Source organism: Prosopis cineraria, unplaced genomic scaffold (assembly GCF_029017545.1).
Source record: "Prosopis cineraria cultivar Desert tree isolate PC_DT_omini unplaced genomic scaffold, ASM2901754v1 PC12, whole genome shotgun sequence".
Lineage (NCBI taxonomy): Eukaryota > Viridiplantae > Streptophyta > Magnoliopsida > Fabales > Fabaceae > Prosopis > Prosopis cineraria.
Window position 1 is genome coordinate 1,916,624 of NW_026555343.1, and position 72,089 is coordinate 1,988,712.

The 72,089-nt window shown below is 30.7% G+C and overlaps 1 long non-coding RNA gene, 1 other non-coding gene and 2 pseudogenes across 2 annotated transcripts; 2 read left to right on the forward strand and 2 right to left on the reverse strand.

The window, feature by feature from the left end:
- The first annotated feature begins 11,286 nt into the window (after nt 1-11,286).
- LOC129287603 (uncharacterized) lies at nt 11,287-13,163 on the forward strand. The gene is made up of 3 exons (XR_008587747.1): nt 11,287-11,608; nt 12,275-12,340; nt 12,891-13,163. It is a non-coding gene; the product is annotated as an uncharacterized LOC129287603 (long non-coding RNA).
- A 9,074-nt stretch (nt 13,164-22,237) lies between these two features.
- On the forward strand, nt 22,238-34,585 carry LOC129288266 (sulfoquinovosyl transferase SQD2-like; annotated as a pseudogene).
- Nucleotides 28,178-28,282, reverse strand: LOC129289719 (small nucleolar RNA R71). The gene has a single exon (XR_008588209.1). It is a non-coding gene; the product is annotated as a small nucleolar RNA R71 (small nucleolar RNA).
- A 1,623-nt stretch (nt 34,586-36,208) lies between the features above and the next one.
- On the reverse strand, nt 36,209-38,278 carry LOC129287628 (BAHD acyltransferase DCR-like; annotated as a pseudogene).
- Nucleotides 38,279-72,089: the final 33,811 nt, after the last annotated feature.

The following is a 72,089-nucleotide window of genomic DNA, read 5'->3' on the forward strand; positions in this document are numbered from 1 at the left end:
CTATAATAATTATATCTAAAAATAAAAAATAGATTAAAATATTATATATTAATCAATATAAACAAATATTAATTATTTTTTATTAATATAAATTATAAAAAATAATTTAAAAATGTATAATAAATATTTATTAAAATAGGTGATTATCTCTATTAACTAACTGGTGAGAGATAAGAATGAGAAATGAGAGGACTAGTGAGACTAATTAATAGAGACATCAATAATGAAAATGTGAAGAAAATAAAATATTTAAAAAAAGTGGAATTGTAAATAGTTATGATCTAAAAGAAATTTAAAATTATAAAGAAATTCTAATAAAATATAGATTTGGTCAAAGACTATTTATGTATCCAAATAAATGACTTGGTTCAAATTTAAATATACTCTTTTTAATCCTATTTATTGAAATAAAAAAAATTAAATCTCAGTAGCTCTCTTTTAAAATTTAATATGTTTTTACCTTTATCTTTAATAAAGACAAAAAAATCCTTAATCATTTTTTTTATCATTTAACAATTGCATAAAGGTAAATATGAACAAAGAAAATAATAAATCGTCTTATAAATAGAATAAAAATTAATCTTCTATCTCTTTCTTATAAATAAGATTAAAGAACTAAATACAAATCTTCATGTATAAACACACCCTTAATAAATTTGTCCTCCTTTCTCTTCTTAACCGTCCTCCCAGATTAGATAGATTTAGAGGGATTATTAAAATCCCTCCTCCTATTCATTTTACTAAGCCAAACAATGCGTAAGTTTGAATCGACTAATAAGTAAAGAACTAAGCCCAGTTTTTTGTCCTAAATAAAGAAGATAGTTAAAGGATTTATTTTGGTTATAAATGTAATATATCATCACTTTGTCTCATAAATTTATATTTTTTTAATTATTCATATTGATTGACTATAATAAAGGGGAGTTTCCTTCAATGGGTTAATTTCAATGCAAAGGATTCAATGGGGGTGTTTTAGAAAAATTAAATTAACTGATAATTTCTTTAATCTCTATAAATTGATTATTATATAGCTCCTATATTTAGGATTGAACAGTACAATGAGATGACCAGAGCAGCTTTTAATTACTAAGCAGAAATCATTGAAGAATTATAAATTGCTTCATATTTAATTTTAAATATCTAATTCTTTGTATCGATTAAGTACACGAATTTAAATTGTTGATCAAGCCAAGCAGTCCACAATTGATAAGCTAAAATAGTATTTTTGGAAGAATGATTGTTGGTTGCTTGTTTTTTTGAGGCATTGTTGTATTTATGAATCAATGTAGAAGGAAATGTGATTTTGTTTTTCATGCATCCTTTTTTATTTATCATTCAACAATAATAATTAAGGCATAGACTGTTATAAAATAATAATAATAATAATAATAATAATAATAATAATAATAATAATTGAGGCGTGGACATTGTGGACTGATTTTGCTGTGCCCCGTGTAACGCACAAGGAGGAAAAGCTATTTAAAATTACAAGCATAGAATAAAACAAAGAAAAATGAAACAAATGTTATAAAAAAAAAAATTCTTCCACGCTCACTCTATCATTAATCTTAATTAAGAGGATATTCAACTTGTTAAACAAAACAATGAATACACGCCCATTCATCCATATTCTTGATCTCCAACTAGATACAACATTCAAATGTTTTTAAACTAAAGTATGCATTTAATCATTTAATTTTATATAAGATTTTAATTAGATTCTTAATTTTATAAAATATTTTTTTTCAATCCTTTAATTAATCCTAATTTCTTTAGTTTTAAATGATAATTCTGTGTAAATTATTATTATTTTAAAAAATTCAGCTTAATATATCAATATTTAATAATATTTTTTTAGTATTTAAATGTTTAATATTTAAAACTAACCGTGTTAGAGTTAAAGGATTAAAAAAATATTTTATAAAATAAAAAATAAAAATGAAACTTTATATTAATTTCAAAGCATTAAACATAGTTTCACTTTAGTGAATGTTTTTATTATAAAAGGAAAATAAACATTTGGCTTTTTTAAGGTATGAAAGGTTTGTCCATTATCTTCTCGTGCCATCAAGAAATGGATAACAAACAAGACAATTAGATCTACAGCTTTTGATTTCCCCCATATTTTATGTTAAGTAGATTGTGAGATGAATTATTTATTGGGAGAATTATAATTAAGTTTTCAATAACAATTAGGTGATTAGGTCATGATAATTTTTTTTAAAACTAAGTTGTAAATATTAATTTTACTAATTATTTTTGGTTAAAAAATTAAATAACTATTAATTTTGAAGTTCTATCAGTTTATAATTGAGATTTCTATTCACAACTATTTAGGTCGATATTTACAATTTATTTTTTTTAAAATTTTGTTAGAATCTAATTATCATTGATTTTGATTTTGAAACTTCTTTTTTTTTTCTCTCTACGAATTAATGAATTATTTCTTGTGACCCACATGTTAAAATCAAGCTCTTAATTAATTATAGATAAGAAACTAATAATGTATCCATGCAATGCACGTATTTCATATTACGGCTTTTATAAATAGGCTCAAAAAAATAACATGTAGCAGGGATGTTCTTCATATCATCCTATACATAGTGGGGTTGTATAATTATAATTATTAATATTAAATATGTATATTATACATAAACAAATGGTAAAAAAAATGCATACTATGTAAATGGATATGATAGGAAGTAAATTTAAAAAATTATAATTATTTAAATTAAATTATTGAAGACTTTTCTATAAATAACATTCAAAGTTATATATCTAGAGCGACCATCATTGTCAAGAATTAATATTTTTAAACCCTTTTAAGTTTCAAACATGAAAAACAACACATAATTGGTCGTAAGTGAAAATAGGATGATGCGTGTACAAACTAACATAACATAGGCTCTAATCCTGGCTTTAATTAATGGGCATTGCAAATGCCAATATAATGGGAAACTACCCCTTCCTCATAATAAATGGCAATCTTGAATTAGATGAATATATAGCAATATATGGTATACATACTTTCATCCATTTAGTTGGTTCACACATTTCTTGGGCTTCAAAAACATATTTTTCAACTCATATAAATATAAGACATGTATTATTGCACAACTTTATATACTTATTAATGTTTTGGTTCACATTAAAATAATTAGGGCACCCACTTTAAGCCTTATTTCATAATTCAGGAGACTTAACATTGTAATTTAATATAATTTGAAATATTTGTAAAATGAAAGTCATTAAGTAAATTCATGTCCCCATTATCTTTAATTCACTATCCAAGCTCAATATACAACTTTCTCTCCATAGGAGCAGGGATAATATATACCTATTTATTTCTTCAACCACAACCAATATATATAGACGCTAATATAACCCTATTTTTAAAATATGAAGAATTAAATATATTGGTAATGAAATTTTTAAAAGTTGAATTAATGATAGACTTTATTAAATTATCTAAACCATCTAAGAACAAGACAATTAAGATCTTAATATTCACAAATCATTCATTAGCTCCAACAACAGTCTCATCACAAATTGAGATAATCTAGTTAGTAAAATCTTGAATAGCACTAATAGATGCTCCATTATTTATTGCAAGAAGTCTCATGTTTATTATTAGTGGAAGAAGTTGACAGTTGTCTTAAAACAAAAAGTTAATAGTAGCAAAACTGTGGATACCGTATTTTGTTTGGCAAATTTTTTTTAATAACCAAAAAATATAAAAATATAAAAATATAAAAATAAAATTTAATCCTTTTTAAGATTATATTTTTTAAAAAATAGTTAATAGGGTTTAATTTTATTTTAACCTAGATAATATTTTGTTACTTAGGATCTTATTTCTTTTATTTCATTAAAAATAACCAAAAAATATAAAAATAAAATTTAATCCTAATTTAGGATTATATTTTCAAAAATATATAATAATCTTGCTAAAATTTTTAAAATCTCTCTCAAATTATTTCAATCATTCAAAAATATTGAGAGTTACATTTCTCTCATTAAATCTTTTTTTCATTTAAAACAAAACACACACACACACGTGTGTGTGTGTGTGTTAATTTAATTTTAAAAAAATTAAAAGCAAAAAAAGGCTTATCACAAGCCTTATGCGGTTCACTACACACACTTTCAACACAGAAAAAAAGGACAACCGCACAGACATGGCCACATAGCTAAAAAGAAATGCAGAAGAATACTAAAGGCAGACGCAGGAAAGATCAAACATGAAAAATGCTCAGTCATGTAGAGAAAAGTGGAGAAACACAACACACACACACACACATGCAAAGAAAAGGAGTCAGAGATACATGCAGAAAAAGAAACACATGCACGTATGAAGAAGCAAAGAAAAGCAAATGCTGGATAGGCACGCAAGTAAAAGAAACTGGGGTTCAAAAACAGAGAAAAGGAGAAAGAAATAGAGAAGACGTGCACAGCAAGAGGAAGATATTGAGCTTAAAAAATAAAGGGATCTCTCACACAGAGTCTGGAGGAAAAATAGAGAGCAAAAGGAGAGCACAAATGAAAGACACAAGAGAGAGACCAAGAGGGAGGGAGGACTGGAGACAAGAATAAAAACTAGAGGAAAGGAAGGAAGAAGGAGGAGAAGATGGAGGAAATAAAAATTGAACGAGAGAGAGAGCATAAGGACGAAAAAAATGAAAAACAAAGCATAAAGAAGGAGCAGTAAAACTGGACGATAGTAGAAAAAGAGAGGAAGAGAAGAGAGAAAAGGAGGGAGCACTGATTCAAAACTGAAAAAAGAGAGCCATGTAACATCCTGATTTTTATATAATAAAGAAATTGTGGAATTTAGGTTTTGAGAAAAAAAATGATAATAATAGGAATTTATATTATTTGAGGTTATTTAGAAATAATATTATGATTAGGTATTTAATTATGAATTTAAAAATTTAAATTTAAAATCACATAAGCAATATTTAGTTAAGATATAATACATAAATAATTTTTTTTATGTGTGTGTTAAAAAAAAAAAAGAGAAGGTAGAAGGAACAAAAAAAAAGGGGGGGTGGAAGGTTGTTGTTTCTAAGTCCCACATTGGTTAGATGAGGGAAGAGAAGAGGTGCCTTCATGTATAAAAAGGAGGGGGTGTGTGCATTAGGAAGCATGAGAGGCTAAGATGCAATTTAGAGAAAATTGCAACTTTGGGCCCAAAGGTTTGAATAATTAAATTCAAACCTATAGTTTTTTTTTAATATAATTTTGGGACTCACAATCCCATTTTTATATTATTTTTCTCTCTTCCTCTCACGTTGCTCGGCGTTTTCTCGCAAGGGGGGATTATTTTCTTTTTTCTTCAGGTATGTTCTAACTTTCCTGTTTAGATTAGCATTTAAAAATTTATTTAATTACAAAATTAATTTTATAGTTATTTTCTAAATAATATTAGCTTTCTAGTGATATGATTATTTTGTAGGATAGAGTAAATATTTTGATTAGAATTTTTCTATAGGATAGTTAATCTGATGATATGATGGATTAAAAATATAGGTTAAAATTCTTAGGGATATAGTAAATATTATAGAATATTTTCTTAAGGTTGAAACTCATGTTTAAGAATTTTTGAGTTAAAATCTAGATCTATATGGTTGAATTTATGTGGAATCTGAGATGTAGGGATAAATCTATGATTATTAAATATTTATTTATGTAACAGTACGGAGCCACCCCTTGGGCCTCGACTCGGTACTGGACTCTGGCCCATCACTGGACCAAAGCCGACTTTCCCACAGGTGGTACTGTGGTTATTCCTCACCACTGCCTCTCCAGGGTCTTTTGGAACCTCCCCAGACTCGAACCTCCAACCTCTACCACCTTAATGAAGTTGAGGCGAAGTCTGGTACCATTGGGTTTGACTCAATGGTACCAGACTTCGCCTCAACTTCGTTAAGGTGGTAGAGGTTGGAGGTTCGAGTCTGGGGAGGTTCCAAAAGACCCTGGAGAGGCAGTGGTGAGGAATAACCACAGTACCACCTGTGGGAAAGTCGGCTTTGGTCCAGTGATGGGCCAGAGTCCAGTACCGAGTCGAGGCCCAAGGGGTGGCTCCGTACTGTTACATAAATAAATATTTAATAATCATAGATTTAAACTTGCGAAAAATCGGTCTGTAAATTTGAGGGTGTTACACATTGGTATCAGAGCATCATGTTTCGAGCCTATATTTTAGTAACACTTATTTAAACTTTTGTTTGAAACTATTATTTGTGTGAATTTAATATGTATTTATTATGTGTGGTGCATTGCATATAGTCGGTTGGCAATATACATTGTTATGGTGCTTCTCATTGTATGGCCATTATATAGCTAGGCTAATTTTATTATTTATATCTTGTATCCTTTAGGAGGGGAGAGAAAATGCCTGTTACTCGTGGTAACTCAGGATTCCAACATGAGCACCTGCCACCGCCACTGCCAAATGAGGAGCCTGACTTGGCGGAATTAAGAATGCTTGTAAAAACATTAACAGACAAGGTTCAAGGATACGAACAAGAGTTGACGGAGCTAAAGAGGCAAAAGGTAACTGAAAATGGAGATAGGGCTCATGTTGAGAGTCATGTGGGGGAAGGCAGTTCCTCACATCCTGCCACTCTGAGAGATCATGAGTCTAGAAGGAAAGAAATTAGGCAGGAGGAACAGAGAGCCCCACCGACCATTACTGATGTGTGGGAAACTGTTAGGAAGTTTAACCCTCCTACGTTTGATGGTAACCTTAAACCATCCGTGGTAGAGGAATGGGTGAAGAGACTCGAATCCATCTTTCGAGTAGTCACATGCACCAGCAATCAAAAAGTACAAGTAGCATTAGTGCTCCTAGTGAAAGGAGCAAGAGATTGGTGGGAGACAGCAGGGCCCAGGGATGATTCTACACTCACCTGGGAGGAATTCAAGGAAAAATTATTTAGGCATTACTTTCCATCAGAGTTAAGGTCTGAGAAGGAAGCGGAATTCCATGCCTTTAAGCAAGGGAACCTCGATGAGGACACATTCATTGCTAAGTTTCAGGAGTTATCTAGATACTCCACGTACCTGCAGTATAGGGATGATTCCGAATGGAAGGCTAAGCGCTTATTGGAGAAGGCTAGACCAGAATTGAGGGAACAATTGGCTCATCTAGATATCCGAGATTATGATGAAATGTGCATAAAACTACAAGTAGTAGCTCGCAGTAAGAAGGAGGTTGAGAGAGAGAAGAGGGGTTATTCATATAGTAGACCCCCAACCTACCCTCGACCCACCGGAGGCATTATGAAGAAAAACCATCAGGGTTCGAGTAGCTCATGGAACCAAGGAAGGCAGAAGGGTCCATTTCAAAGGGGCCAAGGACAGAGGAGCTATCATAGTAGTTATTACGGGTCACAGAGGAGCCCAACAGTATCTACCCCTGCCCCGAGTACAGCGAGCTCTCAACAGTGCACTAAATGCGGGCGTCGTCATTTCGGACAGTGCTGGGTCTGTTACATTTGTGGGAAACCCGGTCACATTGCAAAGTTTTGTGGGGACAACCAGGGCTCAAATATGAAGAACCCTTCCCAACATCCTACTGTCTCTGGTCGTGTGTTTGCTCTTACTCAGGACACCATGAACTCCCCAGATGCCATTAGAGGTAACATCAAAATCCTTCATCATGATATTGTTGCACTATTTGATTCGGGTGCTACACACTCTTTTATTTCTGAAACTTGTGTAAAGAACCTTGATTTGCCTGTGTGTATTTTACCGTTTGATATGAATGTGTCTACTCCTGCGGGAGAATCTGTGAGGACCGCTAAGGCATGCCTTAACCTAGTAGTCGAGTTTAAAAATAGGAAAACAACTATGGACTTAATTATCCTACCACTGAGAGGTATGGATGTAATTGTGGGAATGAATTGGATGGCTGCAAATGGTGCTATCTTAGATTGTAGAGAGAGGAGTGTGTCTTTATCTTCTTTGTCGGTGACCCCAGTCGAGACTCAAGATCATGTTTTCTTGTCGGCGGCGCAAGTTGATAGATGTATGAAGAAGGGTTGCCAGGCCTACATGGTTTTCTTCTCTATCCAAGCTAAGATTGATGAAGGCGTGAAGAATATCCCAATTGTCAAAGAATTTGCGGATGTATTTCCAGACGAAGTCTCCGGTTTACCCCCAAAGCGCGAGGTAGAGTTCTCAATTGAATTGGTACCCGGTACAGGGCCAATTTCTAAGGCTCCTTATCGGATGTCCCCTTCAGAGTTAGCGGAACTGAAAAGGCAAATCGAAGAGCTACTTGAGAAGGGTTTCATCAGACCGAGTGTTTCACCTTGGGGATCTCCAGTCCTTTTTGTAAAGAAGAAGGACGGAAGCCTCCGATTGTGCATTGATTATAGACAATTGAACAAAGTAACCATCAAGAACAAATATCCACTTCCGAGAATCGATGATTTGCTGGATCAGCTTGTGGGATCCGCAGTTTTCTCAAAGATTGACTTAAGGTCAGGGTACCACCAATTGAGAGTGAGAGCAGAGGATATACCTAAGACAGCATTTCGGACGAGATATGGGCATTATGAATTCATGGTGATGCCGTTTGGACTTACGAATGCTCCTGCGGTATTCATGGATTACATGAATAGGATCTTTCGACCCTATTTAGATAAGTTTGTAGTAGTGTTTATTGATGACATTCTTATTTATTCAAAGGATGAGGAGGCTCATGGTGAACATTTAAGAATCGTCTTGCAAGTTTTGAGGGAACATAAGCTTTATGCCAAATTAAGCAAGTGTGAATTTTGGCTCCAAGAAGTAAAGTTTTTGGGCCATGTTGTGTCCAGAGATGGAGTTGCGGTGGATCCTAGTAAGATTGATGCAGTGATGAAGTGGGAACAGCCAAAATCTGTTACAGAGATACGAAGCTTTTTAGGTCTAGCAGGTTATTATCGTCGCTTTATTAAGGGATTTTCGCAAATTGCGATGCCCTTAACTAAGCTAACTAAGAAGGATGCCCCATTTATTTGGACTGACAAATGTGAAGCTGCTTTCCAAGAATTGAAAAAGAGGTTAACCACTACTCCAGTATTGACTATTCCTGACCCTGTGGTGCCGTACACTCTGTACACTGATGCTTCTTTAAAGGGTTTAGGATGTGTTTTGATGCAAAATGACCGAGTGGTTGCCTATTCCTCCAGACAGTTGAGACCACACGAGGAAAATTACCCTACTCATGATTTGGAGTTAGCTGCAGTTGTGTTTGCTCTAAAGATATGGAGACACTACTTGTATGGATCTAAGTTTCAAATCTTCAGTGACCATAAGAGCCTGAAGTATTTATTTGATCAAAAAGAGCTTAATATGAGGCAGCGACGATGGATGGAATTTCTAAAGGATTATGACTTTGAATTACATTACCATCCGGGTAAGGCTAACGTGGTAGCTGATGCCTTAAGTAGAAAGACTATTCATGCTGCACATTTGATGGTTCATGAATATCATTTATGGAACAGTTTTCATGATGTTCCAGTAGATGTGATTGAACATCAAATGGCCGCACTCCAGGTAGCAGACTTTGAGAGCAAATTCTGGGAAGATCTCAGAGTCTCACAGCAAAGTGATGACTACTTAAGGAATATAAGGAAGGAGATAGTGGTAGGTAAGGCCCCAAATTTTACCATCTTGAGGACACAGTGATGAAGTATAAAGGTAGAGTTTGTGTACCTAATGATCCAAGATTGAGGAATATCCTTTTAGAAGAAGCTCATAGGAGCAAATATACAATTCATCCCGGTATAACTAAAATGTACCATGATTTGAAGCGAGGTTGGTGGTGGCCAGGAATGAAGAAAGATGTAACTGAATTTGTTTCTAGATGTTTAACGTGTCAGAAGATAAAGATAGAACATCAGAAGCCAGCTGGAACACTGCAACCGTTAGATATTCCAAAGTGGAAATGGGATGATATTTCTATGGATTTCATCACTGGACTGCCAAGAACACCCTCGAGTAAGGATGCTATTTGGGTGATAGTAGACCGACTCACCAAATCAGCTCACTTTTTGGCGATCAAGTTTACCTCTACATTAGAGAAATTTGCTGAGATATACATTAAGGAGATAGTTAGACTTCATGGTATACCCTCTAGAATTGTGTCAGATCGTGACCCAAGGTTCACTTCAAACTTTTGGGGTGCGCTACAGAAGGCTATGGGTACCAGACTGAGTTTTAGCACCGCATACCACCCCCAAACAGATGGACAAACAGAGAGGACGATCCAGACTTTGGAGGACATGTTGAGAGCTTGTGCCATTGAACTACCAGGTAGTTGGGATAATCATTTGCCATTAGCTGAATTTGCTTATAATAACAGCTATCATTCTAGTATTGGGATGGCGCCTTATGAGGCCTTGTATGGAAGGAAGTGTAGATCGCCTTTATGTTGGACAGAATTAAGTGAGAGGAGTATCATTGGTCCAGAAATTGTAGAGCAAACCACCCAGAAGATTGCAATGATTAAGCAAAAATTGCTAACCGCTCAGAGCCGACAGAAGAGCTATGCTGATAAGAGGAGACGGCCGTTAGAGTTTGAAGTAGGAGATCATGTATTTTTGAAGGTTTCTCCAGTGACAGGCATTGGTAGATCCATTAAGGCAAAGAAATTGACACCTAGATTTATGGGCCCGTATGAGATCTTGGAGCGAATTGGATCTACTGCATATAGAGTTGCATTACCTCCACAGATTGCAGGTATCCATAATGTGTTCCACGTATCACAGTTGAAGAAGTACAACCCGGATCCCTCCCATGTTATTGAACCTGAAGAAGTAGAATTGAGGGAGAATTTGACCTTTAGATCCGAACCGGAGCGAATTGAGGACTTTAAGGACAAACAACTACGCAATAAGACCATCCGACTCGTGAAGGTGATTTGGAAGGGTGGAGCCCTAGGTGATGCTACTTGGGAGACCGAGGAGAGTATGAGGCGAGATTATCCACATTTATTTGCTTAGGTACATAGTTTCTAAGCTTATCTATTAAATTTTGAGGACAAAATTTCTAAAAGGAGGGGAGAATTGTAACATCCTGATTTTTATATAATAAAGAAATTGTGGAATTTAGGTTTTGAGAAAAAAAATGATAATAATAGGAATTTATATTATTTGAGGTTATTTAGAAATAATATTATGATTAGGTATTTAATTATGAATTTAAAAATTTAAATTTAAAATCACATAAGCAATATTTAGTTAAGATATAATACATAAATAATTTTTTTTATGTGTGTGTTAAAAAAAAAAGAGAAGGTAGAAGGAACAAAAAAAAGGGGGGGTGGAAGGTTGTTGTTTCTAAGTCCCACATTGGTTAGATGAGGGAAGAGAAGAGGTGCCTTCATGTATAAAAAGGAGGGGGTGTGTGCATTAGGAAGCATGAGAGGCTAAGATGCAATTTAGAGAAAATTGCAACTTTGGGCCCAAAGGTTTGAATAATTAAATTCAAACCTATAGTTTTTTTTTAATATAATTTTGGGACTCACAATCCCATTTTTATATTATTTTTCTCTCTTCCTCTCACGTTGCTCGGCGTTTTCTCGCAAGGGGGGATTATTTTCTTTTTTCTTCAGGTATGTTCTAACTTTCCTGTTTAGATTAGCATTTAAAAATTTATTTAATTACAAAATTAATTTTATAGTTATTTTCTAAATAATATTAGCTTTCTAGTGATATGATTATTTTGTAGGATAGAGTAAATATTTTGATTAGGATTTTTCTATAGGATAGTTAATCTGATGATATGATGGATTAAAAATATAGGTTAAAATTCTTAGGGATATAGTAAATATTATAGAATATTTTCTTAAGGTTGAAACTCATGTTTAAGAATTTTTGAGTTAAAATCTAGATCTATATGGTTGAATTTATGTGGAATCTGAGATGTAGGGATAAACCTATGATTATTAAATATTTATTTAAGTATGAATAGGTATTTTTGAGGTTATAGAAAGGTGATTTGAGGCTTCAGGATAATTCTAAAATTTTTAATTTATTTTTAGATGAATTTTTAGAATGTAGAAGGATGAAATTGCGATACTAGAAGTGAATTGAGGATAAAAAAAAAATAGTTCATTAGGGTACGAGAATTTTAGAAAAGAATTTGGGAAGTTAAATAAGGCATAAATCTTAAATTAGTGTTAATATGGACTATAGATTTAAGACTTTCTAACTCTTTAAATTAGAGTTATTTATTTTAATGTAAAATTAATATATAGTATTGTGAAATAATTATGTAGATTATATTGACAAAGATAGTGGTGAAAAAGGAGTTGTGAAGGGGAACTTGTTATTCAAGACACAAGGTAACCATTATTAATGTGTTGTGATGAGTGTGTTTGTGAATGGTTATGTGTTGTTTTGTTGTTTGGAAAAATTATGAATTATTGAAAATAAATACTGTATATACTTGTTTGAAATTATTGCCAAGTGGGTTAAAAATTTATTTTTTATTTATCATGATGAGATATTATTGTTCGGATATATTCCTGTTTGGATATTTGAATGATGCATGACTTGTCAGGGTATTTTAATGTATGGTGTTAATGGGAATTTCTGTTCGGTTAATTATTACCACGTGGTAAGCCCTCATTGGACCCAATGAGTGGCGTGTCGCTTGGTCCAACTCACCTTTGGCCGGGTGATTTGGCGTCCGAGCATGGCGAAAGGAGGATATAAGGTGCAGTCATGCAAATTAAATACTTGTTCGGTTTGTTTGAAAGTATTGTTCGGTTAAATGTTTTGTGTGCCCACTTAGCAATCGCATGATTAGTTACATCCGCATGCATCATTACATATTAATTTTTGGTTACTGGGACTTTTAAGTCTCATTCCCCGTGGTTAATATTTTTACAGGAGCGAGTCCGGCCGAGAAAGCACCAGAGGTGTAACTGTGGTGTATGAGACACCATCTTTTACGTTGCCTCTTATTTTAGATTATACAATGTATCTTGTGCCAACTTAGGACATATCTTCTTTGTGAAGCATGTAAACTCTAATCCTTTTTATTAAAAGTATTTATATGACCAAGAGGATTATGTCTGTCCCTCTTGATTTATGATCTGATTTGAATAACATGCTATGAGGATCATGTCTGTCCCTCATGGTTCTAATTGTTTTTTTTAGATATTTTAAGACCTGTGGTATATTGTCTTGGATGTATCGTGGTAGAAATTTTTCTACCATGATAATGGTTTTAATAATTTGCGAAAAATCGGTCTGTAAATTTGAGGGTGTTACAAGCCATAAACGGAAAGTAGAGCATCGAGAAGAGGAGGAAGAAAAGAGCACGAGAAGCAAAAAAAAGTAACAAAGAAGAAAAGACCGAAGGATGTGAAACAGAGGCTGAGGGGGAAGGAGCTATTAGGAGATAAACCGAGAGAGAGATGAGACAAGAACGAGAGAAAGATAAGATAAGAAGGAACTATTTTGGCTGGAGAAAAAGAGAGAAAATGAGAGAGAGAGCTGAGATGAAAACAAAAAAAGAACTATCTTGGGCTAGAGAAATGGAGAGATAATGCTGACAGAGAAGAGAGAGACCGAAGGGGTTGAAAAATAGAGCAAGAATGAGAGAGAAGTATAACAGAGGCAGTGAGAAAGAAGAAACGAAGAGAGGCGAAGAAAGTTGGACATGAAAACTGAAAACAAAGACAAAGAGAAAGAGGAAACTGAGATCAGAAAGGGAGGAGTTTGCTGGACAGAAGTGGTAAGACGGATCTGAGACGTGCTACACACAAGTTTTCTAGTCTGCTTGCTTATGAATTTGAAATGCTCAGTTTGATTTTGGTTTATTATTCCCAAACAAATTTCATGTTTAAATACTTGTCCCACATTTTTTAAATAAAAATTAATATGATTGTCATTTTTTTAAAAAAAGAAGAGTGTGAAAAAAGGGTAAAAAAATTGAAAATAATAATTCTTGCTTGCTATCATAACTAAGCTTAATTTGATTTTAGGCATAATCTCATTTCAAATGATGAAAGAATTAGTAAAATTATTAAACAAGGTCTTTAAATGTGTTTTTAGTATGAAGGGGCATATTAATATGTATGGGCATGATTTTTCTTTTATCTCCATTAGTCCTAAGGTCCTTTACTTGTCAATAATATTGTTACACTCATATCGTATGGCACTCTCTATCATGATTACATGTACGATTTCATTTATTATGACAAGCCTATTTTATAAAAGGCAAAGGGGAGAGAATTCGATTCTTACCCAATTAAAAAAAAGAAAAATAAAATAAATAAGAGAAAATTTATCTCTAATCATTTACTTATCGTGTGAGATTTTAAAAATTTTTACAGACATTTAAAGCAATCTCATATTGTGTCAATTAATAAAATTTTACAGGTATAGAGATCCAATTTATGCGTATAATCAATGGTTTCAATGACCAACCGTTAAAACTAACTATCTTTTTATAATCAAAATAATTCATTTAAGTTCCATATGAGATTTCAAGAATCTTCATACAGATTTAAATTAATCACATTATCGTGTGGGATAATAAGTCCTCGCAGACACAGTGATTCTTAATTTTTATAATAAATAAATGAATTTTGTAAATAATCATATAATACACAATTTAGAAAATTAATTAACCAAATTAATGCAATCATATTTACTAATTATATCTTTTAGTCATGTAAGATTTGAATTTTCGTAGACTTTTAAAATAATCGTATTATCATATGAGTTAATAAGACTTTACAGATATAAAGATTAAGATTTTAATATATATAAATTATATATTAAAATAATCATATTAAAAATATATTTAAATTTAATTCCTTTATCATGTGAGATTTTAGAATTTTCGTAGATATTTAGGATAATCATATTACCGTATAAGTCAATAAGGCTTTACAAGTATGATGATTAAAATTCTTCAAAACATGTATATACATGATAAAAAAATTATTATTATTAACATTTAAAAATATACATAAGAATATAAATAAATAAATTAAATTGCCAAAACATCTTTTATCGTGTGAGATTTCAGAATCTCCGCAGATATTTAGAGCAATTGCATTACTATATGAACCAATAAGGTTCTACAGGTACTGCAATTAAATTTTCAATTACAAAATATAAAAAAATAATTTTAAACCCTTTTCTTTTCTTTAACTTAAAATTCAAAAATTGAGAAAATAATTAAAATTAAATTAACTCAAAATTCAAAAATTGAGAAAATAATTAAAATTAAATTACTTTTTACAATTTAAAACACACATATCAAACTTTCAAAAATTATTTTATTTGCAAAATAGTGAATTATTTTTAATTAATTTCTCTTTAAATTTTTTTCACCATCAACTTTCAAGCCCAAATTACGTGGATTTTGATCCACATCACAGGGTACGTAGGCCTCAAAGTTAGATTCTGAGTCAAGTCCTCCCTCATAAATAAATAAATATTTCTCACTCAATTATCATCATTTTTATATCAAACACATGAATATAAAAGGGATAATTAAAATAATTTTAAATCATAGTAATAGAGCACAACAAACTTCAGATAATTGTTCTCATGAACGGGTGTTGTGGGGTGCCTAACACCTTCCCTACGCTCAACTGACTCCTGAACCTATTCTCTGTTTCCATAGACCATCCTTATCCTCCATTAATTAGTTTTCCAAGATTTCTCTCAAAATTTTGGTGGCGACTTCTCGTTCGATCCAATTCCCACTACAAAGGCTAGGACCTCCACTCGCGCGCCGTCTGAGTCGCATTTTTTCAGGTGCAACAAAAACAATGTCTTTTCTTGACACCTAGAATAACAATAAGGCCGAATTTGCCTTAAATCTCCACCAAATATAGTAACTTTTCCTCCAAAAGAAAGATAACTAACTAATAGATTTCTTAACTTTAGAACATTCTTAAAGCATCTATCATGAGTTTCAAGACAAAACTTATATGCTATTGGAGTCTCATTTTATATAATCAATAAAGCGTGAACCAATAATTTAGCCAAGTTGCTCCAATATTTTATACTACATATAGTGTTTTTTATCACAAAAAGAGGAATATAAAATTGTGAGTGAGTTTTCTGTCCTCTTAGGAGCATTAGAGAAGCTATTCTGCTTGATGCTACATAGAGAACCATTTTAGCTCTACATATGCCTTCCTAATACCACCATATCCATACAAGGAAAAAAATATCATTTATCAAATTCAATAGCAACAATAAATTTATCATGAATCTTCTTTTTCTCGTAAGTTAAGCTTTAAAACAACCTTATCAATTCATTATCTAATGCAATTCTATCATAATTTAGTTCATTTCTTATCCCACTTACATCCAAGCTTAACATGTCAGGTAAAGGTATAGGCTCATGATTTCTAGGACTTTTTCTATTAGATTACAATATTTATTTTTTTAGTTTCACTTAGAACTAGTAATGTGAGTTGATCCTGCAGGTCCAACCTTGCCAAAGAGTAGTGGGTTGGATTGCATAATCTAAAGTTTGGTTAGATGTATGCTAATCTTGAATTGCACTATTTATCCATAGGGATAACCAGCTTATAATTTTTTATTTTAAAATTTTTCATTATTTAATTATTCATTCCTTCTTCTAATCTTCCTCATTTTTGTTCCACATGTAATTAGAGTAATCTTCTTATATATTATACTAATTAAATAATATTATTTAATTAGTCTAACATATAGCTAAAATGAAATAGTAACTATATTATATTATTTTCAAAAGTTGAAGGAATAAGTTGCACAATAAATAAGTTCAGTATCTATAGTGCTATTGAAAAACTTAGGGGGTAACTTGCTCATTTAGGCAATTATTTAATATTATTTTTTTAATAAGCAAATATAAATAAAATTATTTAATTGGCAAATATAAGTACTTTTAACTTTCAAACTCAAAAACAATTAATATCTTACCCTTCCAAGAATATTGAATCTCATGGGAGTTCATCAAATTCCAATTTTTCACAATGGTTTGAGTTTTATAGATTTAAATATAGATAAAAATGAATAAAAATAATTTATATATCTTGTAACCATTCTTTTTCTTTGTATATATACATATTTAAAAATTAAGTTCAAAAATAGTCACAAACAAACAATCAAACTTGACCTCTAAAGCACAAAATCATTGAAAGAATACCAAAACAAAATTTTACTTTTATATAAAATCAATCATGCAAAATAGGCTTGATGATGTTACAAAATTAATTAAAGGTTAAATGGTGAACTTGTCTATGCACTATAGGTCTATAAACATTCGGTACTCTAAACTCATTTTGGTATAATATTCTACTTCAATTTATAATTCATATTTCTATTTACAAATATCTAAATCAATATTTATAATTTATTTTTAAAAAATTTTGTTAGAATCTAACTGTCCTTAATTTTGTTTTTGAAACTTCTTCTTATATTTTTTAGGCCAAGCTAATAATTAGTGAATTATTTCTTGTGACCCACATGTTGAAATCAAGCTCTTAATTAATTATAGATGGTCAATATGTGTGACTATGGAATATCCGATGTAATATTTTTTTTTTTCCTTTCCATGATTAAGTTGGAGTTCTGTTTTCTCCTCTAAAATTAAATAATCGGGTTATGAAACTTGAGGGCAATCATCCATAGATCAGGATCTAAAATATCTCTTGTGGGCATCATAAAATTAAAACTAAATGCTCATCAGCTATCGATAAATATATTATCAAAAAATTTGAATAAATATATCTCAGTTAAAGGCCACAATATCTGAACATCTTACACATAAAAAATTCCATAATCAATAGAAAATTTATGTTATATCGCACTATTAATAATTAATAAACTATGGAAATTGCCAACTCTATACAACGAATAAGGAAACGTCTATATGTATATAATTTGGATATAAGAGTCAAGAATCATATCTTGCTATTAAAGTTGAATGGATGATACATCACCTCCAGTTGATAATTGATAAAGACGTCTTCACATAAATTGTGGTGATGAAATAATTAACTTATCCTTTCTCTCTTACCAATCATCAGGCCATTATATCAGGGGTAGATTAACTTAATTAATTAGAATGAATGATTTTTTTTTTTTTTAGTTTGAATCTATATTTGATATCAGCGATTAAGTTTTATCATTTTATTTTTAATATAAACAATATTTTCCTAAGTTAACATGTAGAGTATTATTTTGATCTCATCAATACTATTTCAATCCTTAATATAAAACAAAGTTAATAAATTTTGTGCTTCTTAAGAAGAAGAAGAAGCTTCAGGGGACTTGTTGGGCTGCAACTTGAAGCCAGTCAGTGACCTAGATCATGAACTTGTGATTCCCAATAATGGATGCATGATTAGGAGCGCTTGGCTTCAGAAGAAATCTGAAGACACAGAGAAAGAACACCAACTGCTTGCTGCATGCTTCTAAGGCATCAAGGCGACCAGGTCCATCGCACACGACGTGGTTCGACCAGATCGCCATGATGAAACCGCCACACTCAGTCGCATTTATAGAAAAAATGATGAAGAGAAGACTGAATATTCATGGATGGAAATGATACAATTTGACAATGAAATTGATCCTTCACTTAAAGGATTTACAATACTAATCAACCCACTTGGGTGATGAACAGATCTCTTTTTAGGAACTAACTTGAGGTGAGGACCTATGTTAACCTCCCTCTTGAAGATGGGATTAAACCCCCTTACTCAACACACAATGATGTGGCTCCTTTATATAGATTTAGGATACCAACTAACTATGTAATTAAACACTAATCACTCTTAATATTCTAACTCCTCCCCTCAAGTTGACACCCCTTTAATTCTAGTTGCTCAACTTGCCAACACGAAAGGAAGAAGGGAACAACAATATCATTGGAATATTAACCACAACAAAACACAATTAATTGATCATCTAGACCAATTACAAATTAAACTATCCTATACTTATAGGATGAAAACAATGCCTTTCAAAGGCAATCTTCTACTCTTTCTTCTCCATCAACTTCCATATTTTCATCAATGTTTGGTTATCCTTGGCATGCTTGTGTACATTCATTAAACTGTTGAATGTTAAAGTGGGCTTAATCCCTTTAGCTTTCACCTCACCAAAAAATGTACTTAAAGCTTGATGAATCAAGCCAATTTTGTCCACTTTCATAGTCTCTGCAAGTGTCTTCAAATCACCATGAAAAATGCCACGGGATCTCATCATGTATTCCATGTCACAAAACTCATGGAAATATACCTTTGACTAACTCTAAAATTCAAACCCTGTATGGAACATATATTAAAGAATTCACACTGATCACGATAGATGCTAAGAAGACTACGTTCATATACAATGGGAAGAATATCTATAGTCTCAACTGAAACCACATTCATAACTCATATTCCATTATTAATAGTCTCATCATGCTTGGTGGAAATGAGGATAGTGTGAACATAGACAACAACCATGGCACCATTGAGTACTTAACTATTATTGGTGTCTTACTATTTGATCTTAGCCTAGCTTCATTCTCCACAAACTCCTCAACCCTATTAAATTTGAAGGCACTAAGCCATACAAGGAATTATCACTTAAGATTAGGGTCATTACTAGAAGCATGTTCTGTAACATATCTAGGCTTATGTTGTGCACACATATACAAAACCTTAGACCATCTCACACCACAAGAGTAACAAATTGCATGAAACCCAAAATAGAATAAAGAAGAAGGATTCGAAACAAGAAATAGGGGAGAACATTTAAACAACAAGGTTGACCTTCAAGATCACTTGACATATGGGACTTGAGCTAGACTGAGATCCTAATGAGAATCTTTGAAGATTTCTATGTATTTGCCCATAGTTGAAAATGATGGAGGAAAAGATCAATGGTTACTATCATATAATCTTGTCGCGGTGGCCCTGTTTGGCAAACTCTCCTGCTACATAACTTGCAGTGACTCATCATCTAAGGATCACAAACTCATAAGCAAATCTAGTGGATTTAAAAGAACATCTGCACACATTCACTAAATTTAGTTTCTTCACATGCAAAATTACCGATGCGAAGCGAGAATGACTTAACTCATTCTGTTACTTGACTCGCTCAGGTATGATTGCTATTTTTCTCTTACATCCCTAAAGGATTTCTCTTACATCCCTAAAGGACATTGATGGCCTTTGATGTCATTTCCAATCTCAAGCTCACTGGTGTGATGAAATAAAGGAGGAGATGAAGAAGAGAAGCTGCAGAAATTTGATACCCTAAAAAAGAGAAAGAAAAAAGGCAAAATCTTGTGCATAACCTAGGTAAACTAAATCTGATCTTGATTTTCCAACGGTGTTTATGGTTTGGTTTTCGCTTGAGAGGAATACTTGGAGGCAGAGACAACGAGGTTGGAGAATGATAATAAAGAAGGAAAAACCTTAGACGAGGGAAATAATGTGCAATGCAGTATTCTGCGCTTGAACAAGAAATGCACCATGTTGCAAATCAGAAAGGTCACTAAATCTTGTCCATGATGGTCCCAAATTCTTAATCTTGGGCCCCTTCATTGCAACTTTTGCCCAAGTCTTGAAACTTACTCAAGCGCAACTATTGATATTATGGTTTTGAATCTTGGTTTCTTGGTGGTTTCTCTGCTAAACCTCGATGATCATCCTCTGAACAATCATAAGGCCTAAAGATGGCTTGCTCTTGATACCATGTAGAGAAAATGATGAAGAGAAGAATGAATACTCACGGATGGAAATGATACAATTTGACAATAATTGATCCTTCATTTGAAAGATTTACAATACTAATCAACCCACTTGGGTGATGAACAAATCTCATTTTAGGAACTAATTTAAGGTGAGGACCTATGTTAATCTCCTTATTGAAGATGGGATTAAACCCCCTTACTCAATACACAATGATATGGCTCCTTTATACAAATTTAAGGATACCAACTAACTATGTGATTAAACACTAATCACTCTTAATATTCTAACAGTGTCACTTGTCATTCATATTCATAATATTCTACGAAAGCTTTGGTTAAAAAAACTAAAGGAAGAACGAAAGGAAGAAGGAAGAAGGAAGGAAGGCATAAAGAATATTGGAAAAAGGTGCATTAGAGAAGGGAGAATCATCGAATTAGATCAAATCCCACCAATTATTCATCCTCTTCCTTCTCATATCTCTCCATCCACCTCTCCACAATCGGTGTAGTTGGCCACATGCTTTCTGACTATAGCAATTCTATTTAGTCCATGTCAATACTATTGTGAAGAGAGAAAGACAGAGAGAAGGAGGGGGGAAGAGAAGGCTCAGTGGGCCCCAACATGCTTAAAGGAATGGCTGTCAGTTCTAAAATAACAGTAGGGCAAGATTGTCCAAGTCTAATGATTGAACATTTAAAATAGAAAGAATTATATTAAAATCTTATCTAAAACAATTAATCACTACAAAATTTATTGATCATTAAACTAAGGTTTGATTGTGTTATTAATGGTTTCAGTTTAATTATTAATGAACCTTATAATAATTAATTTATTCTTGTGGGGTATAATTCTCCATTTAAAATATATCAATGACCCTTTTCTTAAACAAGTTTCTATTTCTAATAAAATTAGAAAGCTACAGAACTCAAAAAATCATGGCTTTAAAGCCAAAAGTGGAGCCCTAAAGAGTTTGAGTTTGGTATCAAGACGTGAGATAAAATGCCCTAGAAACAAAATGTCCACAAGTAGCTCAAAAAGATAAGCATTGTGATCTAAATTTTAAAGATAACCCGAACGAGTAGGAAAAGACAAGGACCCAATGAAATATTATATACTCTCCCTCGTTCCCTTTTGATTCCTCATTGTCCCACCATGTGAGAGAATATCCATTACTGAGACTCCCTTCCTCTTATGTTAGATTCTTAGATTCCTTCATTCAAAGTCTCTTTTACTGTTGATTTTGATCATAAACTATAACATGAAGCTGAAGGCAAGCACCTTTATATTATACTCTCCGCATCTTTAACCATCATGAGCTCAACTTCCATAAATCCCTTTGTTTCTCCTCATTGCCTTTTATCCTCATTCCCGTCTTCTTTATCTTCTTCCTTACACTCTTTACCTTGTGCTAGGTTTTATCAATTTCAGTATGTAAGAGCAATACCCATTAGTTTTTCTTGAAGATTTTACCCTTTGCAAGGGTTAAAGAGAGTGAATAGTAGAAAAAGTTTTGTTCTTGAATTTAGCAATATGACCATTGCGGATATTAATCTCCATGACAAAGAAGAAAAAAGGAATCCTCCAACTTTACTAGATTCTAAGAACAATTTGAGGCCTCGTCGAATTGCTCTCTTTGTTGAACCTTCTCCTTTTGCGAGAGTATTATGACTAATAGCTTCTGCCTTCTTCATTTTTTGCATTGTAAATAAGTTTCAAGTGTCCATTTTAGCTGATTGTGGGATATATGAAATCTCTTTACGTTTATCTTCCTTTCTTTCAGATGGCATCGAATTGAATGGCACTTGTTGCTCTTATTCAACATTTACTTTATGGTGTTCGATGAATTGACTGAGAGAGCATGAGTTCTAGCATCAAAAGCCTCAGACTTTTATACTGCTTCCCACTATTAATATTATACTCAGCTTATATATTTTCTTGAAGTTTAATGTTCATGTTATCTGCCCGTATTGAAATTAAGAATCTTAAGATATGGCGGATGTGGTCTTTATACTCCTCTTTAAGTGCATTCACTATAGTGAAATTCTTCCTTTATGTTGGAATTAAGCTGGCATTGCTTCATCAATGTAATCATTTATTCCTTAATTGTGAATACGGTGTAAATTCTTGGCTTGAACTAGCTTATCTTGAATTCTTTCTAGTTAATGTTGACGAACAATTAATATTTTTAGTTTTAGTTGTTGCTCGCACTGTAGTCTATATGAGGTTGCACTAGCCACTACACTTGCCATTATTCTTTAATAATATAATAATTATTGAATTGCTGAGTCTATGAGAGAAAATGATAGGTGAGGGCACAACCACTAGGTCAAAAGATTATAATATGGGTCCTAGCCATAATGAAAAAGAATTGATATTGTAACCTTTTGAGTTTAAAGTTATCCAATTGAGCTGAGAGGGAGTTCAATCTTTAGGTGAGTAAAGTGTGTTAGGAGAGTTCTAGCCTCTTGAAAATCCAATGTGTTAGGGTAGAGGAAGACCATTTTTCTTCATCATTTTTTCTTTGTAAGTGACTTATGTTCTAGGTTGTTACTCTGTGATGTGTATTATGTACTAATCCTTACCTTGTAACTACATTCAGTTCGGTATGTGGGTGAGGTTAGCTTGAATCATTATTTCCCTTGTAATCCAACTTTATTACTCAACAATAGTATTTTCAACCCCATTTAAAGAGTGTTTTTTGGTTTTTACTTGTTTTAAGCTTATTAGAATAAAGGGTTATTTCATAATCCTTGGTGTGATAAGAGACATGTACTATTAAGTTTGGGGAAGGAATTTATGTCTTCATTCGAACAAAAATATTTATTTAAAGCAATATCCATTTTGCATATATGTCTCAGGATATAAGAATCGATTTCAAAATTTTATCAAATACCTACATGAAATGGGGGATGAGGTATTTTTTCCCTTATCCCTATATTTCTTCTATATGTGCACGTGTTTTTTTTTATCTATGTGTGTTGCTTTTATTTGATATCCTCAATTATTTAGAGCAAAGCTAGAATAGATAGCGCCAGCATTATCATTTTGTTCGAGAAAATGGTTTTACTAAGTTGATTTCCCTGTTTTATTAATTATTCAAACTGCCATCTTGTGCTTCTTATTGAATATCTTGAACTGTTAGTGCCCTAATGTTAAAACTAAACTTGATTGATGTGAAGTTCATTATTGTATCAGGATTCTCTCGCTGAAGTTGCTAGATAGCTAGTTAAAAGTGCCCAGTTTATAATATATGAAATTAATACACAATTTCTACATACATGTCTTAACATTAACATTGGCTTTATTTGTGACTGTTGTAGATCATTATCATGACTACACATGAAGGAGTGCCCTAGGAATTTTATAGAGCAAAATAATTGGATCACTAAGGTTAAGTTAATTATTTTTTTCTTGATGCTTACCTCACTCTCACTTTTTTCTTTATCTATTGTTTCTTATATTTTAAAATTGTTGTTCTTGAATCTTAAGTTGTGTTTCTTTTTAGCAAAAATAATGTGGCATTTCTTGTGATTTTCTTTTGATTATTGATCCTCCTTGTTGAATTGTGTGTGTAAGTATAGTTTTAATCACTGACGCTTCTTTTTTCAGCAATTTCAATACATAGTTTTCCTTGTCTATGGTATCAGAAAGTTCCCCTCTCCTTGACATTTAGTCCAAGAATAATTTTAAAGGTTGCTAGATTTAAGTCGGATATAATTCACTCATCATCACATAGCATAATGGTTGGTCAACAACTCATGTATCCTCTCTTATCTATTTAGGCACATTACATTTACAAAAATGAATATACATGTAGTGTATTCTTAAATAAATAAAAAGAAAGAGAGAGATTGGGTGGAAAGGTGAAATGTAAGGCGATATAGATTCACATTCTTTTGAATCACTCTCTCTTGCCCCTCTGAATGTATGAATGTAAAAGATCCACTTTGCACATTCATTCTACTTTGAGGATACTGTAGAAAGAATTTGACCCTGGCGATATTTCAGGTTTTTGGTGCCCTTATCATAGCGAAACTTTTGTGGGTGCCTCTTGCCCTGTCTTATCATACCTATGTACCTGTGCAAGTAGTATCTATGTTCAAATTTTTCTACCTTTACACATATAGCTTCTCACTTTTGATCGGAGCTATAATAGCTTATCCAATATTATCTTTAGGTATATTCCTAGATACACCTTTAGTTGGCTGGTGAAGCCTATGTAGATGATCGTAAGTATGTGTCCTTTCTTTCAAACTTAATAGGATTAAGACTCAATTTTTGTGAACATGATATGAACTTTTCATGTTTTGTATAGAATTTCTTCATGGGATGGAAAATCTAACATTGGTTCCATTAGCTGCTATTGGTAAAGATCTTAAAGAAGCTAAAGCAACAGTAGGTGAACATAAATATCCCATTCTTAAGTAGTTGTCTCTTCATTATTGTCAGTTGTAACATCAAAGTTAACACTCTTGTTTCTACTGCTCAATGTCTAGCTAATAGAATTCATCTTTAGAGCAAGGGTGTTGACTCTAAAAGTTTCCATCCTCAATTTTAGTCAGATGAAATGAGACTAAGACTTAGGTAGGAATCTTCTCACATTTCTTGTCATATATATCACTTTGACATGATAGGATTTCATCTTATTACCTTAAGTTGTGTCAAATAGCAATGGTGAGCCTGAGAAGCCGTTGATAATACATGTTGGAAGACTTGGAGTTGATAAGAGTTTGGACTTTCTCAAAAGGTAGAGTCCTTCATTTGGCTTATCACTTTTCTTGAAATCTATTGCCCATCTTGAAAATTAGAATATCAAGCTGCATAGGCGTTATGGTTATCACTTAGCAACAAACTTTGTAACTTCCCCATTTAACAAGCAAGATGTTTCAAGCATCATGGTCTGAATATCTATATATTGTCTAACATTTAAAACACTTGATTTGGCAAGGTCATTGATAGACTTCCTAAAGCAAGAATAGCATTCATCGGAGATGGTCCGTGCAAGTAATTAATGTAACTCGTCACTATTAGTATACCATTATCTCTAGTCTCTGTAATCACGTTACAACTACTTTTACCATAAAAAATTTTCTCATTTAAAAAAAGGGATATAGCACCTTTTACCAAATAAATTTACTTCCCAACTAGTAAGGAGGAGCTGGAGAAAATGTTTAAAGACATGGCTGTAGTATTCACAGGTATGTTAGGAGGGGATGAATTATCCTAGGCATATGCAAGTGGAGATGTCTTTGTGATGCCTTCAGAGTTAGAGACACTCAGGGTTGTGGTCCTGGAGTCAATGTCTTTTAGCGTTCCTCTAGTGGGAACGCGTGCTAGAGGGATCCCAAACATAATCCCTATAGACCAAGCGGGTAAAATTGGCTATCTCTATACTCCTGGTGATCTTGAAGACTGGTTGAGCAAATTAAAGTCACTGTTGCACGATAAGGAGCTGAGGGAATGATAAATGATAATTTTATATATTTTTATTCTTTTAATTTAGACTTTTAATTATTTATTTAAGGCTAATTGAGTTTAATTAGATATTATTTGATTTTATTAGCTAATATTCAGTTTTGGAATTTTAACTAACTAAATCTTTGATTTTAAAATATAAATAATATCTTTAATATTTTTGCACAGGTGCTATTTAATTTTATTTTATTTGTGCAGATTTTCTAGATTCAATTTGAAAGATATTGATGAAGAATATTTTGGATAAGAAGAATATGGGCATGCTTGGAGATCAAATCAAGAATCAAATCTTTAAAATTTTATTTGAATTTATTTTGGATTATTTAGTGTAATTTTTAATTAGGGTCCACTTTTCATATATATATATATAATAGATGGGGGACGGAGAGGAAGACGATCTGGGAAAAAAAAAACGAAAGAAGGGAAACAGAGCAGCGATCGCCATTCGTCTTTCCTTCTTCCAATTTCTTGGGTGATGGCTTCTCAATTTTTCATTTCATGTTGTTTGATTTTTAATTCTATGGAGAGCTAATTTTTTTTTGGTGTGATCAATCACAAACCATGATCCTAAATTTTAATCAGAGTCTTTAATATTCAGGAAAGATTTTATTTTAGCTTTATTCCAATTTTCTCTTCTTCTCTCTACCTCTAAATTTTATGCTTTAATTACTATTACTGATTAGAGTAGCTTTATTGCATAATTTTTGAGTTGTAAATTTTATCTGAGGTTTTAATTGCTATAATCGATTGATATAGCATTGTAAGAGTAATTTGGCTTGGCTTGGGTGATTATCCATGCTTTGTTTTTGGTGTGGCTATAAAACAATTGTTAGGTTGTGGGTTAAAGGAGATTTCAATTAATCTATAACTTAACTTCTTGTTTAATTCTTGAATGATAATTTGAGAAATATTATAATGAAACCAGAATAATAAAGTTGAATAAAATTAATTTATTTTGTAGACGAGGAAGGTTAAATTTAGGTGATTGGGTTGTGATTGATTGCGCTGCTTGTTGTCGGTAATTTTCTTAATTGAATTTCCTCTATTTATTTATTTATAATTTAGTTTTTAATTTCATCATAAAAAAACCCCCCCATTATTTACCTTTTCATAATCATAATTTAAATAGTTACTCTATTAACTCTTAGGGAGACAACCTAGGTTGCACTTTACTGCAAAATCTAGTTTTTATTAATTTTGGTGCTATTCGACAGTAGTGTCAAAATTTTGGCGCCGTTGCCGGGGAGTCAAAGGTGTTAACTTTTTGAGTTTGGTTATTAGTTTTTTTTTCTTTCTCATTATTTTTATTTTTTTTATTTTTTTTCTCTAGTATTTTTTATTTTTTTCAAGATTTATTATTATTTTTTGTCTTTACTTGTTTTAGGTGTTTTTCATTGTTTTTCCAGTTTATTAGTGCATGACAAGATCTTTACAAGATAAATTAATTGATTTGAACTCTGAGATTGAGAGAACTTGTCGTACTAACCATAAAAATCAAAAGCACCATAAAATTAGGGATAGTGTGATCTCTGAAATTTTGTCTGAATTGATTGATAGCATTATTAGTGATTCTAAATCTGACTTAGACTCTACAGTTAAGTTGGAAAATATGGCTGAAAATAATAATGGTAATAGAACAATTAAAGAATTGGCTGCTCCTAAGGCACACTATCAAAATTTATGCATTCAATATCCTAATTTAGATGCAAATGCTAGTTTTGAATTGAAATCTGGTTTAGTACATTTGCTACCTAAATTTCATGGTCTTGCAGGAGAGGACCCGAATAGGCACTTGAAGGAATTTCATATTGTGTGCTCCACCATGAAGCCTCAAGGAGTTTCAGAAGAGCAAATCAAATTGAGGGCTTTTCCTTTTTCATTGGATGGAGTGGCAAAAGATTGGTTGTATTACTTGCAACCAGGTGCCATTACATCTTGGGATCAAATGACACAGTTATTCTTAGAAAAATTCTTCCCTGCCTCTCGCACAGCTGCAATTAAAAAGGATATTTGTGGGATTCGTCAGATGACTGGGGAGACATTTCATGAATATTGGGAGAGATTTAAGAAATTATGTGCCAGCTGCCCTCACCATCAAATGACCTAATGGTATGCTTGAAGACATTCTAGTTAAGGTAAAAGATTTAGTCTTTCCTGCTGATTTTTATATTTTGGATATGGGTAAAAATGATAGTCATGGGCCACCACCACTGATTTTGGGTAGGCCATTTCTTAAGATAGCTAATACTATCATTAATGTTAAAGATAGTACTCTTTCCATGGAATTTGCAGGACGTGTTGTTCAATTTAATCTTTTAGAGGCTATGAAACATCCTATAGAGGATCATTCTGTTATTAATGTGAGCATGCTTGATATGTTAATTGATGATACATATGATGAGCTTTACAATGAGATGGTTTCTAGTTCTCTTGAGATTGTTGATTTAGATAGCAATACACATTGTTCTGACTCTATTATTTATGAAGATTCTTCTGACTGTTCTGGTTCTGATGATATTGTTGAGTTATTCAAATCCATGCATGATATTGGCATTGAAACTTCTAGTGACTCTGATATGATTGCTTCTGACTCTGAAAGAACTATAGACTTTGCTATCAACTCTATGTCATGTAATTCTATTAATAATGATAATTCTAGTATTCTAGAACAAGATACTGCTGCTTCTTTTGATGGAATGCAGGTTTGTGGAGTTGATGAGCTAACTATCGACAAGCTAGTTCCCTCTATTCAGCAGCCACCTATACTTGAATTGAAAGATCTACCAGAACATTTGAAATATGCATTCTTAGATGAAGGTAAGAAATTACCGATTATTATAGCAAAGGATTCTGATCCTTGCCAAGAGGTAAAATTGTTAGAGGTACTGAGAAAGCACAAGAAAGCTATAGGATGGACACTAGCTGACATTCCAGGCATCAGTCCAGATATATGCATGCATAGGATCTTAATGGAAGACGGTGCAAAGCCATGTAGGCAACCTCAAAGGAGGCTTAACCCACTTATCATTGATGTGGTCAAAAAGGAGGTAACAAAACTTCTTTCTGCAGGTATCATTTACCCTATTTCTGATAGCCAGTGGGTGAGTCCAGTACAGGTAGTGCCAAAGAAGAGCGGGATCACAGTTGTAAAGAATGAAAAGAACGAGTTGATTCCTATGAGAGTGCAAAATAGCTGGAGGATGTGCATCGACTACAGGAAGCTAAATGATGCAACCAAGAAGGATCACTTCCCTTTACCTTTTATTGATCAAATGCTAGAGAAATTAGCAGGCAAATCTCACTACTGTTTTCTAGATGGTTTTTCAGGTTATTTTCAGATTTGCATAGCTCCAGAGGACCAAGAGAAGACAACATTCACATGTCCATTTGGCACATTTGCTTATAGGAGGATGCCATTTGGATTATGCAATGCCCCAGCCACATTCCAGAGATGCATGATGAGTATTTTTGCAGATTTGCTAGACTATTGCATAGAGATTTTTATGGATGATTTTACTGTATATGGAGATTCATTTGATGAGTGTCTAGTAAATTTAGATAAAGTACTTGAGCGATGTATTGAGAAAAATCTTGTATTAAACTTTGAAAAGTGTCATTTCATGGTTAGACAAGGTATTGTATTGGGTCATGTTGTTTCTGAGAGGGGGATAGAAGTTGATAAGGCTAAGGTAGATGTGATTACTTCTTTACCTTATCCTACTAGTGTTAGAGAGGTCCGTTCTTTCCTTGGACATGCAGGATTTTACAGGAGGTTTATACAGGATTTTAGCAAGATAGCCTTACCACTCTCAAGATTGCTGCAGAAAGATGTGGATTTCAAATTTGATAAAGCTTGTGAGCAAGCATTTGATGAGTTAAAGAAGAGATTGACCACTCCACCAATCATTCAACCGCCAAATTGGGATTTACCTTTTGAATTATTATGTGATGCTTCTAATTATGCTCTTGGCGCAGTACTTTCACAAAAAGTTGATAAGAAATCACATGTCATAGCTTATGCTTCCAGAACTTTAGATGCAGCCCAAGCCAATTATACTACCACTGAAAAGGAGCTTTTAGCTATTGTTTTTGCATTAGATAAGTTTAGATCATATCTTTTGAATGCAAAAGTTGTTGTGTTTTCTGATCATGCAGCATTAAAGTATCTCTTAAGGAAGTCAAATGCAAAGCCACGATTAGTCAGATGGATGCTCTTGCTACAGGAGTTTAACTTAGAGATAAAGGATAAGAGTGGAGCTGAGAATTTTGTCGCAGACCATTTGAGTCGCATTGAATCTCCTATGGTTCCTTCTATTCCTATTGATGATAATTTTCCTGATGAATGCTTATATGCTATGCATGATGTTACTCCTTGGTATGCTGACTTAGTTAATTACTTAGCTGCCTCTGCATTGCCTGTGCATTTAAAGAAACATCAATTAGATAAGTTCAAGAGGGAAGCTAGATATTACATATGGGATGATCCATACCTTTGGCGCATATGTAGTGACCAGATTATTAGGAGATGTATTCCTGACATTGAGTTTGAATCCATATTGCATTTTTGTCACACACTTGCTTGTGGAGGACACTTTGGTCCACAACGCACTGCTAGAAAGGTTCTTGATTCTGGATTGTACTGGCCTACTCTATTTCGTGATGCATATACATTTTGTAAACATTGTGCTAGATGTCAGCATACAGGAAATATCTCCCGTAGAAATGAGATGCCTCAACAACCTTTACTTTTCTGTGAAATATTTGATGTATGGGGTATTGATTTCATGGGACCTTTTCCTGTTTCATTTGGATTTGCTTACATTTTACTAGCTGTGGATTATGTTTCTAAGTGGGTGGAAGCTAAAGCCACCAGAACTGATGACTCTATTGCTGTTGTAGATTTTGTTAGATCACATATCTTTTGCAGGTTTGGTATTCCAAAGGCCATTATCAGTGACCAAGGCACCCATTTTCGTAATCGGAGCATGCAGAGTTTATTGGGTAAGTATGGGGTCGTGCATAAGATGGCTACCCCTTATCACCCCCAAACTAATGGGCAAGCTGAAGTCTCGAATCGAGAGATAAAGCAGATTCTTGAAAAAACAGTGCAACCTAATAGGAAAGACTGGAGTAAGAGACTTGATGATGCATTGTGGGCATACAGAACTGCCTACAAGACTCCAATCGGAATGTCTCCTTATCGGCTTGTTTTTGGGAAAGCTTGTCACTTACCTGTGGAGATTGAGCATAAAGCTTATTGGGCAGTAAAGCAGTGCAATATGGATTTAACTAAAGCAGGAGCCCAAAGAAAATATCAATTGCAAGAGCTTGAAGAATTTCGCTTGGAAGCATATGAAAATTCAAGAATCTACAAGGAAAAGACCAAGTTAATACATGATAAGCTGATAGTTAGAAAAGAGTTCAAGGTGGGACAAAAAGTGTTACTCTATAATGCCAGATTGAAACTTATGCCAGGAAAACTTCGTTCTAGATGGGAAGGTCCTTTTATAGTTACTAAAGTGTTTTCTTATGGTGGAGTAGAGATTATGGCAGAATCTACTGGAGCAAAGTTTAAAGTTAACGGGCATCGGTTAAAGCATTTTTATGATGGATTTGAGACACACATTGTGGAGGAGTCTTCCCTCCAAGATAACACTTAATCGATCAGGTTGTATCATTTCTCTTCACTTTTAATTTACATTTTCCTATACATCTTTCGAACTATGTTCTACATTGAGGACATTGTAGATTTTAAGTATGGGGGGAGGTTTTTTTGCTGTTTCTAATTTTTTTTCTTGTTTTCATTTTTTTTTATTTTTGTGTTCTTGTTTTCAAAATAAAAAAATAAAAAAAAATAATTTGTGCGAAGTTGCAAATTTAAGACAATTTTAGTTTGAATGCATTTGAGCATGATAAGTAATTGATCTTATGTTTAGAATTTAAGTTAAGTGGCATGAGTTTGGTTTCAATGAATTAATGTGATAGCCTTTAGCTTGTAAAGATTTGAGCCTAATATTATTCTCTTTTTGTGTGTATTCTGCTATCACTACTCCCACTCTAGAACTTGTCTTGATTCTTAGTTGAGACTATAATTGCATATGCTTTGCATGAAGATGATTTAGGCATTCTTTTAGCCTACTTAGCCAAATAGCCATCCCATGCAATTTATCCCTTGTTAGCCCCTTTGAGCCTAAACCTTTTCTTTAAAATTTTAGCCAATTGAAAACATAACCTATAAAAATATTTTCCTTTCATTCTTCTCACCCCACTTTAGGTGATGAAAAGTGTATTATAATATTTGTTGGAATGAAAGAATATGCTTGAAGAGAGATTTGGGTTATTTTGAAAAAAAAAAAGAAAAAAAAAGCAAAGAAAGAAAGGAGAAAAGAAAAGAAAAGAAAAGAAAGAGCATAAAAGTCATAACACAACAAAAAAAAAGGTGCATGAAGCAAAGGAAAGGAAAACAAAATAAAAGAGAAAAATAAACCCAAATCAATTTATTTTGTTTCTTTCATTCTATATATTTCGTTTCAAATATACTTTTCATTATCCTAAAGTTTATTAACCTTCATTTTCCTATATCATACCTTTACCTAAGCCCCATTACAACCTAAACTAAAGTCCTATTGATTCTTACATTGCATATGACATAAATAGTGGAGACCTAGATGATAAACAAGCCTATGGTAGTGAGGTTTTAATAGGGGAACTTGAGTGAAACACTTACCTATATACATTTGAGAGTTGAGAGTTAAACACTTGACCTTTGTGAGGGGCTATTGCTTAATTTATTCTTACCAAATGAAATTGCCATGATACTTGTTATTCTCAATATAAGAGATATTGATTAAAGTGTTAAAATGTTGAAGAGCTATAATTATTTCTTATTCTTTGTTGCTTCCACAGTTCTTTTCTTGAAATTTGAGATTTAAGTTTTGCCCAGGAGTGCAAAAGTCTAAGTGTGGGGGAATTGATAAATGATAATTTTATATATTTTTATTCTTTTAATTTAGACTTTTAATTATTTATTTAAGGCTAATTGAGTTTAATTAGATATTATTTGATTTTATTAGCTAATATTCAGTTTTGGAATTTTAACTAACTAAATCTTTGATTTTAAAATATAAATAATATCTTTAATATTTTTGCACAGGTGCTATTTAATTTTATTTTATTTGTGCAGATTTTCTAGATTCAATTTGAAAGATATTGATGAAGAATATTTTGGATAAGAAGAATATGGGCATGCTTGGAGATCAAATCAAGAATCAAATCTTTAAAATTTTATTTGAATTTATTTTGGATTATTTAGTGTAATTTTTAATTAGGGTCCACTTTTCATATATATATATAATAGATGGGGGACGGAGAGGAAGACGATCTGGGAAAAAAAAACGAAAGAAGGGAAACAGAGCAGCGATCGCCATTCGTCTTTCCTTCTTCCAATTTCTTGGGTGATGGCTTCTCAATTTTTCATTTCATGTTGTTTGATTTTTAATTCTATGGAGAGCTAATTTTTTTTTGGTGTGATCAATCACAAACCATGATCCTAAATTTTAATCAGAGTCTTTAATATTCAGGAAAGATTTTATTTTAGCTTTATTCCAATTTTCTCTTCTTCTCTCTACCTCTAAATTTTATGCTTTAATTACTATTACTGATTAGAGTAGCTTTATTGCATAATTTTTGAGTTATAAATTTTATCTGAGGTTTTAATTGCTATAATCGATTGATATAGCATTGTAAGAGTAATTTGGCTTGGCTTGGGTGATTATCCATGCTTTGTTTTTGGTGTGGCTATAAAACAATTGTTAGGTTGTGGGTTAAAGGAGATTTCAATTAATCTATAACTTAACTTCTTGTTTAATTCTTGAATGATAATTTGAGAAATATTATAATGAAACCAGAATAATAAAGTAGAATAAAATTAATTTATTTTGTAGACGAGGAAGGTTAAATTTAGGTGATTGGGTTGTGATTGATTGCGCTGCTTGTTGTCGGTAATTTTCTTAATTGAATTTCCTCTATTTATTTATTTATAATTTAGTTTTTAATTTCATCATAAAAAAACCCCCCATTATTTACCTTTTCATAATCATAATTTAAATAGTTACTCTATTGACTTTTAGGGAGACGACCTAGGTTGCACTTTACTGCAAAATCTAGTTTTTATTAATTTTGGTGCTATTCGACAGTAGTGTCAGGAAAACCATGGGGAAAGCTACACGAGAAGAAATGGAGAAGTAAGATTGGAGGGCAGCCACTTGAAATATTTAGAACGAGAATTACAATGCTGACATATGGTTTTGGCGTAAGAAAAGAGCTTAGCTACTAAGACCTTTACGATGGCTGACAAAACGTATCTTTCTATCTCCAAGACTGAAAGCCATTAAGTGCAAGTAAAAGGTGAAGCGACATGCAAGTAACATTTTTCAAGTTCAGGCTGGTTTGCAGCGAGCTTTGTGGTGACTTCAAAGAAGCCTTGTATTGTATGGTGCAAGATGGATGAATGTGTGATCGATTGTGGTGTTGCATCTCATTTAGTGTATTTATAATGGAATGAAAATTATGGAGTCTTTTGCTTTTATGTCATGCCATGGCTATTGGACTGAAAACAAAACGTGATGTCGAGTGTCGAGTGAATCTAGTGGGAACTACTTGAAGAGAAATAGTTGCTTGAAATAATAACGTTACGTATAAAATTATGGTGCAAGTGGTTTGATGTTTTCATTTTATTAAAATTGCGTGAATGCAAAAAAATATCCATGAGCACTAGAGATGGAAAATAAAGTGGGTAGAAGTAGGAAGGTACAAGGTTTCCCGAAATATTGGATTTGCATTATCGGATGGACAACTAATTAAAAGCCCATAGCTCCAAGCCAACCTTTCAACTTCCATATCTTGTAGCTTTTCCCTTGGATCTTTGGATTTGATTTGTTATCATTACAAGCATTTTTTTTTTTAAAAAAAAAGCAATGTGGAGATTGGGACTCACCTGATTTCTCTCAAATTGAGAGGTTGGACCATGCAAAAGGCTACTTAACTGCATTTGCTTGTTTTCTGTCTTTTTCATTTTGATTTATTCATTCAGTCGTTTGTTGCCCACCCTTCTTTCTTTCATGTGCGCATCCCTTTCAGTATCTCTCAATCTCTTCATCCCTTCTCTCCCTTCTATTTTATTCATTACAATTTATATAGGGAGAATGGCAGCAAAATCTCAAGAGAATAAATTAATTGCGGGCACTTCTCTTAGAAGAGATTCGTTTGTCATGTTGTATGGGAGATTTAACTACTATTGATAATAACTTGTTATTTTTAACTTTAAACATTTATATATGTGTTCTCAAAATTTAAAAAGCAAGTTACAAAATTATCATTTTAAAATTGTAAAATTAAAAACTAAACTTACAAATTGTGTTTCTTAAGAAAATAAGTTACAAATTAATCATAATAAAGTTGTAAAGTTGAAAAATTTAAATTACCAAGGGTGTTTTAGACTTTTTTCATTATATAAAAATTTTATTTAATGACTAAAAAACTTACCTCACATGACATTCTGAAATTGTTTGAGACTTCGAATGAATAAATTAATTCCTTTAAAATTTAGTTGTCCTTCCCCTTTATATATATATATATATATATATATCCTTTCATTTTCATGATTTGAAGCCCCCCCATAAAATCCATACTTCCCTTACTTCCCTCGCCTACTTAAGTATACCTCGCTCTATTATTTTGATTTTGATAAGAACACTCCCTATTTCTATTCTTAAAACATGATCTTATGATGATTATAAAATAATCTTACAATTATTACCGTTGAATTCTTGTGCTGTTTCAAGTCTTTAAGTAAAATGTTAGTAGCAAAACATGCAAAACTTGTAATTTAGATATAAATTTTCCCCGGTAAAGTGGGAGCTTTTTTTTTTATTTTCTTTTTGGGGGGGGGGCAGGGATAAAGTAGGAGCTATTTATGTGGGACCCTCTTGTCCATATCAACATAACTAGGGAGCAAATTAAAATCCATTGAATCAAAAACTCACTCTTATCTTTTTCTTAATTAAAAATAGAGAAGGCCACGACACATGCTAAGTTAAATTCAGGGCTCCCCGGAGCACAGTCTATTTCATAAGCTACCATTTAATCTCCTTTGACATCAGTCATCCATAGTCTTATCCTCAAACTCTCGCCGTCCCGCACACACTATCATTATCTTCCCACAAACTTTACTTTAAAACCCAAACTACATGCTTAACTCATATGTTAATAGAACCATTCCATCGCTCACCTCAATAAATTAATAGGACAACCACCAAACATCCTCAGTCCTGCTTCTCCCTAACCTTTTCTTCTCCTTTTTTTTTTTACTTTTTTTTTGTTATGTTATTCGATATGCGTCACCTGGGAAGTGAAAGCTGCATTGCCCATTTTTTTCAGAAAATTACTAGCGAAACACTGCCATCACACAACTTTGAACCCACCACACGACCGTTGACCAACACTCAAGAACGTAACCCTGTGTCGTTTTGTGGCCACACGCTCCGTCCCGTCGTTTCCGGCTTTCATCGACATCCCTGTCCTTTAAGCTGCCACTTCGCGACGAACTCACACGATCGGCGATACGTACTGCATAAACTCCGTGTCGTTTTCCAGTCCAGCCATGGTCTCCGGGGCCAAAACGACTTCCAGATCAACACTCCCGTTTCCTTCTCTTCCCGGAAACGCCGAGATCTTCCCGTCAAATTTGTTGGCCTTCCCGCTTCTGACCGCCAGCGGTCGGCCCCATCCGAAATCGTTGTCGTACATCGGAAAACGCGGAGAGCTACCCATCGTGATTGATGCGCCGTCGAAGTTCCCCAGCGGAAACAACCTCGGGGCGTTCTCCCAATCCTCTATGCCGCGCGCACCATAGCGTCGTCGTGCGCAACGACGTTTTGGTGGAGCAGATTAGCACACCACCGCAGATCACGAGACAGAATCTCGCCGACTTCGGCGACGGTCGGGATGCTCTGAATCGCGTTGCCGAAGTAGTAGGCGTCCATCTTCGGCCTCAGACGGTGGCGACAGTTCACCGCCATGCGAAATGTCGACGTTTTGGACGGATCTAGCTTCCTCGCACGTGTCACGGAGCGCCACAGCTGAGCAGATAAGGATTGGAAAGACGAGATCTCTCCGGTCCTGGCTGGTACGTCGTTGTTAACTGCCGTTATCTTCCCGTTAGTAACGCCGTTAACAGTTTTCCAGCTGTCGTTAACCTGCTTCCCCATTACCTCCGTGGAATTCGCGAAACCGTTACGGCCGCCACTGTTAGCTCTGAGCTTCAGCTTCTGAATTGCGTCCCTGCTGAAGTGGAAAACTCTCTCCCGGAGAGGTTGGTCGGCGTCGAAGGTGACCCTGGGGCCACCGGCGGGGACTCTCAGCACGGCGGTGGAGTTGAAAACGGTGTCGCGGGTGAAGTCTGGCGAGTTGGATATCTTCTTCGCGCCCTTGCAGATCTGAGCGAAGGTATTGAAGAAGTGCCAGAAGGAAGTCCCGTCCGTGACGGAGTGATTGACGGTGCATCCTATGAACACCCCATCGGCGAGCTCGGTGACCTGGACTGCGGCGAGGGGGTTGTGGTGGCCGGAATAAGAGATGGTGTTGTCGTAGGTGAAAAATTCCTTAAAGCAATTGGGAACATCGACAAGTTCGGGGGAGTAAATCGAGCTGACAAGGAGATGTTTAGCCCTGGCCTGAACAAAATCGACGCCGGCGTCATTGCAGAGGATGTGGACATAGCCGAGATCATCGGTGATGAGGCGGCCAGCAAGGGCGGGAAAATGGGAGAGAGCGAGGGAAAGGGAGTGTTTGAGGGAGACGATGAGATCATCGAAGGAGTAAGGCGGGAGGGGGAGGAGGACACCCTTCTGAATGTAATGGCAGGAGAGCATGGGGAGGTCGGAGACGGAAAGCTTGAGAGTGGTGAGAGGGGATTTCTGATCGGGGAAGATGGTGCATTTGGAGAAAATGGTAGTGGAAGAAGAAGGCATGATTGATTGCAGAGCAGAGCAGAGAAGAAGGAGAAGAAGATGAGAGTGAACAAACAGAGGCAAGGAAGGGAGTGAGTGAAGGGAGGGGGGAGTGAGGGGGATATATATAGAGAGACGAAGGGAGGCTTGGGGGGATGATGGGGAAGGATGCGATGAATGGAGTGAGAAGTGCGATTACAGGGGGAAGTATCGGAGTAGAGTCGTCACTGACAGGGTACTAAATATTTGTTATTTGAGTGTTAAGGTTAATGGGAGGAAAAGATAAAAAAGGAAAGCCTGGGGTGACGTTGCAAGGGTGGAGGACACTTGGAGGAGTGTGGATTTTTGATAAGAATTTGTAAGCTTGGATTTTGGGAAGGAGGATTATAGGAAGCTGTGAAACTCAAGCCATTTTATTTTCCTCCGCAACAAGTCCCAACCTTCTGCCCCCTTCCAGACTTATCGTGACCTCCTTCCGCTTCACTTTTTTTTTGGGAGTGGGATTAATTTATGTTTTTTTATTGCTCGCAGAGCAGCTTTTTATTAAATATAATCCCGTTTGACATATGATTGAATAGTAAATATATGCATTCTTTATGATAAGAATTAAACTTCAATCCATCGCATTGGAAATGACTGGTATTTTTTTACCAAACGTAACTCCTATTATTTGAGGATTCTTTCAGGTTTGGTCATTTATTTTTAAAGTGATTTAGTATTGTGCAGTATTTGAAAACCGGTTAATCTTTTATGAAAAGAATGTTAAAATAGTTTTATCTAAAAAGTTTTTAAAATACCAACAAAGATTGTCTAATTAACAAGGATTTGGCAAAGGTACGTCAGGGAGATCTAATTCGTTTTTTTTTTTTTTTTTTGCCAAGAAAAAAAAAGTTTGGAAAATGTAGTTTCAAATTGTCACTCATCATTAATTTGTTTTTTTCCCCCGAGACCGTAACCATTAATAACACACAATTTTTTCTCTCCAGTGATCATCCATTGCCCACTTAATTACATTATATTTTTTTCATCTTAAATTATAAAATACTTTTAGATAAAATCTCACGTATCAATAAAACTCATTAAATACACTTTACAACTTTATTTTTTAAGATAAAAATATAAAATTTCAAAAATATTCTTTATTTAATACTCTATTAATAAAATAATATTAAAGAGAGAAAATATATGAGAAGGATAATATAGGAAGAGTATCATTAATGAAACCTTATTTTCATCAAAATGTCTTATATTTTAAAATGTTAAATCTTCCTTAAAAATGTCTTATAATTTAGGATGGAGGGAGTATTATTATTTGTAAATGTGAAATTAAATAAGAAAAATAATAATTAAGTTTCAAAAGAGAAAATTAATAACAATTAATTCATCAACAAATTTTTGTAAAAAATAAGTTATAAATATCAATTCAAACAGCTGCGAATTGCAAATATAATATTTAAATTTTAAATATAATAATTAGTTTGTAATTTAAATTTTTATTTATAATTGTTTGAATTGATATTTATAATTTAATTTATAAAAAAAATATTATCGGGAACTTAACTATTATTAATTCATTATTTTAAAATTTTATTGTCATTCTCTGAATTAAATATGTAAAATAATCAAATCTTTTGTCTTGGGCAAGGGAGATTTAGAAAACACAAAAATAGAATGAAAAATTAGTTGAGTTTTTTTCCCTTTGTTAAAACTGGACTGAAACACTAAAACTACAAAATTGACTAATAACTACTTCGATTGCCCTTTTTGGTCGTCTGGCCTTGACTAATAACTACTTTTCTTTATGCTGCAGTTCAGTTATGCTAATGCTAAGCAGCTAAAGCGCAGTGGCAGATTGAATTTACTCACATATTATTGGAAGTTGATAAAATGTTTAATGCCTAATTAAGATGCTGATTTTAATTTACCAAGTTTAGGAATAATGTGGGTTTAGGGTACTTTTTCAACTTTGATCATCTAGGTGGCATCTGGTCCACGTCTGCACCACGTAAGTCCCTCCACTTGCGTGCCACATGCGCAACTCGGGGTCAAAACTTTCCATTAAACAATCAGAGTTAGGTTTCAATTAAAAAAGGTTTACATTGTATTGATTCAGATACTTGGTGGGCAAAATTACTCTTTCCTTACTTTAGGATGCTTAAGGACAAATGTACACTTTAACCCTTAAATATAAGAGGAAAAAACTATCCATTGTTCTTATATTTAAAAAAAATTATTTTTATGTCATAAAAAAAATCTTTTTACCCTCATCAAGTTAGCATAATTAAGTTAACATCATTAAATAACAATAAACACGTAAAATAATCAATAAGGACACTCCAAAAAAATAACCTGGAACATATTCATTAGTCTGAAGTGTATTTTCTGTGCTTGTGAAATAGTTATTTGATTTTTATAAAGAAGTCCGGAAGAAATCATTTAAAAAAATCACTATTTTCTCAACCTTTCTTCATGTTAAACCCCCGTGTGATTTTGAAATATACTCCCTCTGGTCTTAATCTTTAATATAATATATTTGGTGGGATATTAATTAGGTTTTTTCAATATTATTACTATTTTTTTCCAAATTTTAAAAAATACATAAGATAGCTTGAAACTCTTTGTTAACTTTTTATTATATATATAGTAAAAAAAATATTATCCGACAAAGATATATTGGATACTTTTATTAGTTAAGCAAATTTCTATATATATATATATATATATTCATTGCCGTTAATTATGGATGTAGTAGGGCTGCACAATCGATTGATTAAACAAGACTTTAGTCTAACTCAAAGTTTGGTCCTTTTAAAAAAGATTGAGTTAAGTAACCCATAACCTGGTGTGATCCTAGTATAACTTAAAAATAAATAAGACCGGACTAGTCCAATAGGACTATGAAATTAGTCCTGATTTTGTTAGCATCTCACTTTTTTTTTCTTTTCATTTATGAGAAGTAGCAATTCATTTTAACATAATAAACTCAATTAACATAATAAAATTACTTATAGTCATATAAAATTTATCACAATAATAACAATTATAAATTCACAATAATTTCTAACAACAAAAAGTATTTCAATTACAATATAAATTATTCAAATTAAACAACATTCAACAACATTAAACAACTTTTAACATGTCTAAAGTTCATTATATCAAGTTAACAATAAATTTTACTAATAAAAGGAGAATATTAAGATTGGTCAATGCTAGAATTTTGCTCAATATCATGCCTTCATAATATAAAACAAAAAATACTAGTTATTATTACAAATTAACTTATTGTATAATAATAATTAATAAATTAATTATAATTATATTAAAAAAAAAAACATACCTTTTGATTCTTGTACTTTACTTGTGTTTTACTATAGATCCTGTACTTTTTTTTATATTTTAATCCCTATATTTTTTTTTTTGGTGTTTTAGTTCATCTGAGATCCCTACATTTTGTTTAGTTTGTTCATTTAGAGACCAAGAATACCAAAAAATAAAAATATAAGGACTAAAAATACTGAAAAAAAGTATAGGGACCAAAAAGTATGTTTTTTCTTAAATTTATAGGACGAGATTAAGTGATCCAGATATTCAGTTTCTTATACAGTCCAACTCAAAAAAAAAGTCTAATCTTTTTTATCTTAGAAAACTAATCTTTATCTAGATCAAATAAGAGTGAGTTTGTCTTGAATTGAATCAGATTATACTGAATTAAAAGATTTTTACATAGCCTTAGGATGTAGCGCATATATCATACCACCGCATATGAACTTCGAGGATAAGCTTTTTGCTTTTTGGGTGACTGAATTAGAAAAGCAAAAAAGAAGCACGTTTATGTTATTATATTGACAAAAAGGACAAAAAAAGATAATTTTTTGATCAAAGGTTGCTGTTTAATTAAGTCACGTTTGCCACCATTAATAATATCACGAGGATGGGGGTTATGAATTCAAGTACGCACAACTAGCGTGACTATTATATGAACAAGTGGCAATGCATAGAAAGTGGTGGCTGTAAAATATGATTAAATTAAAGAGAAGACAAACACCAACGTTACTCTGCTAATTAATCTCTATATCACTTCATGAATTGGATTCTTCACACCTGTATTGCAGACCAAACATCACTTGAAAAAATCGCATCGCACTAACGACAAGTCGTTTCGTTTCTATCTCAAAAATATCTTTACACCGTCAAGTTTCCATAGCTTGTGACATTGGCCAAAATAAAACAAGAAGAGAAGCAAAGGAAGGGAAAAAAATGACAATATGTCTCTTACTCTCTTTGATATTTAACAATTTTGTCGGTACCAACTCATAATTTTTATATGTATTTTTAAAATTATAAGGACAAGCGTTGCATGCCGATCAAAGTAAAGGAAATATAATTAGAAAATACAATTAAAGTAAAGAGACTATTGTTATACTTTCTCTAGTCCTATTTATAGAGCCGAGAAAAAATAAATTTTTTGGTCATATTTATAAATCATGTTATTAAATTTTTATCATAATTTTTTTTTACCTTCTATTAAATGTTGGGGAGAAAAATTATGTTATTGAAGTGTGTATGTTTAATGGAGATAAAGTTAATGAATTTTAAGATTTTTCTTGATATTAATAAAATATGTTGAAAGTGACTTATAAATAAGATCAAATGAGTATTTTTTTTAAAAGGAAATAAAGAAAAAGAAAAAGAAAGCCAGTGACATAATTTGTTAATTAGGATTTAGGAATACGTTCAAGTGCAGAGAGCAGCACCTTCGTTCCATTTTTGTCTTTCAATTTCTAATTAATTTTATCTGTTCTAATAATTAGGTTTATGAGTTGAGTACAAGTCCTAATTAAAAAGGATTCGATGAGCAGCCAAGAGAAATGAATTAAGGGATCAGTGCCTAATATCTTCGACAAATTGTGCAATACAACAAAATGGACGGAATGATATTTAGATATTTACACTAATTACAGCAATAATATGTACCAAAAATAATTACAGTAATAATATTATTTTTACAAAATGCATAATTGCTACTGAAGTATAAAAAATATTATCTTAATTATGATCACATGTGCTCATATGTGAGATTAACATATCCAAACTCAAGCTTGAAACAATTTAAAAAAAGTAAAAAAAAAAATGACAAAAATGGTGAGGTGGGTCTCACTTACATTAGACTCACACAACCAAAAGTGAGGCCCACATTACTCTTTCGGGGTCCATTTGGTGGGAAGGATAAATATTTTTTTGTATGGAATGAAAATGAGTGAAAAAGAAAATGTCAAATTTATAAAAAAATGAAAAAAAATTTTGACAATGAAAAAGAAGAAGAAGAATTGACAATAATTTGAAGCATCAAAAGGCTAATTTACCCCTCTTTTTCAAAATATAAAATGATTTGGCATGGGTATTTTTGACTTTTTATGGAAATTCCTTTGTATATAGTAATAAATTTTAATTTTTTAATTTTTTTTATCAAACTTTTTTCACAAGAAAAGGTTTAACACACACATCAAACACAGCACAGGCACGTAATTTTCTTGTTTCAAATCACATGGAGCATTGAACCTATGACCCTTTGCCTAATTAAGACTTGAAGGAATGTCACTTGAACTACGACCTTTTTAATCATTTGAACTAAAAAACCATTTGTGCACTGAAAACCATGTCAGAATCCCTTGTCTGCTTTCCCACACACCGAAACAAGGAATCTTGAACCTTGCATCACGCACAAAAATTTTGCTCAAAAAAAAAAAAAAACAGAGAAGAATGACGCACAAAAACTTTACCATGTGTCAGACTTTGGTCTTTCTAATGTCTCTCAACTTTGGTCCTTTGGTCTTTTCAACTTGATTTACTTTTTTAATCTTTTAAGGAGATCCTAATTCTCAATAATTTTAATTTTAATTTCAATTCCAACACATAATACATACAAAAAACTAGCCTTACCTGATTGGCTCGCACGCCCTCAAATACGAGAAAACAGGTATTGCCATATCAAATGTTAAACAAATATTGATGATGTTGGTATGTATATGAGATGGCATGTACGTACATGCTCATCTTTATAACTTCTCTATTGACTATTGTATGTAAATGCAATTGTATAATCCATGCATGTATGACGTATATTAAATGCTAAACCAACATCTATTTGAGGACTAACCATCCCAATCTTCCATACTTCTTTTAATCTATTTATAATTTATTTTTATTAATTTCATTAATATTAATATAATAAAAGTATAATAAATAAAAGTAAGTGAAATACTAAATATAATCCTCAAGTAAAAAATAAAAAATAAGTCAATTATATAATATTATTTTTTAATTTTTTTACTTTTTAAGGATAATTTAAATTTTAAATTTAAAATAAAATAATTCCATCAAAAATATATTTTTAAAAATGACTTATAAGAGTAGTTGGAAAGGCAAAGGTAAATCTAGTGAATTCATTATAAAAGTCTCGGATATGTACAACACGAAAAGATCGATAGACGCGAAAATGCTCTCTCTCTCTCTCTCTCACGCACACACTATTCCTTCTAGTTTCGGTCTCTATTATAGGGTATTTCTTTTAAAAGAATTTGTTGATCTTCTATGAAATATCAATTATATTTTTTTTAATATTATCCTTATTTAAATTCATTAATTATATAAAAAGAATATAAATTAAATTTAAATATTTTTATTTAAATATAGGTAAAATTAAAAATTAATTATACTTTCAAACAATGTTACATTAATAACTTAACTACATCTTCTTAATTTCAGTAAAATAATTAAAGGTGTATTATAATATAAATTATATTGGAGAGAGTGGAGAGAGTATATATATTGCTGGAAGTATATACAAAGTTTAAAATCTGTTAGGTGAGAAATAAAAATTAAAGCATATGCCAACATGTAACTGAATTATTTGTTTTTTTGTCTATATTTTTCATCACTGATAGCTAGGTAGCACCAATTGTTTCAATTTTTATTTGGTTAAACGGTCTTGAATATTAACTAAAATCCCCCACACACACGCACAGGTATATGTGGGGAGTAGTGCTTCTAAAGAATTTGTGTGTTCATGCATCTGGAAGAGTTTTACCGTCGTTGACAATATTCTTTAATTTAAAAAAAGGAGAGATGGGCCATGCATATATAAAACTAGATAGTTCTAGCGTCATTGTGATATTGTTGTTAAATAAAAGCACTAGCTATTTAATATATTTTAGCCGCATTATACAACAAAAAGCACTTCGAATCTTTTCATTGTCTATTAGCAAAACCATATCTATTAATTCTTAACAAATCAGAGTCTTTCGTTCGCTCAAAAGGACAAGAATGTCTGTTCTGCAAATTGATTATTTAACTTCATACTATATATTCATGCTTTTTACTTCTTCTTCTTCTTCTTTTATGATATAAAACTTCATTCTAACTCTATTATTATCACAACCACAAGCTCTCTGAGTAGAATTCACCTCCAAAAAGTACCTTGTAGGGAGAGGATGCGTAGTTAACTTATAAATTACACTACAACAATATGGCTTCCTGATGTGGGACTCATAACATAACCCACCCCTCAAGAGCTGGCGTCCCTGATAGCTCACTCTCCATGATATTTCACTCGGCCTCCAGCTAGTCAACCCCTTTATAGGCAGCCCTTTCTGCAAATAGTAACTTTCAACGAGAGCATCAATGTCACGACCATAAACTTTTTAGGTAAAACTCACCCCCAAAAGGCGCTTCATAAGGGAAGGGTACCCAACTAACTTATAATCACACTCCACCAATGTGGCTTCCCAATATGTGACTTATAACATATTGTGCTCATCACATTGGTGCTTTCGTTGAAAGGCCGATGTCACAGAAAGGACTACCCACGAAGGGTTTGATCGGCAAGAGACCGAGTTAAGTGTCTTGGAGTGGAGCCACTAAGGGCATCAAATCTCGATGATGTGCCATTGTCACGAATTCCACATTAGAGAGCCTCACAAGTGGTGTGGAGTTTATAAGTGTGAGGGACTATTCTATTAATAGGCTAGTCTTTTAGGATAGGCTTTCCTTTAAGCTTGTACTTATCATATTGATGCTTTCCTTGAGAGTCTATTGTCACGAAAAGTGCTATCCATGAAGGGTTTTGACCAGCAAAAAGCCAAGTAGAATGCCATGGAGTGAAACAGCTATGAATGTTGGCTCTTAACAGGTGGTATTATCATGAGTCTAACGTCGAAGAAATTCACAAGTGGTGTGAGGTTTATAAGTTTAAGAGACTTTCTCACTCAATAACTTAATCTTTTGAGATGAATTCTCCCTTTGGACTTATGCTTATAGTTGCTTTATCATATTTATATTGTCATAAATTACAATTAATTGTATAATGCACTAAACATGGGCAGAGCCTTATTAATTACTATCTATGCTGCTGCCGTCCTATGAAGTTCGACTATTATTGTACACACAATGCAATAATACCTAACAAGTACCTATATATATAGACCAGGTAATTGTGTGTGTGTGTGTGTGTGTCTAGAAGAATATATAATTAATTAATTACTTGGCTACACGCACATCCTTTATAAATTATAACACTTTTTATATGTCATAACCCATCTATCTCATATCATATATATATTTGTTATCTCAGTTTCTGTTTCATTGCCATGCATAAGCTTAATTAGTTGGTACTTTGCAGCCGCAAATTATTCTCCGATACCTTCCTTTTAAACCACCAAACGTGCATCTTATACATAAAATCTCTATCAATTTCATCATTACCATCTAATTATAATTAATCTCAAAGTACTTGAACTTTTTATAACACTTGCGGTATGGTCTAATACCTAATTTTTTACTTCCAACTCATTTTTAACTCGCCTCTCATTAATTATATTATGCACATATACTTTATCTTACTCTTATACTCCCACTCGAGTGAAAAGCTTAGTCCCAAAATTTGTTTTTATAACTTAGGTTTATAATTAACCTCTTCTCTTGACTTCTCAATCAAAATTAGCTATCATCTTCAAAGAACAAGAATTTGGGGATTTTTTTAACTTCTTCGAGCTTAGAAGCTTTAAATAAGGTCAAACAAATAAAATCTGAAGGATGATCCCTAGCTAAAGGTTAAATCAATATCAATACCAAGATGATTGATAAAAAATAGGGTTAAAGAACAATTTCATCCTTAAACTATAGGTCCAGAAATGTTTGACTCTAAATTTATTTTTGATGTAATATTTTTCTTACCTTTTAATAGTAGAGCAATGTCGCTTCTACCATTAATAGAAATTTACTTTAAGTGTTAGTTGATCAAAAAAATTATAAAAAATAACCTAAAAATTATAGAAAAATAAAAAATTATAGAAAATAATCCAAAAAATTACTAACAAGGATCAAAAAAATTTTCTTGGTCCTTTTTTTTAATAATTTTTGATGTTATTTTCTATAACTTTTTGATTAACAAATGGTCAAAATTAACATTTGTTAACAATATGGGCAATATTACACCATTTTAAAAAATTAAAAGAAAATATTGCACTAAAAATGAATTTAGGGCCCAAACATTTTTAGACCTAGAATTTAGTGACCAATTTTCCATTTAACCCATATAAGGCAGGCTTATTTAAGATTAAAAAATAAATAATTTTTAGATAATTTAGAGATTTTATAAAAAGAGATTTATTTTATAAAGATTTTATAAAAAACAGATATTATTTTATGTTTGATTACAATAACAAAAAAGTGATTATTAATTAGGTATTTTTATATTGTATGATATCTTCATTGATTTTTATTTTATAAAAAATTTATTATTATATTATTTTAAAATTTTATGATATCTTTGCTTATTTTGCCTCTTTAAAATGCTTTCTCTCATGCATCGCGTTATATTATTTTCAGAAGCTACTCAAAGTAACTTATTAGAATAATTAGAAATATGATTTTTTTGGAATTTTGATTATTTTTAAAATTTTAAACAAACATAATATAAAAACTCATGAAATAGATTTTTAAAAAAATATATGATTTTTTTAATGAAAAAAAACTGGCCTTAAATATTTAAAATTATAATAAATTGAATTATTAGCTATGAAGAGTATGAATGGTTGTTTTAAGTCAAAATGTTATTATAAATGCATGAGAAGCCCTATATAGAATAAAATAAAGTTAACTAGAATGAAGAAAGAGTAGTGTACATGAATCTATTGAAGCTTTTTTCTTTAAAAATTACGTATATGTGTAGGCAGGTATATTCTTCAATAGATAATTGTCCAACTGACAGGAGGGCTAGAGATGAAGAGGGACAAAAGAATATTGGCGTCATTGGAAGAAAAAGTGAAAATGGTTTAATATTTTATTTTATTTTATTATAAAATCTTCCGTTTGATTAATTAATTAATTAATTAATTGTTGGTGTTGAGGAATGTGGAATGTGGAATGTGGAAAGTTTGTAAAGACCCACTAAAGATGGTGTTGGTGGTTAATTGCAATTTGGTAATGACAACTTAATAATTGGGAAGCTTCATGATTAAAAGTCCATGGTGCGTGAATGTAGTCAGTCAATCACAAAAGAGGTAGAGATGCGAATCTCATAGTCTCAGCGTTGCTCTCTCTCTCTCTCTCATTTATATTTATACTAGATTTCATGTCTAATTTGTCGAACCCAAATCCTCCTTCAACGTTCTTCATTTTTTTTTAAAATTAAATTAATACAATATTATGAAACTCTGTTTTTTTATAAATCATGATGATGATGATGATCACCATGTCAATTTTTCTATAAAAGTTAATTGTGTGCTTTCTAGCTAGTATTATGTACAATTAAATACAAGATAGTTACAAGAACACTATAGCATATATACTATGGTGGGCTAGTGTGGGATGAACAATATGGTTGACCACAACCTTTTTTGTCGTTATCGTGTTGAGGTTGGAGGGTTGTAATGTTCGACAATGGCCTTGTCATTTGCAACCTGTGGATGACTTGGCATCCTAATCACAAATGAAAATAAAAGGGGTTAAACTTTGTTAGAGAATAAATGTCACTTTGGTCCCTAAGTCATCATCTCAAGAGTGCTGTCCTACCATTTGCCATTTTAAACTTTTTCTTTCTTTGTTTTTTTCTTCCTGGTTCCGAATTGCCCCATTATCTCTCTCTCTCTCTCTCTCTCTCTCTCTCTCTCTCTCTCTCTCTCTCTCTCTCTCTCTCTCATATCACTTAATTAAGATTACAATCTTCAAAAAGAAAGATTATTTATTTGATACACGCACTTTCATATCTATATTAGATTAATAAATTATTTGTTCATTAAAAATAACTTATTTTTCCCTTTTTCCTTGCACTTTACCTATTAAATAGAATTCCCTCCCTTCTCATTTATAAGATATTTTTTGATAAAATTTTATATATTAATAAAGTTCATTAAATATACTTTATGATTTTAACTTTTTAAAATGTAAATATAAATTTTTAAAATAAACTCCATTTAATATATTTTTAATTGTGAAACATTAAATAGAAAGAGAATTTATAATAAGGAGGGAAAAGTAATATTAAAATAAAAATAACTAATAAAATTTTATTTTTGTTAAGTGCATTGTATTTTGGAATACTGAATTACTTTTAAAAGTGTTTTATAAAGTAGGATTGACGAAGTATTAATCTATCAATTGCCTGCGATTAGTTTTTATTAATATTGTTGCACCTTTGAGAATTCTCACAAAAATACATCCAAACGGTTTGAGTATTTCACTGTATAATTCCATCCCAGCTTGACACACATGAGTCGTTGAGTGATACAATAATACAAAATAAACTAATTGTTGATAACAAACACACATATGATCATCTTATAAGTGCATCTATTAAAACTATAAAATATTTGAATAATCAACATGGTGGATGAATAGGTTCACATACATCCTCTTAGATTCAAAAAAAATAAAAATAAAAGAGTAGAGGATTCAGTACCTACGTTTGCAATTGAAGGTCTTTTAATTAATTTTTCTTGAGAACAAGTAACATATAAAAAATGCTTAAATTGAAAAATCTTATGGTTCTTCAATTGATGTCCATGTGAATTTTTAATAATTCTTCGCATCATAGTTGACTCGGGATGACTTAACTGGTCATGTCAAGCGATAAATGTATCTTAATTGATAAATTTCTTGTTGACTATTGCATTTATTTCAACTATACTAATATAGCTATATAGTACAAACTAAAAAATAACATGGATAATTTTTTTATGACACATTTCTTTCCAAACCTAAAATCTATAATATGTAGAAATTCAACATCTTTCTCATTTGTAATCTCAATATGATACCCATTTCGACAGATATCTTTAAAACTTAGTAAATTTTTGAGACTTGGATGAATATAATGTGTCATCTATAATAATTTTTGTTCTTTTGAGTAATATTATAATTGCTCTTCTAAAGCTATCGATTAATTTAGTATTACCTACTATGATATTGATGCTTCCATCTCTTATTGTTAAATAATTAAAATATTTTTTATCTTTAAGTACGGTGTGTGTTATAAGACTATCCACGGAACATATATCTTCATTCTTGTTTCCAATGAAAGAAAAGGGAATATACATATTCTTCAACAAAAGAAAGAAAATATATTAAAATAAGTACTTAATAAAATAAAATTTATCCCAAGCAATAATGCTATTATTACAAGAAGACAAGAAAGCTAAATGAAACATAATTTAAAAACATAATTCAAATTATTCTAATTATTTTTCAACCAAACTTATCTAATCTTGATTTTCAAAGAAATCAACCACCTTCAAGTGTGTCCTAGCATTAAGGCCATTAATATCATCTAACTCATTAATATTATCATTTTTTGTATGTAAAATTCACCTCAACATCTTCATTTTGAAAAGTAAAATTTGATTCCACATTGTTTGAATTTTTTTTATGGAGGCTTGATAAAGCCTTGCTAGATGCTCGAGCGTATGATAGGTATGTGACCAATGCCCCTTCATACCACATCGATAACATTTATTTTCAATAGCTTTTGAAGGATGGCTTTTATCTTTTTTTTGTCCTTCATTATTTTTTTTCTTTTGGTGGGTATTAGGATAATAATTAGTACCACCATCATCATAATAATGGTAATTAGCACATCATTTGCCATGACTACGTCCATGGCCGCAATCGTGACCAAGACCTTAATCATGGTAATTACTACGTATAGTCACATTTGTTTTAAAGAATGAAGCTAATCTAGTAGGATGGATTTCACGATTTTTCATCAACAACTCATTATTTTGTTCAACCACAAGAAGATATGAAATTAATTTAGAATATTTTTTCAAACCCTTTTCACGATATTACTACTATAAGTGCATATTTGAAACTTAAAAAGTTAAAAATGTCTTATCTAACAAGTCCTCATCATTTATTTTCTCACCACATAATTTCAATTAAAAACTTATTTTAAAAACTATTGAATTATCTTCACTTACAGTTTTAAAATCTTATAACCTCAAATACATCCATTCATATTGAGCCTTAGGAAAAATTACTATTTTTCGATGATCATACCTTTCTTTCAGAGTAATCCACAATTTTAGTGAATCTTTTATTGTTAGGTACTTAGATTTTAGCCCTTCATGAAGATGATGATGAAGGAATATCCTTACCTTGGCCTTATCTTAACTACTTGCTTTATTTCCAATTAAAATTCTATTTCTTAAACCTTTGGCATCTAGGTGAATTTTAACATCTAGCACCTATGATAAATATTTTTTTTCCATAATATCAAAAGCCGTAAATTTAAGTTTAGTAAGATTTGTCATGATTCAAACTGAAATTACAATAAAAACTAGAATTATGAAAAATTAATAAATAAAGCATAGTAAATAAATATATATAAAAAAATCCTTCACACACTGACACATATACTAAAATGATAAATAACAATAAATATATTATAGAATATAATTCATAATAAGGTATAATATAAAGGAATGCAAATATAAACAACCAAACTTACTAAACAAATAAATCATAATAAAGAAAAAGAAATGCAATAAAGCAAATAAACTGATCAATAAATCAAACAGTTTATATGATATTAATAAATAAAACAAATTATTTAACAACATAAATTGATCAATAAAAAAAACACACATACACACATATTATAAATTTTGTGTTTGTTATGTGTGTGTGTGTGATATTAATTTAATGGAGGACTAAAAAATGACATAAAATACATAAAGAAAAATAAGTATATCAATCTTCATAAAAATATAGAACAACAAATAATAAAAATAAAGCAATGAATGATTAATGAGACTTGATTAAATTAAATCACTAATCATATAATTATTTTCAAATGAATAAAATGGAGAAATGTAAAATCATTTTATAACTAAAAAAATGAAAGGGATAGGAAAATTAAACAATAAAATATAATGTAGTAAATATATAAATAATACAACCATGTATGTTAATAGAACAATAATATAAAATATAATTATATATATAATATAAGAACACAATATTCTTACTAAAATCTCATATCTTATTTTTAAAGCCAATTTGTGCTGATAACATGTTATGAAAATAAGAAGAAAGAGAGGAAGAAAAGAGAATAATAAGGCAAGAAGAATTGAGAGAGAAAATAGAGTATAATTTATTCACTTGGATATCCAATGCTTTGTACATAGCCTCTATTTATAGGCCTTCAACTATTCAAGCCTAACCTTAATATTACAAATAAATAAAGAAGGACATGATTGCATAGTATGTTATCTTTGGAGGTTATAAGGCATTAGTCATGAGAAACTTCTTCTAAGTCATTCATTGGGAGGTTATGGGAGATGAAAAATCCTAAGCATTAAGTACTATAAACATCCACTCATATAATCATATAATATTCATAATACTCTCCCTTGGATGTCCATAACAAATATTGTGCCTCATTAAAATCTTACTAAGAAAAACTCAATGGGATAAAAACCTAGTGAAAAAAAAGGGATGCACAATATTTTTAAACATTCGTTAAAGTTACCTTATTAAAAACCTTTATAGGAAAACCAGTGAGACAAAACTTTAGAAAGAAAAAAAGAGTACAACATGATATTTACTCCCTATAGGCTCCCCCTAATAACAATATTACTTCACTCCCCCTGGTGATACCATCACTTTATATCTTTGAATCTGCGCATTCCAATGCCATATACTAACTTCTCAAATGTTGAAGTTGGCAGTGTCTTGGTAAACAAATATGTAAGATTGTCACATGATACTGAACATCTATATAGCCGCTCTTCAAAAGGTGATGATTGAAAAAGAATTTCAAAAAAATATGTTTTGTTCTATTTTCTTTAATATATCAACCTTTCAATTAAGTTATGCACGCTATGTTATCTTTATATAATATTGTTGGAATCTTTTTTCAACAATAAATCACACATTTTTTTGGATATGATGGATCACTGACCTTAGCCAAATAATTTTCTACTTGTCTCATTAATTGCAATTATTTATGCATGATTTGATGAGATAGCAACTAAAGTTTATTTTGTTGAACGCCAAGATATTGTTGTACCCCCACAAGTAAACAAATATCTAGTTTGTAATCTATGTTTTTATGGATCCAATCGAAATCCTACATCTGCATAACTAATAACTTGTGATCCAAATTCATTAGAATAAAATAATCCTAGATCAATTATCCCTCAAAGATATCAAAATAAGTGTTTAACTTTATTATAATGCCTTTTTGTTAGAGAAGAACTAAATCTTGCTAATAAATTTACAACAAATGCAATATCAAAGTCTTATTGAATTAGTAGGATATATCAGTGCACTTATGGTACTAAAATATAGTACTTTAAAGAAGTTTTTCATTTTTTCTCTTGAGAGTGAAAATGATCTTTTTTCATCAAGAGATCTTACAACTATCAGAGTAATTAATAGATATCTTTTGTTTATATAAAATCACTTTAATATTTTTTCAATGTAAGTTGATTGATAAAGAAAAATTTCATTTGTTAAGTGCTCAATTTGTAAATCGAGGCAAAATTTTGTTCTTCTTGATCTTTCATTTCAAATTCTTTCTTTAAACAATCAATTACTTTTTAGAGCTCTTTAGGAGTTCAAATTATATTCAAATCATCTATATAGACAACAATTATAATAAACCTTGATCGATTTCTCTTTATAAAAACACATGAAGAGATTGGATTGTTTTTATAACTTTCATTCAATAAATATTCACTAAGACGGTTATAGCACATTCTTCCTCATTGTTTCAATTCATACAAAGATTTATACAAATGAATTGCATTTTTTTTCTAGAATCTTTACATGCTTTTGGCAATTTGACTGCTTCAGAAATTTTCATATAGATTTATGTATCTAAAGAGCCATATGAATAGGTTGTAACAACATCTATTAGGCGCACATCAAGTTTTCTGTGTATTCCATCCTAATTAGATATCTTAAAGTGATTACATCCACCACGGGAAAATATGTCACTTCATAATCAATACCAGATTTTTGCATAAATCCTTGTGCTACTAGTCATGCTTTATATCTAATGACTTCATTTTTCTCATTTTGTTTTCACACAAATACCCATCTATATTTGACTGGTTCTACATTATTAGGTATTCAAACTACAGGTCCGAAAACTTCATGTTTTGAAAGTGAATTTAACTCTACTTGAATTGTATATTTTCATTTTGGCCAATCATTTTTATGTATGCATTCTTCAACCAATTTTGATTATAGATCCTTATTTTGATTCATTATTTTCACAACAACATTATATGAAAAGAAGAAGAAAGAGAATAGCAAGGCAAGAATAATTGAAAGAGAAAATAATAGAGTATAGTCTGTTTACTTGGGTATCTAATGCTTTGTACATAACCTCTATTTATAAATCTTCAACTATTCAAGCCTAACCTTAATGTTACAAATGAATAAAGAAGGACATGATTGCTTAGTATGTCATTTTTGAAGGTTATAAGACGTTAATCATGAGAAACTACTTCTAAGTTATTCACTGGGAAGTTATGGAAGATGAAGAATCCTAAGTATTAGGTACCATGGGCATCCACTCATATAATCATATAACATTCATAATACTAATAAGTTTTTAATTAATATCTTTTTTATATAAAAAACCCGCTTTCAATAAAATATAAATAAAAAATATTTTTTAGGGGTTGTTCATCTAGTGCCATTGAATTTGAATTGACAACATAATTTAATTTTCCAAAAATGGTGTTCATGAACTAGGCAGAAATTCAATATACAAAGCTCCTGTCAACATTTAACAGTGATCTGTCCAAACATGTAAAGAAAACAGTTAAGTCAATAGCTCAAAAAATAAGAACCTAAAATTGGACAATTTTTTTAAAAAAAATTAAGTTAATTAAAAACATAACTGTCATAAATTTTTCACAAATTAAAATCAAAATTTGACTCGTTTCTGGATATTCAAAGACGTCTCTCGTGTGTGTGTGTGTGTGCATAATGGGTATATATGGAATACATTTTTTTTTTAGCAAATATATGGAATACATTAAACACATGCAAAATAAGGTCAATAGACTACATTTCTACTAATGTTTGGTTATTTATACAAGACACATACCTTGCTTTTTTCTTGTTCACACACATACACAAATATTAAAAAATATTTCAATATATTTCAATCACCTGTTTGCTAGACATCATGATTCATATACTTTTGACATTATACCCTCTCCTTGTGTATATTTTCCAACACTCTTTAGACATAGTTGTTTTCCTTATTAATTAGTTTCAATATTTGACTGTATATGGTCAATTATTGTGTGTATATGGTTTCTTTTTTTCTTTTCAATGTCCCGTTATTACATCCCCACCAATTGCAACATGATGTAACATAGGAAGGTGCTATCTGACCAAAGTTCATGGTCTGTACTGTGTCTTCTTCAGCAAATTAAAGATAAGATGGTGATGTGTGCAGCCACACCACCTCATTTTGTCCAAATATTTAGTAATTCCGGATAGCTAGCTGTTTACGAGTATACATGATGCAAAATGTTCAACACAGATGTATGCAATTATTTATATATATTATCATAAAACTGCACATAAAAAGGCTGCTCGCGTGTTACAAAATTTAAGTAAAAGGATTATATATGACAATTATAATTATATTTGCTCTGAGTCTATATAAAGAAACTTCACAACTGGGGCTTATTAACTTGAGGAGCTCCCTCCCCAATAAGTCAATCTTTTGGAATGGTCTAGTGCTTTAAATTTCTGATCGCAGCAATATTATTGTGAAAAATCAAAATTATGAAAGAAAATGATAATAAAATCTATCTGAATTATATAAATGATTATCCAATTCCTCAAAACACCATGATTTTAGAGAAGTTCTTAGAAACCTCTGTGTCAATAAATTTTAAAGTAAAAGAATCATTTTATCCTTATTGAAAATAATAAGTTTCAATTATAATTTTTATTTAAAGAATCACAATTTTTATTCTTTAAATCACAACATTTGAATAAGGAATCACAATTTGTCAAGTGTAATATCTATTATTAAAAAAACAAACTTCAATCATAACTTTTACTTAAGGAATAACAACTTTTGTCTGATAAATTGTAAAAGTTGAATAAGAAATCACAATTTGTTAGATATAATTTTTATTATTAAAAAATAATTTTTTAAAATAACAAACCCTATTAATAACTTTTGTTTAAAGAATCACAATTTTTATTTAAAGAATCATAACTTTTATTTAAAGAATTATAAGAATTAAATAAGAAATTAAAACTTGTCAATAAGAGTAAAATGATCTTTTTAATTTAAAATTTATTAATAGAGAGGTCCCAGGGACTTCAAGAAAATTATAATATTTTAAGAGATCAGATTGTCATTTATAGTATTTACAGGGATGTTATTGTCATTTTTCCAAATTATTACCCCAGGTTTTTTGAATGATATTATTAGATTTTACAAATATTATATTTTGAAGTAACTCTGTCATAACTTTCTAAAGAATTACAAGTAAAATTGGGGAAGCAAACTTTGATCATTAAAAATAATTATAATCTTAAAAATTATTTAACATAATTTTCCTGAGATCTGAGTCCTCGGTTCTCATTTCTATTCCTACTTGGTTTTTTCCTTAAAAAAGAAAGGTAATTTTGAAACCAAAAGCATAAAAAAATTTACTTATTAGTTTCAAGATAAATTAGCCAAAACAAAAGGATCTGATGAATTATAATTTTATTATTTTCTCAAGATTGCACAATTCTCATGTCAGGTTTATCATATTATAAAATATATCCAATCTAGTCTCGCACCATTAATTTTATCAACGAAATTAGTGATACTTATTAATGCCATATAACAGAACTGATTTCATGATTTCATTAGAAAAATTCTTGGGATTAAGTTAGCACGACTGATTTAGATTAAAAAAAGAATAATCAGACTCGCGCGGTGGCTACACTCACCATATGGGTATTGAAATATGAATTATTAGAATGCAACTAATTTTTTTAAGGATCAGGTTAATAAAAATGAAAAATATGATCAGTCAACTTTAATAATTTTATGAAAAGAAATTCATCAAATTATAGTCATTCAATATATAAAAGAAATTAAATTTTCCCGATCACGCAATATGATAGCGCTCGCAGCCTTGCCTTATCTAACATATAAAACACATTCTTAATCGAATTCTTTATTAATAGAAGATATTAAAAAAATGAATTTAGTTGGAAGATACAGAGAGGATTGTCCATATGTGTGTTTGAATATATATATATATATATATATAAATTATGTATAAAGAAGAAGCATATATAATAATGTGTGCAATAATAGTCATCTGATATAACATTCATCAATGTCCTTCAGTTGGGTGACAATAGGGCCCTTTGGATTTGTATTTGGCTTGAGTAATATATATTGTTTTTTTATACCATATATTGTTTTAGCTTTTTCTCCAATATTAATATGAAATTTGTAAATGATGAATGCAAACATACACACTTTCAAGACTGTCATTGAGAAGCTGTTCTTATGATACGTCACTCATAATTCTGCATCCTTCTTCAATTATTCATACAGCTAGCTAATAGTCCAGACATGATGATGTCCCCGTTGGCTGCCCTTAGAAGATTATTCTCCTTTTATTATAAAAATAAAATATGCAATAATGTTTATCATGTATTTGGATCAAGTAATTTATTCACCACCACACAAGAATGAGCAAGCTAATAAGAGTGAGCACAACATTGATGTTCATCCTTTTGGATGTGACATGAATAAGTAGCGACAGCTTGGAAACAAAAAAAAAAAAATAAAAATAGTGAAAGGACATCACATCTTAATTCAAAATTTTAATATTCAAGATTATGAATTTTTTTATTTTATATTAGTTATTAAACCTAATTTTATTCAATATAAGAAATGGTTCATGTCCACTTATACTTAAAGAACCTAATAGGATGAACACCAAATTTATTTAATATATTTTTGTTAACTATTGGTCTATAATAATTATATTTTTTTATCTGGAGTTACCAGAGACATTTTAACTTCACAAAATCATTTATTTTAATTTTACCCCATTCCATTCTATATATGTTGTACCTCCAAGCCATTATAGCTACAAGAGTGATAGCTTTCAACAATAACAACAAGAAGTAAGGGAGTTTAAAGATAAAAAAAGAAGTGAAAATAATAAAATGGAAAGAAAAATGAACCATTTATATATGAAATGTTGGATGCACACTAGTACAAAAATTATTGTTTACAAGGGACTTTTAATAGTGATTCAAAGGCAAATGTTATGGAAAATAAAGGCAGTGACATTGTTGTAATATTAGTTGTGTCTTTTGGACTTTTAACATTTGGCACATGCTTAACATTATATATTGGGAATGACTGAATTTACTAATGAGGTAAATATACTTTTGAAAAGTTACTTTTATTGTTATTTGAATTAGTTAGTTGATGTTTTAATTGTAATTTTATATTTTAATTTAGATATTTGACATTATAAATCTATTCTCCGAGGAAGAAGTTCATGACATCCTTTCAGGCTAGACACAATTTTTTGCATATGATATGTGAGGTTTAGATAATTTTTTAGGAAATTATATAAATAATTTGAGTTTTATGTAATTTCTATAAAATTTTGTATTGAAATTTGAATTGTTTATATGTATTGGAACCAGTTGGCTGGTGATAAATTATAGAAAACATTTTCATTAGCAAGAATTGGGGAAATAAGTAAAAAGAAATTTAATTTTTTTTAAAAAATAACTTTTAACAACATTTATGATCATAACTATTATTAAAAGTTTAATTTTTAACAGTGGTTGTTACGATAACTATTATTAAAAATCTCACCTTTTTTTTTCCAAAAATCTCACCTTTTCATAAATTTTGAGTGGTTAGAATTATATAGCACATGCTCTATCTAGTCCCTGTTATAAAGCACCTTTAAATACCTCATTCAAACCAAGAAAAGGCCATTAAGTTATTAATTTTGTATGAAAATAGAGTAAATTTACAATTTTACTCCTATTTAAATAAAAATTTTAAATTTGTATCACATTCTCTTTCATAATTAATGAGTTTAAATAAAGATAATATAAAAAAAAGTGTAATTAATACTCAATCAATTGTCTTATATTAAACATTAAAGAGAATCCTTCCAGAAATTAAAGTAACCTATAATGGGGATCATGGGAGGAGATAGATAATACTAGCACTAGTAATAATTAATAAAAAATATTTTTATTAAATAATAATTATGAAGTATGATATAATAGGATACAATCAGATATATAACCAAATGGGCGTCAAAATTGAAAATCAAGAATGGCATCTAAGATTATATTTCCATGCACATATGTATGTGGTAGAAGTGTAGGGGGAATCGTTAATTAGGGTTGTGTGTAGTCTATAAATGGAGTTGGCATATTAAGGGGATGTATGCAAGTACTGCTATCAAAGCGATGGTGTAATCAATTAATTGATTAAGGAAATTAAACCTGCGGATGTAGATTTGTTGAAAAGAAGATCTTCTTTGGTATTGGTGGGGACGCTCGACAATTTCTTGCACATGCATGGAAAATAGTACTAGACTCACTCAGAGAGATATGTCGTGTGATTTTTGTGTATGAGTAAATCCAATGGGTGTGAGCTAGCTTGCTACATTCAATGGCTTAGGCCAAAACACAGTGATCACAACAATACACACAGACATGTTTGTTTCCCCCTTATTTGTGTTGAAGACACATCACCACACATCTGCCAACCCTACCTCCTCTGCCTTATGGGACACACGTCCTCGCACAACCAAGTTTTTGTCCTTCGACACTAATTTATATATATAATGTCCTTTTCTTAGTTCCCTTTGGCCAGTTTATATTTTCAAACCGAAGCTTTTCATTGGATAAGCATTGGGTCCTCCTCACTCATCATTGTTGGCCTAATCCTGGCCCTTCATTTCACTACAAAGGATATCTGCTGTTAATTTTAAATTCATTTTTAATATTTAAAAGTTATATTTATGAACAAAAATTTTAAAAAATATATAAAAAATTTAATATTAAATGTGGACTGTGAAAATACATTTAGATAATACATTTATAAAAATTATAAAAATATAATATTAAATTAGACTGTTCAGATTATATTCACACTGTTCAAGTATATATAGATAATTAATTTATAAAATTCATAAAAAATAATATTAAATTTAATCATTTAAATTAAATATGTACCGATTAGACTGGTAATTGACAAATTTATTAAAAATTTGATATTTTTTATACATTTTTATTTTGATAAATATAAAATAAAAATAAAAAACTTAAATCTAAACTGTCCAGATCTTGCCAGAGCTGATAACTTAAATCATGTTAATGAGCACTGAAGGTAGCCCTGATTTAATATTAATTTTTTTATAATTTTAATTTTCACAAATATAATATTTATAATATTTTAAAATTAATTTAAAATCAAAGGTAGGGATCTTTTGGAGTAAAGGAGAGGGCCAGGATTAGCCCCAGCAATGATGAGCACGCGGAATGTGTATCCGCTTTTCACTGCACAAATGATATAATAATTACAATTATATGATAACATGGATCACAGGGGGAAAAAATCTTTGTGTCATACCAAATTAAATTAAATGATCAATCCTAACCTCCAAGTCAATTCATAGTACTTACTCAACTGTTCATGATGAGGTCTTGTCATTGCAAGTATTGTAAACTAAATCAAGAGTAATTAAATCTAGTAATTTCACATTTTAAAAAAAATATTCAAAAAATATAACTTTTAGTCGATGAACTCTGATTACTAATTAAGTTATTTATTTAGTTCCTAAACTTTAATTCTAAATAATTAAATCCCTATTATTTCTTGATTCAAAATAAGCAAATACCACTTTGGTTTTTTTATATTTCAAAAAAAGTACATGTAACCAAGGCACTAAAAATCAAATTAGTCATTGAACATGTCAAGATACTAATTCAAGAGCTAATGATTAAAATCGTTGTTGAATCATGATAAAGCCAATTATAAACAAATATTTTACTAAATTAGTTAAATTATTGATTTAATAATTTACTAGTTCAACTAACTGTTTTAATCCAAATTTTTATACTATGCATTTAACAATTCAAAGAATTTAGAAAAATGACTTATACTCTGGATCAACAAATTTTTGAGATAAATAACATATTTTAGATGGAATAAAGTGAAAGTTTAAACGAAGACTTGACATAAAAAAGATTAAACCTAGGTTGTAAAGTTTTTTTCTTTTTTTAAGAATACAAGGCCATGGTCAAATCTGTGCAAAAAGATAGTTTAGGTCATAATAGCATATAAAAGATTGCTACAACTAATTGATGAGATATCAAAATTTTGAACTTCTATATTCTCAATTGAAGCCTAGTGCACCAACCAATCAATGTAATTATTTACTTATCTAAAAACGTACTCGAAGGTGAATATCTAATTTCTCATAACAAATTTTTTAATTTTATTGATAGTTTCAATAAGTGATTGATTAATAGAAGACTCATTACGGATTGAGTGTGAGTGCTTTTATAGAGTCAAAGTAAACATTGACTTTGTTGAACTTTTCATTGCAGCAAATGTTAAGATCTTCAAGAATATCCATGAGCTCAGTAGCTATGCTAAGATAACATCCAAGATATTTAGAGAAGCCTCTAATCCAACTCCTTTTGTCATTCTAGATGAGTCCACCAAAGGCAACTGCACTAGAGTTATTTACTGATCTATCAATGTCAAATCTAACCCACTCTAGGGGCACCATTTTGTTTTTGATCTATTACTTTTAGGAGACAAATAGTTGAATTTTGATTAAAAGTTAAAGTCATTAAGAATATCTTGGATGCTAGTGAAAGTAATATCTTTGTCAACTATGCTTTCTTTAGAATAGATGTTTTTACATCTTTCCTTCCAAATGTTCTAGCATAAATGGACGAAGAGTTTTTGCCAATGGGTTTTTCTTGCACTTGGACGTCCTGCATTATTCTTTACATTTCAAAGTATTCATTCCTACAATGGAAGAGAAAAGAAAATATTAAGTTTAGTTTATTTCACTAATTTCATCCAAACCTTTTTAAATTTTCTGCAGTCTCTCAAATCATGGATAGATGAGTCCAAAGAGTTATAAAAAAAAAAAACATGTCCTAAAACAAGGGTTGGCATCATTAGAGTGGCTAAACTTAGATTGTAGGCAATCCCAAACTATTTTTTAAAAGAAGGATTTAATTTTCTCATGAGTAGGTTATTTTTAATCGTGGACCAAATTTCAGAGTCAGTATTGTCTCTATAGTTCTCAATAGCCTTATAAACAGATTTAATTATAAAGCTACCATCAGTGAAAAACCTTCAATAAAAGACATCAACATCTATAAGATGTGATGAGGTTGATAAGGTTGCAAACTTTGAAACGTGATTTATTTAAAGGACATTACGTACGTCCTCAGTATAGATTGATGATGTTTCTTTAGCTTTAACGTTGGCAGCTTTTTGCTAAAACAACGAAAGGAGTCCTTTTTTGGTGGTCCAATTTTTAATGCCAAATTGATGTAAGGAGCTTGTGATTCATTTTCTCTTGGCTAAGTTTGTGGAAAATGAGAGGGAATCATATCAAAGACTTGAATTCCCAAATTAGAAATATAAATGTAACCCCCCCCCCCCTTCTCACACACCCACACCCACCCCTGAAATCACGTGCAATTATTTCACATGCATTGCTTTTCATTGCCTTCGTGCTTCAACGACCTTTCACCCATTGTCTCCCACTACTCGCTTTCTTCGTTACCTAATTTCGTGCCTTTGTGGAGTACCTTTCTCTTTTGGTGTGTCTAAGGGACATGCAAAATAATAATGTTTTATTTTAATGAAATTGAATATAGTGGAAGGAATTGGTTCTTCAAAACATGATGAAATCAATATTTGAATCCTTGCCCAAAAAAGGTCCATATTTAGTGCCTCACTACTATGTTTTGAATAAAATTATTTTTAATAAGAGAATATTTATATATAATAAAAAATAATTATATTTTATATAAAATTTCATAAATTTAAGTAGACTCAAAATTTTAAATCTTAATTACCACGCAAGTTTCAGGTAGAATTCTAACATTTTATGCCCACACAATATATTTTGATTATGCATATGTTTTTTCTTATTGGATATAATCATATTTGAGACATTATTGAATGTTAAATGTGAACACTTCATTCAAACTTAAGTATGCTGCATTATGAAATATTAATCTCTTCTGTTAGACTCAAAGATTATAAACACTTAATATTGATGCATGTTTGGGGTGACAAATGCGTTCGCCAACATGAAAGGAAAGGGAAGCAAAAGTGAACTTAACAACATACGTTTTGACATTAGTATCAATACAACTCCATTTGGACTCTCATTTGAGTTTGCTGGTTCAACTGTGATGTCTTTCTAAGCCAAGTTATGCTTTGAAAAAGAAGAATAGAAGGCCAAATCGTCATATGTAAGTCTATATGTATTATATATACCAAGCTTTTCTTTTAAAAAAAATATTGGAATTGCACAATTTCAATAATACAAAAGGAGACAGTTATGATAATACAAGGAGAAAGGGTCTAAATCAAATGTGGTGTGTCTCATGTGATAATTAGAGTAAGAAGAGGGAGACAAGGGAGGCTATATTTGCTTAATCCCTTGCTTAAGTGGAAAACAAAATAAAGAAAACAAAATAAAGAAGAATATATGTAGATATAAATGAATTTATCACGAAAAACTTAAGTGGAGCATTTTTTGACAAAAATAAAGCATACGGTATCAATTGTACAAAGAGACATTAGTTAAATTTTTATTCGACAATTTATTGATGAATATTTAAATATTGCATATAAATTTTTCAAACCTAAAAGAAAATTATATTTTATTTTATATTGTAAGATTTCATGACAACATTGGTGCGCCTTTACAAGATTATTGAAAAGTTAAAAAGGAATATATTATTTGTTATTTTCAATTCAAATACAGTAGTGACCCAAGACCTCTATCCTAGATTTGACAAAGAGTATATGCCTATATATATATATATATATATCACACTCATTTTCATTCTTTATTTAGGAAGTTTTACGTTTTCTTTAATTTTTCAAAAAGTTTGTCCACAAGAAGTATAAATTAACTAAAGCGGGCATCTAAGAATTTGTTTGGTTTCCATTTTTAAAAATTATTTTTCATTTTAAAAAAATAAAAAATTATTTGGGGTATAAGTGTTTTAGGTTAACATATTTTTAAAATTTTTCTCAGTTTTCGATTTTAAAAAGATATTTTAGAGTTGTTCTCCTTTTTTATATTTTTAAGACACACTATATTTTTATAAACTAATTTTAACTATGATCAATTACTAGCATAGGTTACTACTATTAATCACTAGATACCACGACTATCAATTAATTTTTTAACTTTAAAATTGTTTTTAAATTAACATAATCAAAAATGTTTTATTTTTGTTTTGCTTTGAAAGACAAATTTTAAAAATTATTTTACAAAAATAGTTTTTAAAAATAAAAAATAGGAACAAAACTAAACAAGCCCTAAATTGTTAAACGCTTATTTTCTATTTTTTTTTCAAATTAATGTGAATCCTATTGCATTTAGCTTGACAAATAAACAACATTGTTCATTGCTAATGAATAATGAAATTTTTTAGAGTTTTTAATTATATTATATATATTTTTAAAAATAAATTATTTTCATTTTATCATTCTTTATACCACCAACTCTTTACTTATATTTTCCATGACAATTAGTTCCATAACAGATGTTATCATCTCATGTGACGAAGAAGGAATAAATTAATAAAAATGAAATCTTTAATTTTTCTTAAATTAAATTTCTATTAAGAAAATAATATCAGAGCTAAAAAATAATATAAGAACTAATTTGTTTAAATCTAAAATCTTGTTTAAGATAAAATATCAACTAATATTTACGATTACGATTCAACTTAATTTGTGTTGCTATGTATCTGCATATTCTCTACATTTTTTTTTTCACAAGCAAGGCTTCATAATAATTTAAAAAAAAAAATATTAAAGACAGAGCCCTTCATCATGGACTCAAATTTAAGAGAATAATATAGTCGAGAGCTTTTGAATTGCAGCAGACAGGTTGAACCCATGTGGTGTTAGTGTAACTGTCCCATCTAGGACGTTTGATAAATTGGGATCCTTACAAAGAATATTAATATGTATAACCAATCTAATATAATTATTTTTATGTGTAAAATATCATCAGTTATCATGCCCACACGGTAATTATACAATTAAATAAATAAATACACAACCAAATTAATATACCTTAATCTTATTAAATTATTAATTTATTTGACACAACTAAGCAATGATTTTGGAATAATTGGAAGAGTTGTATAGCACCTTCATGCAGGTCTACTACAGCATATCACTTGGACCCACCACCAATTTGTGCCTCCCCTTTGATACCTAAATTACTGGTGGGTATTACTAATTCTATTATTCCGTTTATATGGGGGCCAACAAAAGAAAGGCTTAAATATGGCACAACAGAAATAAAGTGTGCGAACAAAACTCCATAATTTAAATAAATGAGTTGTATTTGAATTGTAGCTGTAAACAACAAACGATAACGTGTATAACGAGTTTTATATTATCACTTTTATTTTTTATTTTTAAAATTGTCTTTATAGTCATTATGACAACCAACTAAGATAAAATTTATATACTTAGCTTTATATATTTAATATATTTTTATCCAATCAAATCAAGACACATGTATTTTAATATGTTAATAATATTAATAACAAAAATTTGTTATAGAATACTCCCTCCATTCAAAAATATAGGATATTTTTTGAGGAGTTAGATGTTAAAAAATGTAAGGCATTTTTAAATTTTTAAGGTGTAATTATTGCCTTTTTTTAAGTGCCCCTATTTGATAATGATATTATATTTATTGTAGGGTGTTTAATAGAAGTAAATATAAAAAAATGGGGTTAGTTGAAAAGTATGTAACTACTTTATTAGGGATGAGATTCAGTTAAAAATACCTTATATTTTTTAATAGAGAAAGTAGATAATATATAAAAGATACACATGCCTTTATTTAATTAAAAATAAACACTTAAAATGTATAAAATTAAGTATATAATTTGTTTCACACACACACACGATGATTTAGGGAATCTATTCACAAGGGCCTTATTTGCATGGATGAAAAAATTGAGTTTTTTTCTTGAAAAACAAACAGTAAATTGAGTCTTAGGACTATGTGAACTTAGTTTCGAATCAAGATTAAGAGTTTTTTTATTTAAAATTAAAAAATAAATAATCTTTAGATAATTTAAAAATTATTTTATATTTTTTATAGTAAATGGGGTTAAGCCTAAACAAAAAGTGATTATGAATTCGTTATTTTCAAATTTTATAATATTTTTCTATATCTATGTTTTATAAAAATAATTTATTGTTTAATTATTTTAAATTTTTATAATATTGTGGTGTTATCTTGCATTTTTAAAATATTCTCTTTCATTTTTTATATTAAATTATTTTTTAAAGTTACTTAATAACTTTTTAAAATAATCAAAAATATATTTTTTAATTTTGATTATTTTTAAAAATTAAAAAACAATATAAAAACTTATAAAATAGATTTTTTAAAAAAATTAATATTTATTCATAAAATAAACTGAAACAAATGAGCCTTAAAGTAGTTTTCATTCCAATTTCGATTCAAAGTATCTTTTATCTTCTTGCACTATTTATAAATTAATTAAATATTAATAAAAGGATTCAAAATTAAAATTTTAAAAAGGTTTATAACGGAGTGTTAAGTTGTAAATTTTTTATTTTAATCTTTTCGATTTGATAACATGATCATTGCACTTTGTAACGAAATAATTGCAGGTTAATTTGCTGCAAAAAAAAAATTGCAACATTTCCAGATTTTTTTTTTGTTGGGGGGATTGGGTCTGAAATTAATGCATCATCTGAAATCCAAGTTTGAATTATTATTGGGCTTATAAAAGGCTGTAATTAGTGTAGTTAAAGAATTGCTGGGCCCATTATTATCCACTAACGTTTCGATGCCAATCTAATTTAATTTCAGTCCTTTTTTTGCGTCCCTCCGCATCTCTTGCATTTAACATTCCTGCCTCTTTCATTTTATAATATTCAAAATTTTATTAAATATGTTCTTGTGAATAAAAATGCACAAATCAGGTACAGCAGATTACAAAAGTGACAAACAGTCAATAATTTGAAAGAAATATCCTACAAATGATCCAGTTTGGTTTAATTACTCTTCCCTGAAGAGGGAGCTTTAATTTCTTATTAAATTAAATTAACATGGGGGTAAAATCTTATTTAAAACATTTTTTCATTGGTGAACTCATATTCTTTTTAGAGAAAAATTTTATGATTCCCCTGCCCCAAAATTTGCCAATGATACTTCTATTAAATCTTCTTGTTTGCTCTATCTGGACCCTTAAAGTTCAGTGCTAAGAGAAAATATATGGAGAGATTATATTTATAAAAGCCAATATGTATTAGAATTAGAATTGTTATAATGAATGTAATGTGTCTCAAACAAGACTCGTAAGTCATGACACAAAGGATATGCAAACAAAGTAGTTTAAATAAGTTAGATTCTAAGACTTAATTACTAGTGTCAACACAAGTCTTATTTAAAAAGTGTTTCCAACGACATTTACAAGTTACCAAGTAACAAAATCTTTAAATCAAGAACAAGAGAACTCATTTTATAAATTAGTTCATCTAGTCAAAAATATAAGTATCTTTTAATAATAATTCATATACCAATAAAATTCTTATTTTTCATAAATATATATATATATATATATATTTACTCTTAGTTCTAATTTATACTGAGTATGAATGACATAAATTTATAGACACAAGAATATAGGTTAATTAATAAATACAAAGGGTAAAATGAGAATTTTTTTTGTTTTTGTTTTCACAAATACTAAGTTAAATTTTGGGCTAGGATTTGTCATGAGAAAATGCTTATATTTTGAGTGAGAGGGAGTAAGAATTATATTATTAACAATTAGATCAATCTTAATACGCAAAGCATGTGAATAATTGAATGCATACATAGTGTTTTGCACCAATAAATGTGATTTGGATATAGTGATGGCTTAAATCTTTTGACTTAATGGATGTTTTGTATGGCACGATAACAACCATTAGTTTAATCAAATGGTTGTCAAAAAATTTGTTGTATAATAATTAAAAAAACATAAAATCTCAAATTTTAAAAGGAGAGCATACATGAAGATTATGATGATTGTTTTAAATTTTTTTAAAAAAATATATTTTATTATTTTTTAATATTAATAAAATCTAATAATTATAAAAATATTTATTAAATAAATAAATTTAGATTACTCATTAAATTCAAACTCAAGCATATATGGGTTACGAGTTAATCCCAAAAAGGCAAATGTTACCCGCGCACACATTATATTATTAGTGCCTATGCTAATGAAACGAAACACAGCTCATGGCTTTATAATGTGATTCTATAGACCAATTAAACCACCTCTTTCACTAATTAATACAAAATTTTCACATAAAATGAAAAAGACCCATAATTTGTTCAGATTTTTGAAAACACTGTTGATTTTGATGGACCAGATGATGAGATTTTTTGTTTTCTGGTCTTGTCGTTTCATAGAGAGCACCCACCCTGGCACCCACCGTCACAGAGGCGATCGGGTTCAACGGAAGAATCAGAATCCCAGCCCAACAAATTACTTCTTCTTTATATATATATATACACTCCTATATATTATGAAAAAGGAATAAATAAATTAAATTATAGATTGGGGGTGAAAGGCTGTGGAAACGAGGTCAGAAATATGAAATAAAGTAGGGATAGTGCTTTCCGATGCAAACGTGCAGAGAAAAGCAGATTCTTTCGCATGAGTATTAGGTACAGTACTTTTTAGCTTCCTTGTGAGTTTTTGTTTTTGTGCATTGGATCCAACGTATCATGGGTTCATGGCACCGCGTCTCTGGCACAAAGTTAAATGCTGTGCCTGAATCAAAAAAGTAGGTGTGCCAATACACAAAGTCTCAAAAATAATTATAGAATTTTTGAGTTTTCTTAACCCAATTCACTTAAACGTGAAAATGTAAAGAAATTAGTGTAAAAATGTTTTTGATTAATGAAAATTAAAATACAGGATCACAATAATTACAACTTATGAAATAAAAATAAACTTAAGTCTAAATGTGGAATATAGGGTCAATAATTTGCAAAAATGAATATGAGATGGTATCTGGTGTTAGTTTTTTTTTTTCCCCTATCTTTAACTGAGCCCGTTCGTTTGATATCGTTGTGTTCCAAGAATCTGGAGCCTGCATGAGAAATATCCATAATCACTCAACATATAGCCCTGCGAGATTCATGACACTTGTTGTCAAATAATAATCTCATAATTTCAATAGTTTTCACTATCCAACCGTTTTGAATTTTAAAGGGCACATTAAGTATGTGCATGACACAATTCCTTTTGAGAATTGGCTAAGCCTTGTTTTCATTTAGGCCTGACATCATTTTAGTTTTTTTTTTTTTATAATTTTGGACTGACATTTCGTTTAATACCCAAACAGTCTCAATCATAAAACTAATTTATAAGTAAATCTTATGAATTTATAAAGTACTTTCACATCTTATAAAATTTGGTTATAATTAATTTTTTTTAATAAAACAACACAAATATCGTTGGACTTATATCTCATTAACTAGCTGAAATTGACCGGCGTTGGCCAAACACATTCGAGTTATTTCAGCCAGCTAGCTAACATTATCTGAAAATTGGTTCGTCTCTTTTCATCCAAGTCGCATCCGAACTAGTTCTGCAAAAAATCTACATCCACAACGCATGTGTACAAACAGACATATCATACTTTTTTTTTTTTTTTATCGACACAAGGAATGTCGTTTCTCGTCCAGATATATGGAAAATAGGATTGGATAATAAAATTTAAAGAACTAATTGAACAGGTATGGACCACGACAGAATACAAATAGAAGCAGTTAACTCAGTTGCATATATGTGCATCTTCAATGTTAAAGATTAGACAATATATTCTACACGAGCAGTCAACAAGAGATTCAAAGCATCTCATGACGTTGCGTGTATGTAATATGACACACTTGTCGCTTATATTATGGAGGGATGATCAGTATTTTCCAATCCTGAACATTCAAAATTATATAGTTGAGTGATCTTCAGTTTGATGCCAAAAGGATTTTAAACCTGGATCACACATGTTACAATGTGTTGTCAACATTTTCTTTGCGAAGGAATTGTGGATCACTTTGCTTTCCATCAATTGGTATAAGTGCTAATTATCAGCATCTATCTATATATAAATATCCAGGAATATTTTTTTCAATTTCATTAGTACGGACTCCACTAATCAATGTCGTCCCTTCTCCATTGAAATAATGCACGAGGTTCCAAGAAGATGAAGAATTAATGCGTGTGAATTCGAATTTGGGAAGGTTCATATCTGTCCCTCTTCACAGTGACAAGGAAAACTTGGGTGTCCTATGAATTTGGAGACTTTGCTGTCCTAAATCTTTAAAATAGACTCATTTCTTATGTATAGTTTGAGGTTCTTCCTATATAGTTGTTTCATGAAAGATCATTTACAATTTTTTTAATTATAAACAATCTTGTTTGAAATATATACTGTGGGGTATTAATATAGATACCTCTCTTAAAATAATTTGAACTTGAGTTAGTTACGTTGTGAGGAACTAGCCTCTTTTATTAAATTCAACCCTGTTAGTCGAGATTAGTATTGACATACTTATATTATATTATATTATATTATATACATATATATATATGGAGTTTTTTAATTGTCAGCATTTAAGTTTGAATGCTCATCATCAAAATAGAAAATAAGGGTTTGTTTGGTTTTATTTTCATTTTTTATTTTTAAAAATTGTTTGTAATATAGTTTTTAAAATTATTTCTTAAAATCAAATAAAATAAAAAATCATTTGGTTATATCAATTTAAAAATATTTTTAAAATTTAAAAAAACTGATAGTAATGGTTATAGGTAATTAATGGTGGTAATTAATAATATAAATTTCTTAATGTAGCTATAATTTTTAATAATCAAACGTAGCTTATTTTAAAAATAAAAAAATAAGTTATTTTCATTTTTATGTTTTAAAAAAAATGAAACAGTTTTGGAAACAATTAAATAAAAACCACTTATCTAAATAAATTTTAAAATTTTTTTAAAATTTTTAAAAACAAAAAATAGTTTTT